Below are 72,089 nucleotides of genomic sequence, written 5' to 3'. Positions count from 1 at the left end.
AGAAGTCGGTCGGGGGGTGCTTGAGGGGCCCAGGAGACAGGGGCGCGCCTAGGAGGGGTGGGCGCGCCCTCCTATTTCCTGGCCTCCTCGAGGCTCTTCTGACGTGAACTCCAAGTCTCCCGAATGACATTCTTCCGAAAAATCACGTTGCCGAAGGTTTCATTCCATTTGGACTCCATTTGATATTCCTTTTCTTCGAAATACTAAAACAGGCAATAAAACAACAATATGGGCTAGGCCTCCGGTTAATAGGTTAGTCCCAAAAGTAATATAAAAGTGTATAATAAAGCCCGTAATCATTCAAAACAGATAATAAAATAGCATAAATGCTCCATAAATTATAGATATGTTGGAGACGTATCACCTCTTCCTCCCCCTTCCCCATATATATAGTGAGGGGGAGAGAGAGCAGCCACACCCTGACACGCCCTGGTGCTGCCCTTCCTCTCCTTCCTACACCTCTTCCTCCTCCGTAGTGCTTAGCGAAGCTCTGGCGGAGAACCACGAGCTCTACCACCACGCCGTCGTGCTGCCGGAGTTCTCCCTCAACTTCTCCTCTCCCCTTGCTAGATCAAGAAGGAGGAGACATCCCCGGGTTGTACATGTGTTGAACGCGGAGGCACCGTCCGTTCGGCGCTTGGATCGAATCATCGCGTGTACGACTCCATCAACCGCGTTCTTGTAACGCTTCCACTTAGCGATCTTCAAGGGTATTAAGATGCACTCCCTCTATCTCATTGCTAGAATCTCCTAGATTGATCTTGGTGACATGTAGGAATTTTTTTTGAATTATTTCTACGTTCCCCAACATTATCTTGAGAGCATCTACTTTGATCGTGTCCAAGACTTGTCTATCTAAGCCCTGTCTATCTTGACCCCGACCCTGATAACCCACAAGTATAGGGGATCACAACAGTTTTCGAGGGTAGTGTATTCAACCCAGATTTATTGATTCGACACAGGGGAGCCAAAGAATATTCTCAAGTATTAGCAGTTGAGTTGTCAATTCAACCACACCTGTATAACTTAATATCTACAGCAAATTATTTAGTAGCAAAGTAGTATGGAAGTAACGGTAACAGTGGCAAAAGTAACAGTAGGAGTTTTGTAGTAATTGTAACAGTAGCAACGGTAAAGTAACTAAGCAAAGACCAATATGTGAAAAGCTCGTAGGCATTGGATCAGTGATGGATAATTATGTCGGATGTGATTCCTCATGTACTAGTTATAAAATAGGGTGACACAGAACTAGCTCCAATTCATCAATGTAATGTAGGCATGTATTCCGAATATAGTCATACGTGCTTATGGAAAAGAACTTGCATGACATCTTTTGTCCTACCCTCCTGTGGCAGCGGGGTCCTATTGGAAACTAAGGGATATTAAGGCCTCCTTTTAATAGAGTACCGGACCAAAGCATTAACACTTAGTGAATACATGAATTCCTCAAACTACGGTCATCACCGGTAAGTATCCCGATTATTGTCACTTCGGGGTTAACGGATCATAACACATAATAGGTGACTATAGACTTGCAAGATAGGATCAAGAACTCACATATATTCATGAAAACATAATAGGTTCAGATCTGAAATCATGGCACTCGGTCCCTAGTGACAAGCATTAAGCATAGCAAAGTCATAGTAACATCAATCTCAGAACATAGTGGATACTAGGGATCAAACCCTAACAAAACTAACTCGAATACATGGTAAATCTCATCCAACCCATCACCGTCCAGCAAGCCTACAATGGAATTACTCACGCACGGCGGTGAGCATGATGAAATTGGTGATGGAGGATGGTTGGTGATGACGACGGCGACGGATTCCCCTCTTCGGAGCCCCAAATAGACTCCAGATCAGCCCTCCCGAGAGAGTTTAGGGCTTGGCGGCGGCTCCGTATCATAAAACACGATGAATCCTTCTCTCCTATTTTTTTCTCCCCGAACGTGAATATATGGAGTTGGAGTTGAGGTCGGTGGAGCACCAGGGGGCCCATGAGGCAGGGGGCGCGCCCAAGGGAGGCGCCCCCCATCCTCGTGGACAGGGTGTGGACCCCCTGGTCTTGATTCTTTCGCTAGTATTTTTTATTAATTCCAAAAACAACTTCTGTGGAGTTTCAGGTCATTCCGGGAACTTTTATTTCTGCACAAAAATATCACCATGGAAGTTCTGCTGAAAACAGCGTCAGTCCGGGTTAGTTCCATTCAAATCATGCAAGTTAGAGTCCAAAACAAGGGCAAAAGTGTTTGGAAAAGTAGATACGACGGAGACATATCAACTCCCCCAAGCTTAAACCTTTGCTTGTCCTCAATCAATTCAGTTGATAAACTGAAAGTGATAAAGAAAAACTTTTACAAACTCTGTTTGCTCTTGTTGTTGTAAATATGTAAAGCCAGCATTCAAGTTTTCAGCAAAGATTATGAACTAACCATATTCACAATAACACTTAGGTCTCATGTTTACTCATATCAATGGCATAATCAACTAGCGAGCAATAATAATAAAACTCAGATGACAACACTTTCTCAAAACAATCATAATACGATATAACAAGATGGTATCTCGCTAGCCCTTTCGGAGACCGCAAAACATAAATGCAGAGCGCCTTTAAAGATCAAGGACTGACTAAACATTGTAATTCATGGTAAAAGAGATCCAGTCATAGTCATACCCAATATAAACTAATAGTAATGCACGCAAATGACAGAGGTGCTCCCCAACTGGTGCTTTTTAAATAAGAGGGGGGTGACTCAACATAAAAGTAAATAGATAGGCCCTTCGCCGAGGGAAGTAGAGATTTGTAGAGGTGCCAGAGCTCGATTTTTGAAACAGAGATAATAATTTTGGGTGGTATACTTTCATTGTCAACATAACAACCAAGAGATCTCGATATCTTCCATGCTACACACATTATAGGCGGTTCCCAAACATAATGGTAAAGTTTATACTCCCCCACCACCAACAATCATCAATCCATGGCTTGCCCGAAACAACGGGTGCCTCCAACTAACAACAATCCTGGGGGAGTTTTGTTTGCAATTATTTTGATTTGATTTGAGCATGGGACTGGGCATCCCGGTGACCAGCCATTTTATCGTGAGTGAGGAGCGGAGTCCACTCCTCTTGAGAATAACCCACCTAGCATGGAAGATACAGACAGCCCTAATTGATACATGAGTTGTTCGAGCAAACAAAACAGAATTTCATTTGAAGGTTTGGAGTTTGGCACATACAAATTTACTTGGAATGGCAGGTAGATACCGCATATAGGAAGCTATGGTGGACTCATATGGAATAACTTTGGGGTTTATGGGAGTGGATGCACAAGCAGTATTCCCGCTTAGTACAAGTGAAGGCTAGAAAAAGACTGGGAAGCGACCAACTAGAGAGCGACAACAGTCATGAACATGCATTAAAATTAATAGACACTGAGTGCAAGCATGTGTACATATAATCCACCATGAACATAAATATCGTGGAGGCTATGTTGATTTTGTTTCAACTACATGCATGAACATGTGCCAAGTCAAGTCACTCGAATCATTCAAAGGAGGATACCACCCTATCATACCACATCACAACCATTTTAATAGCATGTTGGCGCACAAGGTAAACCATTATAAACTCCTATCTAATTAAGCATGGCATAAGCAACTATAATCTCTAATTGTCATTGCAAACATGTTTGTTCATAATAAGCTGAATCAGGAACGATGAACTAATCATATTTACAAAAACAAGATAGGTCGGGTTCATACCAGCTTCTCTCATCTCAATCAATTCAGCATATATCATCATTATTGCCTTTCACTTGCACGACCGAACGGTGTGGATAATAATAATAGTGCACGTGCATTGGACTAAGCTGGAATCTGCAAGCATTCAATTCAAGGGAGAAGACAAAGTAATATGGGCTCTTGGTTAAATCAACAATAATGCATATGAGAGCCACTCAACATTTTCATCATGATCTTCTCCTCTCGACCCCCAAAGAAAAAGAAATAAAACTACTTACACGGGAAAGCTCCCAACAAGCAAAAGAAGAACGAGAAATCTTTTTGAGTTTTCTTTAATTACTACTACTACAAGCATGGAAAGTAAACTAGCTAAGAGCTATTACTAATTTTTTTTTTCTTAAGGTTATTCAAACACACAAGAAGAAAGCAAGAAAAAAGAAAATAAACTAGCATGGATAGTACAATGAAAAAGTATGAACACCGACAACTAGAATGAGTGTGTGAACATGAATGTAATGTCGGTGAGAAATACGTACTCCCCCAAGCTTAGGCTTTTGGCCTAAGTTGGTCTATGCCCATGGGCCAGAGCTGCTCTCTCTGGAGCTGATGTCTGGCCCCGGTATGTGTAAACGGCCTCCGGCAAGACGAGAAACGTGCCTGAAGATAAGTTAAACAAAGAGGGTGCAGACAAGATAATAGTTTCACTATGAGTTTTATTAAATCTCAAATAATACTCAAGCATATTCTCATCATTTTTAACAATAAACTCACGTGCTACCATACTCTTATAATTTAAAAAAGTAGGGGGAAACAGCTTTTCCTCTTTCTCATAATGCCTAATAGGTATCCTACGGTGTTTAGCAAGGCGTGAAGCATAGATACCTCCAAAAATGGGGCCCTTTGTATGGCTCAAACTTAATCATTTAGCAACAATAGCGCCTAAACTAATAGTGTTATCACAGAATAAAGCATGGCACAAAATAGCAATATCAGGAACACTAAGGTTTCCACAGTTCCCGCGACCAATTAAGCATCTACTAGCAAATATTGCAAAGTAACATAGAACAGGAAAGTGTATGCTAGTAATTCTTGCATCGGAAACCTTCCTCGTTTCTCCTACAGTAATCTTATCAATAAAACCATCCACATCTCTATGATGTGGTTCCTCTATGCTGCCCCTGAAGGGTATCTTGCAAACCGCACAAAATTCACATAGTGACATCTCCCTCACCTCATCATATAAATGGAACTCCACTGAAGGTGGTGATTTCTTAGCATGAAAGTAAAAAATTTGCATGAAAGTATTAGTGAGTAAGAGATACCGTTCGAGCTAGTCGTGGAGGAAGTCGGTGAGGCCCGCATTATGAACCAAGGAATAAAAATCATCATGAATCCCAGTTGCTCTCAAGAACTCATCACAAGGCCATTCACACGGCTGAACTTCCGCGGCGCGAGGGAGATTATAATTGGGCTTATTATTCTCCTTTCTTTGTTTATCCTTCGAGCTTTGGCCAGAAGAGCCCCTCAAAAATCTCTTCATCATTTTCTGAAATTTTCTGAATTCTTTAGTAACTCAAAATAAAAGTTAACTAAACTCAATAAAACTGATAGCAACTACTTCCACAAGTGCCTAGAGACTATATCATGCATTAGAACTACTTGGGACCAAACAAATTTGACATGCAAGCTCAAGAACAAGGTCACCTTAGCAGCAAAAATTTGCAATGAATAAAGCACTAAAATAAAAACTAATTGGACCATTGGAGGAGTCACATACTGCTACGTCTTGAGCTAGCGTTGGTTTTCCCCCAAGAGGAGAGGGTGATGCAGCAAAGTGTAGCGTAAGTATTTCCCTCAGTTTTGAGAACCAAGGTATCAATCCAGTAGGAGGCTCCTCAAAAGTCTCACGCACCTACACAAACAATTTGAGAACTCGCAACCAACGCAATAAAGGGGTTGTCAATCCCTTCACGGTCACTTACGAAAGTGAGATCCGATAAAGATAGTATGATAAGATAAATATATTTTTGGTCTTTTGTGATATAGATGCAGAAAACTAAAGATGCAAATAAAAGTAGATTGAAAGCAAATATGATAAGAGATAGACCCGGGGGCCATAGGTTTCACTAGAGGCTTCTCTCGATAGCATAAGTATTACGGTGGGTGGACAAATTACTGTCAAGCAATTGATAGAAAAGCGAATAATTATGACGTTATCTAGGCATGATCATGTATATAGGCATCACATCCATAACAAGTAGACCGACTCCTGCCTGCATCTACTACTATTACTCCACTCATCGACCGCTATCCAGCATGCATCTAGAGTATTAAGTTCATAAGAACAGAGCAACACATTAAGCAAGATGATATGATGTAGAGGGATAAACACATGCAATATGATATAAACCCCATCTTGTTATCCTCGATGGCAACAATACAATACGTGTCTTGCAACCCTTTCTGTCACTGGGTAAGATCACCGCAAGATTGAACCCAAAGCTAAACACTTCTCCCATGGCAAGAAAGATCAATCTAGTAGGCCAAACCAAACCGATAATTCGAAGAGACTTGTAAAGATAACTCAATCATACATAAAAGAATTCAGAGAAGATTCCAATATTATTCATAGATAAACTGAATCATAAACCCACAATTCATCGGATCTCGACAAACACACCGCAAAAAGAGATTACATCGAATAGATCTCCACAAGAGAGGGGGAGAACATTGTATTGAGATCCAAAAAGAGAGAAGAAGCCATCTAGCTAATAACTATGGACCCGTAGGTCTGTGGTAAACTACTCACAACTCATCGGAGAGGCTATGGTGTTGATGTAGAAGCCCTCCATGGTCGATTCCCCCTCCGACAGAGTGTCGGCGAATGCTCCAAGATGGGATCTCACGGATACAGAAGGTTACGGCGGTGGAAATTGTGTTTCGTGGTGCTCTTGGATGTTTTCGGGGTCCGTGGATATATATATAGGAGAAAGAAGTACGTCGGTGGACGCCCAAGGGGCCCACGAGACAGGGGGCGCCCTCCTATCTCGTGGGGCCCTCGGAGATTTCTTGACTTGTACTCCAGGCTCTCCGGATCAGATTTGTTCCAAAAATAACGCTCCCGAAGGTTTCATTCCGTTTGGACTCCGTTTGATATTCCTTTTCTTCGAAATACTGAAATAGGCAAAAAAACAGCAATATGGGCTGGGCCTCCGGTTAGTAGGTTAGTCCCAAAAATGATATAAATGTGTAGAATAAAGCCCATGAACATCCTAAAGGGGTAATATAATAGCATGGAACAATCAAAAATTATAGATACATTGGAGACGTATCAAGCATCCCCAAGCTTAATTCCTGCTCGTCCTCGAGTAGGTAAATGATAAAAAGAGAATTTTTGATGTGGAATGCTACCTAGCATAATTCATAATGTAATTTTCTTTCATTGTGGCATGAATGTTCAGATCCAAATAATACAAAATAAAAGTTCATATTGACATGAGAAATAGTAATACTTCAAGCATACTTATCAAGGTAATCATGTCTTCTCAAAATAACATGGCTAAAGAAAGTTATCCCTACAAAATCATATAGTCTGGCTATGCTCCATCTTCATCACACAAAGTATTTAATCATGCACAACCTCGATGATGAGCCAAGCAATTGTTTCATACTTTAACAATCTCAAACTCTTTCAACTTTCATGCAATACATGAGCGTGAGCCATGGACATAGCACTATATGTGGAATAGAATGGTGGTTGTGGAGAAGACAAAAAGGGAGAAGATAGTCTCACATCAACTAGGAGTATCAACGGGCTATGGAGATGCCCATTAATAGATATCAATGTGAGTGAGTAGGGATTGTCATGCAACGGATGCACTAGAGCTATAAATATATGAAAGCTCAACAAAAGAAAACTAGTGGGGGTGCATCCAACTCGCTTGCTCACGAAGACCTAGGGCACTTTTGAGGAAGCCCATCATTGGAATATACAAGCCAAGTGCTATAATGAAAAATTCTCACTAGTATATGGAAGTGACAACATATGAGACTCTCTATCATGAAGATCATGGTGCTATTTTGAAGGACAAGTGTGGAAAAAGAGATAGTAACATTGTCCCTTCTCTCTTTTTCTCTCATTTTATTTTATTTTCTTTTTCTTTTTTTTCTTTTTTTTCTTTGGCATTTCTCTTTTTTTGGCCTTTCTCTTTTTTTCTCTTTTTTTTGTAAAGTCCGATGTCTCTTCCCGACTTGTGGGGGAATCATAGCCTTCATCATCCTTTTCTCACGAGGACAATGCTCTAATAATGAAGATCATCACACTTTTATGGATTTACAACTCAAAGCTAGAACAAAATATGACTCTATATGAATGCCTCCGGCGATGTACCGGGATATGCAATAACTCAAGAGCGACATGTATGAAAATTATGAAGGTGGTCTTGCCACAAATACGATGTCAACTACATGATCATTCAAAGAGCAATATGACAAAAGTAATGTGTGTCATATGAATGGAACGGTGGAAAGTTGCATGGCAATATATCTTGGAATTGCTATGGAAATGCCATAATAGGTAGGTATGGTGGCTATTTTGAGGAAGGAGTATGGTGGGTATATGGTACTGGCGAAAATTGCGCGGCACAAGAGAGGCTAGCAATGGTGGAAGGGTGAAAGGGTGCGTATAATCCATGGACTCAACATTAATCAAAAGAACTCATATACTTGTTGCAAAAATTTAGAAGTCATCAAAAATCAAAGCACTACGTGCATGCTCCTAGGGGGATAGATTGGTAGGAAAAGACCATCGCTCGTCCCCGACTGCCACTCATAAGGAAGACAATCAATAAATAAAATTGTGCTCCAACTTCATCACAAAGCGGTTCACCATACGTGCATGCTACGGGAATCACAAACTTCAACACAAGCATTCTTTAAAACCATAATCACCCAACTAGCATGACTTTAATATTACTACCTCCATATCTCAAAACAATTATCAAGTATCAAGTTAGCATCCAATTCACTTCCTATGATAGTTTTTATTATACCCAACTTGGATGCTCATCATTCTAGGACCAACTTTGTAAGAAAAGCAAATACCATGCTGTTCTAAAAGACTCTCAAAATAATATAAGTGAAGCATGAGAGACTAGCAATTTCTTCAAAATTAAGACACCACCGTCGTGCTCTAAAAGATATAAGAGAAGCACTAGAGCAAAAACTATCAAGCTCAAAAGATATAAGTGAAGCACATAGAGTATTCTAGAAAATTCTAATCAAATAGGCTTCTCCCAAAAGGTGTTACAGCAAGGATGATTGTGGTAAACTAACAAGCAAAGACCAATGTAATACACGACGCTCCAAGCAAAACACATATCATGTGGCGAATAAAAATATAGCTCCAAGTAAAGTTAACAATGTACGAAGACGAAAGAGGGGATGCCTTCCCGGGGCATCCCCAAGCTTAGGCTTTTGGATACTCTTGAATATCTTGGGGTGCCATGGGCCTCCCCAAGCTTAGGCTCTTGCCACCCTTTATTCCATAGTCCATAAAGGCTTTACCCAAAACTTGAAAACTTCACAACACAAAACTCAACAGGAAATCTTATAAGCTCCGTTAGTGAAAGAAAACAAAACCACCACATAAGGTACTGCAATGAACTCATTCTTTATTATTTTGGTGTTAAACCTACTGTATTCCAACTTCCTTATGGTTTATAAACTAATTTATTAGCCATAGATGCATTGAAATAAGCAAACAACACACGAAAAACAGAATCTGTCAAAAATAGAACAGTCTGTAGCAATCTGTAACTAACGCAAACTTCTGGAACTCTAAAAATTCTACTAAAATAGGACGTACTGTAAAATTTGTCTATTGATCAGCAGCAAAAAGAATCAATGCAAAATCACGTTTCTGTGATTTATTGAATTATTTCTCGTGAGTGCGAAGTTTCTGTTTTTCAGCAGAATCAAATCAACTATCATCATAGCTTATCCTATAGGTTCTACTTGGCACAAACACTAATTAAAAGATAAAAACACATCTAAACAGAGAGTAGATGCAAGATTTATTACTAAACAGGGGCAAAAACAAAAAAACATAAAGAAAAATTGGGTTGCCTCCCAACTAGCGCTATCGTTTAACGCCCCTAGCTAGGCATAAAAGCAAGAATAGATTTAACTAGTGCCATCTTTGGCACTTGATTCATAAGTAGCACGCATGATAGATTCATAAGGTAATTTGACTTTCTTTCTTGGAAAGTGATCCATGCCTTTCTTTAAAGGAAATTGGAATATAATGTTCCTTCCTTCATATCAATAATCGCACCAATCATTCTAAGGAAAGGTCTACCAAGAATAATAGGGCAAGAAAGATTGCAATCTATATCAAGAACGATAAAATCTACGGGCACCAAATTTCTATTAGAAACAATAAGAACATCATTGATCCTTCCCATAGGCTTTTTAATGGTGGAATCCGCAAGGTGCAAATTTAAAGAGCAATCATCAAGATCATGGAAACCTAGAATATGACATAAAGTTTTCGGAATCGTGGAAACACTAGCACCCAAATCACACAAAGCAAAACACTCATAATCTTTAGTTCTAATCTTTATAGTAGGTTCCCACTCATCATTAAGTTTTCTAGGTATAGAAACTTCCAAATTCAGTTTTTCATCATAAGATTGCAACAAGGCATCAACGATATGTTTGGTAAAAGCTTTATTTTGACTATAACCATGAGGAGAATTAACAACAGATTGCAACAAAGAAATACAACCTTTTAAAGAGCAATTATCATAATCAAATTCCTTGAAATCCGAGATAGTAGGTTCAATATTAGAAGTTGAAGACTCTCCAATCTCTTTTTTACCAAATTTAGCATTAAGATCTAAAGACTCCTTATTTTTGGGACGCCTTCTAGGCAAAGTTGATTCATCATCACTCCCATAATCATCAAAATTCATCTTGCAAAGCATAGATCTAATCAGAGACGCATCAATAACTTTAAGATCCTCATCATTATTTTCATGAAATTTTTCTGGTTTAGCGGCCATCTTATTGACTAAGGTGGCTTGCTTGTTAGAAATTTTTGCTATAGCATTTTCAAGCCGGGTAATTTGAGCGTTAACACCATAGTATTCTTTATTCATATCATCAAGCTCTTTGTTCATAAACCCCAAAAAACTTTTTTGTTCCTTAAGCTCTTTTCTAAAGAAATTATTATGCTCAAATTGCAAATTCATAAAGCTTCTAATATTTGATTCAATCCATCCATCCTTCTGAGAAGGTGTTCAGGTCCCTTAGGCGCAGCCATAAGGTCAAACAAGCAAACAAGCACACAAAAGGAGGCAAGCGGAAAGAGAGGAAGAGATTGGGAAAGAGAGGGCGAATAAAACGGCAAAGGTGAAGTGGGGGGAGAGGAAAAAGAGAGGCAAATAATGTAAATGCGAGGGAGATGGGTTTGTGATGGGTACTTGGTATGTCTTGACTTGAGCGAAGACCTCCCCGGCAACGGCGCTAGAAATCCTTCTTGCTACGTCTTGAGCTAGCGTTGGTTTTCCCCGAAGAGGAGAGGGTGATGCAGCAAAGTGTAGCGTAAGTATTTCCCTCAATTTTGAGAACCAAGGTATCAATCCAGTAGGAGGCTCTTCAAAAGTCCCACGCACCTACACAAACAAACTGAGAACTGGCAACCAACGCAATAAAGGGGTTGTCAATCCCTTCACGGTCACTTATGAAAGTGAGATCCGATAAAGATAGTATGATAAGATAAATATATTTTTGGTCTTTTGTGATATAGATGCAGAAAAGTAAAGATGCAAATAAAAGTAGATTGAAAGCAAATATGATAAGAGATAGACCCGGGGGCCATAGGTTTCACTAGAGGCTTTTCTCGAGAGCATAAGTATTACGGTGGGTGAACAAATTACTGTCAAGCAATTGATAGAAAAGCGAATAATTATGACGTTATCTAGGCATGATCATGTTTATAGGCATCACATCCATAACAAGTAGACCGACTCCTGCCTGCATCTACTACTATTACTCCACTCATCGACCGCTATCCAGCATGCATCTAGAGTATTAAGTTCATAAGAACAGAGCAACGCATTAAGCAAGATGATATGATGTAGAGGGATAAACACATGCAATATGATATAAACCCCATCTTGTTATCCTCGATGGCAACAATACAATACGTGTCTTGCAACCCTTTCTGTCACTGGGTAAGATCACCGCAAGATTGAACCCAAAGCTAAACACTTCTCCCATGGCAAGAAAGGTCAATCTAGTAGGCCAAACCAAATCGATAATTCAAAGAGACTTGTAAAGATAACTCAATCATACATAAAAGAATTTAGAGAAGATTCCAATATTATTCATAGATAAACTGAATCATAAACCCACAATTCATCGGATCTCGACAAACACACCGCAAAAATAGATTACATCGAATAGATCTCCACAAGAGAGGGGGAGAACATTGTATTGAGATCCAAAAAGAGAGAAGAAGCCATCTAGCTAATAACTATGGACCCGTAGGTCTGTGGTAAACTACTCACAACTCATCGGAGAGGCTATGGTGTTGATCTAGAAGCCCTCCGTGGTCGATTCCCCCTCTGGCAGAGTGCCGGCGAAGGCTCCAAGATGGGATCTCGCGGATACAGAATGTTACGGCGGTGGAAATTGTGTTTCGTGGTGCTCCTGGATGTTTTCGGGGTCCGTGGATATATATAGGAGAAAGAAGTACGTCAGTGGACGCCCAAGGGGCCCACGAGACAGGGGGCGCGCCCCTAGGGGGCGCCCTCCTATCTCATGGGGCCCTTAGAGATTTCTTGACTTGTACTCCAGGCTCTCCGGATCAGATTTGTTCCAAAAATAACGCTCCCGAAGGTTTCATCCGTTTGGACTCCGTTTGATATTCCTTTTCTTCGAAATACTGAAATAGGCAAAAAAAACAGCAATATGGGCTGGGCCTCCGGTTAGTAGGTTAGTCCCAAAAATGATATAAATGTGTAGAATAAAGCCCATAAACATCCAAAAGGGGTAATATAATAGCATGGAACAATCAAAAATTATAGATACATTGGAGACGTATCACATACCAAAGAACAATCTCCCAAAGCAGTTTCGTGAATGGAGCTTTGAGAAAGGAGATTGAAAATGGCAGCAAGTTGAGCTAGAACTCGTGCTTGAGCTGGTTGGTGATTATTTTGGGAGAAAGAAGAAGTGTGTGGATGCAGGAATAAGTGGAGGGGGGCCACCAGGGGCCCATGAGGCAGGGGCGCGGCCCAGGGGGCGCGCCCTGGACCCTCGTGGCCAGGTGCTTGCTCCCCCTACTGTGTTTTCAGTGTTAGATATTCTCAAATATTTTAGAAAAAATCATATATAATATGCAGGGCATTTGGAGAACTTTTATTTTCGGGGTATTTTTTTATTGTATGGATAATTCAGGAAACGGACAGAAAATACTAATTTTTGCTTAATTTATTCTAAATAACAGAAAGTAAAAGGAGGATACAGAGAGTTGTGCCTTCTAACTTCATCCATCTCATGCTCATCAAAAGGAATCCATTAACAAGGTTGATCAAGTCTTGTTAACAAATTCATTCTGAATCGCATGAAACTGGAGAAATTTCAAAATGACACTAGGTGACCTCAACGGGGATATGTACATCCCCAATAATAAGAATATCATACTTCTTCTTGACAGTAGGAAGAGGAAATTCAAACCCTCCTATAATAATTGATGGAATCTTTCCAATAGAATTAAGGGTCTACCAAGGATAATCGACATACTATCGTCCTCGGGAATATCAAGAATAACAAAGTCTATTAAGATAGTAATGTTTGCAACCACAACAAGCACATCCTCACAAATACCGACATGTATAGCAGCTGATTTATCGGCCATTTGCAAAGATATTTCAGTAGGTGTCAACTTATTCAGTTCAAGTCTATGATATAAAGAGAGAGGCATAACACTAACGCTGGCTCCAAGATCACATAAAGCAGTTTTAACATAGTTTCTTTTAATGGAGCATGGTATAGTTGGTATTCATGGATCTCCAAGTTTCTTAGGTAATCCACCCTTAAAAGATAATTAGCAAGCATGGTGGAAATTTCAGTTTCCGGTATCTTTCTTTTATTTGTAATAATATATTTCATGTACTTAGCATAAGGATTCACTTTAAGCATATCAGTCAAACGCATACGCAAAAAGATAGGTCTAATCATTTCAGCAAAGTGCTCAAAATCCCCATCATCTTTTTTCTTGGATGGTTTAGGAGGAAAGGGCATGGGTTTCTGAACCCATGGTTATCTTTCTCTACCATGCTTCCTAGCGACGAAGTATCCCTTGTCATAACGTTGATTCTTTGATTGTGGGTTATCAAGATCAACAGCAGGTTCAATTTCTACATCATTGTTATTGCTAGGTTGAGCATCTACATGAACATCATTATTAGCATTATCACTAGGTTCATGTTCATCACCAGATTGTGTTTCAGCATCAGAGATAGAAATATCATTAGGATTCTCATGTGTGTCTGCAACAGGTTCATTAGGAGCATGCAAAGTCCTATCATTTTTATTCTTCTTCTTTTTAGAAGGACTAGGTGCATCAACATTATTTCCCTGAGAATCTTGCTCAATTCTCTTAGGGTGGCCCTCAGGATACAAAGGTTCCTGAGTCATTCTACCACCTCTAGTCATAACTCTAACAGCATTATCATTTCTCTTATCATTTAATTCATTGAGCAAATCATTCTGAGCCTTAAGCACTTGTTCTACTTGACTGGTAACCATAGAAGCATGTTTACTAGTGAGTTTAAGTTCACCCTTAACACTAGACATATAATCACTCAAGTGTCCAATCATATAAGCATTAGTTTTCAATTGTCTACTAACATAAGCATTGAAATCTTCTTGTTTAGCCATAGAGTCATCAAATTCATCCAAGCATTGGCTAGCAAGTTTAGTAGACGGGATTTCAACTTTATCATATCTATAGAGAGAATTTACCTTCACTACCTGTGTCGGGTTATCAAGACCGTGTATTTCTTCAATAGGTGGTATATTAAGGACATGCATTTCTTCAACAGGAGGTAAATTCTTAACATCTTCAGCTTTAATACCTTTTTCTTTCGTAGATTTCTTTGCCTCTTGCATATCTTTAGGACTGAGAAATAGAACACCTATTTTCTTCGGAGTTGGCTTAGGAGTTGGTTCATGGAGTATCCAATTGTTTTCATTAGTCAACATATTATTCAATAGCAATTCAGCTTGATCGACTGTTCTTTCCCTGAAAACACAACCAACACAACTATCCAGGTGGTCCTTAGAAGCATTGGTTAGTCCATTATAAAAGATATCACGTATTTCATTTTTCTTAAGACGGTGATCAGGCAAAGCATTAAGTAATCGGAGAAGCCTACCCCAAGCTTCTGGGAGACTCTCTTCTTCAATTTGCACAAAATTATATATTTCCCTTAAAGCAGCTTGTTTCTTATGAGCGGGGAAATATTTAGCAGAGAAGTAATAAATCATATCCTGGGGACTATGCACACAACCAGGATCAAGAGAATTAAACCATGTTTTAGCATCGCCCTTTAATGAGAACGGAAATATTTTAAGGATATAGTAGTAGCGAGATTTCTCATCATTAGTGAACAGGGTGGCTATATCATTCAATTTAGTAAGATGTGCCACAATAGTTTCAGATTCATTGTCATAAAAAGGATCAGATTCAACCAAGGTAATTATCTCAGGATCGACAGAGAAACCATAATCCTTATCAGTAACACTGATAGGTGAAGTAGCAAAAGTAGGGTCATGTTTCATTCTAGCATTCAGAGACTTTTCTTTCAGCTTAGATAATAATTTCTTAAGATCAGATCTATCATTGCAAGCAAGAAAATCTCTAGCAGTTTCTTCATCCATAACATAACCCTCAGGAATAACGGGTAATTCATATTTAGGGGGAGAACCTTCGTCATCACTTTCATCAATATTATCAGTTTCAATAGTTTCATTCTCTCTAGCACTAGCAAGTTGTTCATCAAGAAATTCACCTAATGGCACAGTAGTATCAAGCATAGAAGTAGTTTCATCATAAGTATCATGCATAGCAGAAGTGGCATCATCAATAACATGCGACATATCAGAATTAATAGCAGAAGCAAGTTTAGGTGTCGCAAGTTTACTCAAAACAGAAGGAGAATCAAGCGCAGAGCTAGATGGCAGTTCCTTACCTCCCCTCGTAGTTGAGGGATAAATCTTAGTTCTTTCATCTTTCAAGTTCTTCGTAGTGATTAGCAGATATAAATCCCAAGTGACTCAAAGAATAGAGCTATGCTCCCCGCAACAGCGCCAGAAAATAGTCTTGATAACCCACAAGTATAGGGGATCGCAACAGTTTTCGAGGGTAGAGTATTCAACCCAAATTTATTGATTCGACACAAGGGGAGCCAAAGAATATTCTCAAGTATTAGCAGTTGAGTTGTCAATTCAACCACACCTAGATAACTTAATATCTGCAGCAAAGTATTTAGTAGCAAAGTAGTATGGAAGTAACGGCAACAGTGGCAAAAGTAACAGTAGCAGTTTTGTAGTAATTGTAATAGTAGCAATGGTAAGTAACTAAGCAAAGATCAATATGTGAAAAGCTCGTAGGCATTGGATCAGTGATGGATAATTATGTCGGATGCGATTCCTCATGTAATAGTTATAACATAGGGTGACACAGAACTAGCTCCAATTCATCAATGTAATGTAGGCATGTATTCCGAATATAGTCATACGTGCTTATGGAAAAGAACTTGCATGGCATCTTTTGTTCTACCCTCCCATGGCAGCGGGGTCCTATTGGAAACTAAGGGATATTAAGGCCTCCTTTTAGTAGAGTACCGGACCAAAGCATTAACACTTAGTGAATATATGAACTCCTCAAACTATGGTCATCACCGATAAGTATCCTGATTATTGTCACTTCGGGGTTAACGGATCATAACACATAATAGGTGACTATAGACTTGCAAGATAGGATCAAGAACTCACATATATTCATGAAAACATAATAGGTTCAGATCTGAAATCATGGCACTCGGGCCCTAGTGACAAGCATTAAGCATAGCAAAGTCATAGCAACATCAATCTCGGAACATAGTGGATACTAGGGATCAAACCCTAACAAAACTAACTCGAATACATGGTAAATCTCATCCAACCCATCACCGTCCAGCAAGCCTATGATGGAATTACTCACGCACGGCGGTGAGCATCATGAAATTGGTGATGGAGGATGGTTGATGATGACGACCGCGATGGATTCCCCTCTCCGGAGCCCCGAACGGACTGCAGATCAGCCCTGCCGAGAGAGTTTAGGGCTTGGCGGCGGATCTGTATCGTAAAACACCATGAATCCTTCTCTCCTATTTTTTTCTCCCCGAACGTGAATATATGGAGTTGGAGTTGAGGTCGGTGGAGCACCAGGGGGCCCACGAGGCCGGGGGCACACCCTAGGGGGGCGCCCCCCACCCTCGTGGACAGGGTGTGGGCCCCCTGGTCTTGATTCTTTCGCCAGTATTTTTTATTAATTCCAAAAATAACTTCCGTGGAGTTTCAGGTCATTCTGAGAACTTTTACTTCTACACAAGAATAACACCATGGCAGTTCTGCTGAAAACAGCGTCAGTCCGGGTTAGTTCCATTCAAATCATGCAAGTTAGAGTCCAAAACAAGGGCAAAAGTGTTTGGAAAAGTAGATACGACGGAGACGTATCAGACCCTCTTGGGGCACCCTGCCCCTCCTTATATAAGTTGAAGGGGCGGGTTACATGTAGAGTCCGGGTCAGATTAAGACTTAACCTATTCTGAATTCTTATCGCGAGCTTCTGAACGCCGGGGCTTCTCACCATGGGCTTCTTAACGACTTGGGCTTCTTAACTCCCGACGACTCATCTTCAGGGCTCATCTCCGTGACTCCATGCATCTGTCGGGTCACAATCTGTCGGGTTACAATCTGTCGGGTCACAATCTACCTGCAGGGTTACAACTGTGTGCCAGGTTAGAAACTGTCTATCGGCTAACAACTGTCTGCCGGGTTAGAAATTGTCTGCCGTCTTACAACTATCTGCTGGGTTAGAAACTGTCTGCCAGCTTAAAAATGTCTGCCGGGTTAAGTCCAGAGATGACTTAACATGGTTGCTTAAGTCTAGAGATGACTTAATGTCATGAGCCGGGTTTAACCGCGGGTAATTCCCCCGACACAAATGATGCAGGAAAGGGTCTAGAACCTACTGGTTTAGAGCTTATCCATTCTAGTGCATGGAAATTAGCATGGGGGATGAATGTAGTGTTGCAAGGAAAAGGGGGTGTCTCTTCATATGAGGATGCTGAAGATACAGATAGTGTTAATAGTTCGGATACTAGAGTTGTCGCTACTAAGATTGTATCATCTATAGAGGACCCAAAATCTACATCTCAGGTACATTTTATTTTACAATTACTTACTCATTGCATGAAATTGTTATTTAAGAACGTATGTCTTGTGACCTAAAATGTGTGAAGAATACACTTGTATACATGTAGGAAGTACCTGAAGCTCCCAAGAAGACCCTGACACACAAGCTAGATGAATTGAGGCTATGAATATTTTTGTGGCAGAGCTTCACGAATAGATCTAGTCTACCAAGATTGCACTTAAAGTCTACACAAAGAACATGAAGTCATCCACAAAGGCAGTGAAGAGAATTTTTTTTGCTGTCGAAAAGACTCTTCAAGATATTGAGGGAGCTCTTCACTACATCATCAGGAAAGCTATCACAATAATTCATTACCCATAGCTAAAAAACATCGCCATCATAATAGTGCGTTGTTTGAAGGTGATGAAACCATGTCCAAGTGTCTAATTTTATTTTCCGACTCTGTGTTAAAATCTCATACAGTTTGAGAGACAGTTGTTATGTTTCCAATATAGTCTCTGGTGCGAGGGCTGAATTTGCATTGAAATTCAAATTTTGCACAAATATGCTCACCAGTTTTGCAAAATGAAATAAATTGAACATGCCTACAAACTGTGATGGTTATGGACGTCGTAGTCAGCATATGGTCTACAATGGGCCCACGTGTCAGAATCGTTAACCGATCAAGGAACACATTGTCACCAAAAAACAATGCTGGTCCCACATGTAAGTAGCCATGTCAGCAACTTGTGGGCTCATATGTCAGCGGTGTTGACCGGTCAAAACTAACGTCTGACTTATTACTGACGGGACCGTCGGCGATAAAACTCACGGAGGACCCACATGGAAGCAGCCATGTCAGCAACATCTGGCCCCACCTATCAGAATCTTTAACTGGTCAAACCAATAGACCAATCACTTGTGACGGATTATCTTCACTAAAACAATCTTAGGTGACATATTGGCCTATGATACATAACATTCTAGGCCGTCACTGAAAATGACTATCAGCGACAATTTTGGGCTCGTCACCTAAGACACGATCTTGCATGACAGAGGTAGTGGTACCATCAAGATTTTATATTTATGACGGCACTTCAGTGATGATGGGGGTGACGGCTGGAAAATGTCACTGGGGTATTTTCTGTGATGAAAAACGGTTTTACATGACAGAGGTGAAATGTCGCAAAATAGATGAGATTTTGTAGTGACTGAGCACCACATTGTAACACTTTACCACTTGTAATCCCCCATTTCCATATCAATGAAGAACATGACATAGAGTTTTGTGCTATAAATGGCGGCTAGAATTTCCATATCAATGAAGAACATGACAGAGTTTTACACTATCAATGGCGGCTAGAACGTGTATAAAATCCTTTTGTCTTCTATTTTCCTTACCCAAGGAATCAAGAGCATTTTAGTCCCTGGCCAAACACAAAAAATATAGGGTATCCTTGATCCCTGGTGTCCTGAGTTTACACTCTGACACCACCCTAGATTCAAAGCCTACCTTTCAAACATCCAACCTCTCCAAATCCAACAACCCATCCTATGGGAGTTTGAGTGTCAAGGAGATTATCTTTTGAAGCACAAGCAAGGGATTCATCCACCAAGCAACCTTATCTTATTACTTTTTGAAGGGTGTGTGTAACACCCTGGCCTCTCACTCAGACTAATGGTCGTTCCTCCTAGCGGGACCTAGACTGGCATCACAGACCAAGGCTAGTCTTTCCCGTGTAGTTTTTCCTCACTTATGTGCACATGGGAACAACTTCCTAGTCGATCACCCGTCCTCAAACTACCCCAGGCCAAGCACCCTTAATCTGGAGGTTCTATGGAGATGAGCTCCAGGAATAAGACGGGGCACCTTATTTATATGAGTAGCCTATAAATCTTATTAACCAAGATGTCGCATACACTCCCTTAAAGGATCTGACATCCTCATTGGCCCAGAATGAACGTTCCCTCTTAGCAAATGCCCATGTGTCTAGTGTCAGTACATGTGCCATGTCATGTGCCCTGACCATATGCCCCATGAACGCACCCGTGTAACCGAGAGGGCCAACTCTGGTACCATTTTTTAACACTCCAGCCTCTCACCCGGACGAGTGGTTGTTACTCCTAAGATGATCTAAACTGGCCTCAGAAACCAACACTAGTCTTTGTTGCGCACTTTGTTCTCACTCATGTGCACCTGGGAACAACTTCTTGGTCAGCCACCCATCCTCAAATTATCCCAAGCCAAGCATGCTTAACCTGGAGGTTCTTTGGATGAGATTTCGGAAAATAAGGTGCGCCTCCTATGAGTAGTCTATCAATCCTATTAACTAGGATGTCATACCTCCTAGATTAGCTAGGTATGCTGGGAAGATCAAGATGTGAAGGAACAATTTCTTTGTATGATGGCTTGGAGATCACCTACTTCGTGAAGATCTATCCCAAGTGAGGCTTTGACCTTGGTGGTACCAAACCCTTTCTTGCGAGTCATATGAACTATCCTTATCAGTGGCCTATGCAGCCTAACTTTCACCATGTGCCTGACGAAATCCCCCATGACCCCCTGATCAATCCTCCAAATCCTCCTACTTTTTTTGGTAAGAAGATCTCTAACAAAATTGTTAATCAATCCACTAAAAACCATCATGTAAACAAAAACCTCCAATGAGTACATATTCAAGGTATAGACCTCGAAAAATACATCATATTCCTACATAAGAACCGCGAAAAACCACGTCCCTCCTCCACCGCTCGGTGCCAATCGCCAAAGCATTGGAATTGCACCATAATTGAATTATTTTCAACCACACAACAGCGAACCTGGTGCCCTAGAGCTCACACAATGTTCACCATCATAATGATTGAGTTGGTGGCATGGATCTTCGTAGTCACGATCCACCTCGCTTCCACCTTTAAGTTTCCGTACATGCTTTCCAGAGTAATTTACCCCTTGCCTTCGAGATGAACATATCATCAATCCTTTATCCGGCCTCTATCGAAGATGCACCGCTCTCCGAGCTCGACTTCAAAGTGTTGACATGTGGAATCCTTGATCATCTTTCGCTAGAAAATGTTGGAGGAAGGCGAGAACAATTTCCTATGAGACCCAAAAGGGGCCTAATGTGGACTAAAACATTGTCGTACTGGAGGAGAACTCTGATCCAATGTAGGTATGGTGGCCTCACTATAGGATCACCGTAGGATTAGAAACTCTAAGTAAACCCTGCGTATCCTTCCTATGGCGGAGCTAAAAATGACTTACAAATATCTTAATTGAACTTTTATTTCTACCAAAATCTTTGTTTTTGAGTTTTCTTGTTAGTGTTATGTCTTATATTAGAGTAATTATAAAGTTAGTTCACTCAAAAGTGCAATTGTAAGCAACACATAGTTAGCGGTTTCATCAGGAAAAGCTACGACTCTCTTGCAGGTTTCTTTGATTCTCAAGATAAAAAAGGGAAACACTTACCATCGACCGGCGGATAACTGGGCTGCGTCCATCACCTTCCTCGCGTGACATGCGTCCCTCTACCATCCTTCAATAAACTAGCTTTTGCAACAGGAGCTATGCTTCCGAAACATATGCAGAGTTGCAATACTCTATGATGGGTCTACATTTTACAAAAAAACTTCTCTTGCGAATTTTTTCTGCAACAAGACCTCAGTTGCAAAAAAGTTACAACAAAACCTCAGTTGCAAAAAATACAAAAAAATGGTTGTTGCAAAAAAATCCGCAACAAGACCTGTGTTGTAGAAATAAGTCTGCAACAAGACATGTGTTGCAAATATAATTCCACAACAAGACCTGTGCTGCAGAAATAATTCCGCAACAAGACCTATGTTGCAGAATGGAGGCACGTTCGTCCGTGTCATGCGGTAAAGCCGGCGGCTCGTGACCAGACTGATCTTCTAAAAGATCAGCCGGCAGACGCATAACATGCCCCTTTCCCTTCAGCCTCCTTTTCCTATTTCTATGCAGTATGCACAGAGAACAAGGCAACGGCCATAAGTTGCATAACTAGAATGTAAATCTTACCTTTGCATGTGCTAAAAACTTTTTTATAGATACACATGTTTAAACCTTGGTTTTACTATGTTTTAAGGATTTATGTATTTTCCTATTACTTCAAATCAAACACATTTTTTTTCATAATCATTTGTTTTGCACACGCAATTCTATCATATTCTTATGTTTTTTATGGGCGCTGCTACGTGTCCGTCGGCAGATGTTTAGATACTATCCATCCGGCGGTCGTTGGATGCCCGAGCTGATAATCGTCCGATGTAGTGTCCACGCCCCACATGCCCAGTCATTACTCCCCGCAACAAACACTCTGTTGTAGAAACAATACCCCATGCCCACATATTACTTCCCACAACAAACACTCTGTTGCAGAAACAATACCGCATGCCCACTAGTTACTTCTTGCAACAAACGCTCTGTTGTAGAAACAAGACCGTATGCCCACTCGTTACTTCCTGCAACAAACGCTCTATTGCAGAAACAAGACCGCATGCCCACATGTTACTTCCCGCAACAAACACTCTGTTGCAGAAACAATACCGCATGCCCAATGGTTACTTCCCGCAACAAACACTCTGTTGTAGAAACAAAACCGCATGCCCACTCGTTACTTCCCGCAACAAACGCTCTGTTGCAGAAACAATACACTCTTGCCCCGGCTCCGACAGAGCTGCGCCCCGCCTGGCGCCGCTGCCAACCCACCCCAAAATCAGCCTGGCGCCAGCGTGCAGTAGCTAAATTGAAGTTTCCGCAACACTATGGCTACCCATGTGCAAAAATTCAGAAACCCTGCAACACACTCTGCCGCTCACCCTTCTCTATGAAACACAACTTCCCCTCTTGTACTACTCTGAAACAAAACTTCCTCTCTCATATGCCGCCGCCAAATCATCACTGCAATGGGGAGCGCCACCGCAAAAAACGCCGCAGCAGCCGGTGTAGCGGCAGGAAGGCGTAGAGGAGAAATAGCAGGGAGCACCACCATCGCCACATCGGCCATAAAATGGGGGAAGGTGTCTCTGATTCATACCTTCTTGAGTCTTCGCCGGACACTGCCAATCCCGAGCCAGTCGTTGATGCCACCGCATTGGATAAGCCCCGGTCACGAAACGCCTTGTGCCGCCACGTCCACCGCCCTCCCAAATCCAGCCGCTCACACTCCTAGCCACACAAGTCCATGCCGCTGCGGGTGAAACCCCCTTCTGTTATCCAGTTGCAAGAATGGTTGTCCTGAAACAAGAGGCGAGTTCCAGGAAATGAACGCGCCTCTTGCGGATGTGGAAGTCTTCTCGCCGTCTGTTAAAACATACATCGGACGGCCATGGAACCAGCGGACGGGCGCACACGATAGGCTGGCAGAAGGTAAGCTTAGATATTATCTGTCGCCTCAATGACCGTTGGATGTCTGAGCTTATAGTCTTCTGATGTAGTGTCCACGCCTCGCATGCCCACTCGTTACTTCCCACAACAAACGCTCTGTTGCAGAAAAAATACGGCATGCCCACTTGTTACTTCCCGCAACAAACGCTCTGTTGCAGAAACAAGACCGCATGCCCACTCGTTACTTCCCGCAACAAATGCTCTGTTGCAGAAACAAGACCGCATGCCCACTCATTACTTCCCGCAACAAATGCCCTGTTGCAGAAACAACACACTCTTGCCCCCGGCTCCGAAGAGCTGCGCCGCGCGCGGCACCGCCACCAACCCACCCCAAAATCAGCCCTGTGCCGGTGTGCGGTAGCTAAATTGAAGTTTCCGCAACACTATGGTTACCCATGTGCAAAAATTCAGGAACGCTACAACACACTAAGCCGCTCACCCTTCTCTCTGACACACAACTTCCCCTCTCGTACTACTCTGAAACAAAACTTCCTCTCTCATGCGACGCCGCTGAATCATCACTGCAATGGGGAGTGCCACCGCAAGAAACGCCGCGTAGCTGCCGGCATAGCGGCCGGAAGGCGTAGAGGAGAAATAGCAGGGAGCACCACCATCGCCACATCGGCCAGAAAATGGGGGGAAGGGATCTTTGATTTGTACCTGCTTGAGTCATCACCAGCCACCGCCGATCCTGAGCTAGTCATCGATGCCACCGCATTGGATAAGCCCCGATCGCTAAACGCCTTGCGCCGCCACGTCTGCCGCCCTCCCAAATCCAACCGCTCGCACTCCCAGCCACATGAGTCCACGCTGCTGCAGGTGAAACCCCCTTCTGATATCTAGTTGCACGAATGGTCATCCTGAAACAAGAGGTGAGTTGCAGGAAACACGTGCGCCTCTTGCGGACGTGGAAGTTCTCTTGACTGTCTGATAAAACATAGATCAAACGGCCATAGAACCGACGGACGGGCGCACACGATCGGCAGGTAGAAGGTAAGCTTAGATATTATCTGTGGCCTCGACGGCCATTGGATGCCCGAGCTAATAGCCATCTGATGTAGTGTCCACGCCCCGCATGCCCAGTCGTTACTTCCCGCAACAAACACTCTGTTGCAGAAACAATACCGCATGCCCACTCGTTACTTCCCGTAACAAACACTTTGTTGCAGAAAAAATATGGCATGCCCACTTCTTACTTCCCGCAACAAACGCTCTGTTGCAGAAACAAGACGGCATGCCCACTCGTTACTTCCCGCAACAAATTCTCTGTTGCAGAAACAAGACCGCATGCCCACTCATTACTTCCCACAATAAACACTCTGTTGCAGAAACAACACACTCTTGCCCCCGACTCCGACAGAGCTGCGCCCCACACGGCGCCGCCGCCAACCCGCCCCAAAATCAGCCTGGCACCAGCGTGCAGTAGCTAAATTGAAGTTTCCACAACACTATAGCTACCCATGTGCAAAAAATCGGAAACCCTGCAACACACTCTGCCGCTCACCCTTCTCTTTGAAACACAACTTCCCCTCTCATACTACTCTGAAACAAAACTTTCTCTCTCATATGCCGCCGTTGAATCATCGCTGCAATGGGGAGCGCCACTGCAAAAAACGTTGCATAGCTACCAGCATAGTGTTCGGAAGGCGTGGAGGAGAAATAGCAGGGAGCACCACCATCGCCACATCGGCCAGAAAATGGGGGAAGGGATCTCTGATTCGTACCGGTTTGAGTCATCGCCGGCCACCGCTGATCTCGAGCCAGTCGTTGATGCCACCGCGTCGAATAAGCCCCGGTCGCGAAATGCTTTGCGCCGCCGCGTTCGCCGACCTCCCAAATCCAACCGCTCACACTCCCAGCCACACGAGTCCACGCCGCTGCGGGTGAAACCCCCTTCTTTTATCTAGTTGCAGAAATGGACGTCCTGAAACAAGAGGTGAGTTGCAGGAAATGAGCGCGCCTCTTGCGGACGTGGAAGTGCTCTCGACCGTCTGATAAAACATAGATTGGACGGCCACGGAACTAACGGACGGGCGCATACAATCGGGCGGCAAAAGGTAAGCTTTTCCCTTAATTTAGCCACCAAAATATGTACAATATACCCAAAATATATAGGGGGCGCTATGCTTGGCAGGTTGATAATGAAAATAGATTAACCGCCTCGCTCACCGTTAGATGGAACCGCGAATAGCCATCTGATGTACTCATGTGAGCCATGCCATCCTTTTGCAGAAGAGTAATGTTGAAGTAGGCCCTCTACCAAGGTTACTTGTTGCAAATGACCCCAAAACATTATTTTTGTTCTGGAAATATTTGCAACAAATGTAATCTTGCAGAAATCTTAGCAAGAGAGGATGTGTTGCAGAAACATTGTTGACCGTTTTCTACCATAATGTTTGCAACATAGCTTGTGTTGCAAAAAACCTTTTGCCGAGGGCGAGCGCCAGTGGCGACGGTCGGAGAAACGCGGCGAGGCAGTGGCTCGACGGGGAGCTCGGTCTCTACGGTCGCACACCGTGTAGAACGCGACCTGCATGTGGACGCTGAGCACGCCTGATGCTGGCCTCGTTGACATGCTTGTCGGCGGCTAGCGCCAGTGGCGGCGGTCCGAGCAGCGTGGGAGGCAGCGACTCAACGGGGGGCTCTGGAGAAGCACGAGAGACAACTGCTCTCGAGGATCTAGATTCTGCAACATACCAGTTGTTGCGATGGGGGTGATTGCAACATGAACCAGTTGCAAAACACAGACTATGTAATAGGTCGTTCTTGAACCGTCTGTTCAAAATCAGATCCGACGGCCATGAAGGCGGCGGACGCGTGTGACGTTATCAGTCGGTTGATGCCTAGTGTTTTCGAAAAATATATGTTTAAAAACTTCATTCGACGACAAATCTAAAAATATATTTTTATGATATACAACACATTTTCCCCTAAATCAAAGACCTAAAAATCAATGCCCGATTCATATTTCCATCGATGGGAGTATATGCGATTGTTTTGAATCACAAATGGATGACCAGTGCCACCAAAAGAAAATATTCCCTCTAATAGGACTGAAATATGTTTAGGTACATTCATTTTAGCGACAACTAATACGGGGAGTATTATATTTCTCTATATATATATATATATGTGCGTGTGTGTGTGTGTGTGCGTGTGTGTGTGTGTGTGTATTACTTTGCTATTCATGTATATGTGAATCAAAAGACCTCAACTTATAAAAAAACCTAGGGTTTTCTCTGCCTCCCGTCGGCGCTGTCATCGGTCTCGTCTTAAGTGGCCTTAGGGTGGCTTGGTGGATCCCGATCCTTGCCGGCAAGAGAGCTCCATTTTTAGATGTTCTTTTGAGTTTTGTTAGGTTTTGTGTCCTACTCAGGAGGACGAGACGGCGGTGCCTCCCTGAAAATGAAATAAGGTTCTCTCCGCCTAGCCCCCACCCGGTGGTGCATCTAGCATCGTCGGTTGGTGTGTGGAGATGTGTCACCAGAGGATCTGTCATTGGTGGATTTGCTCGGATCTAGTCGTAGTTCGTCTATATTTGCGCGTCTTCAAGTTGGATCCTTCCAATCTATGTTACTCTTGAACAACGGCGGTTGCTGTTCTGGTGCCTATGGGGCCTTAGCACAACGACTTCCCGACTGTTTACTACAACAAGTTTTGCCCGGCTCCAGTGAGGGAGGGGTGATGACGGCCGAGGGAGTCCTGGACTAAGGGGTCCTCGGACAACCGGACTATATGCATGGGCCGGACTGTTGGGCTATGAAGATACAAGATACAAGACTTCGTCCCGTGTCCGGATGGGACTCTCCTTTGCGTGGAAGGCAAACTTGGCGATTCGGATATGAAGATTCATTTCCCTGTAACCGACTCTGAGTAACCCTATACCCCTCCGGTGTCTATATAAACCGGAGGGTTTAGTCCGTAGGACAGACAACAATCATAATCATAGGCTAGCTTCTAGAGTTTAGCCATTACGATCTCGTGGTAGATCAACTCTTGTAATACTCATATTCATTAAGATAAATCAAGTAGGAAGTAGGGTATTACCTCCATAGAGAGGGCCCAAACCTGGGTAAACATTGTGTCCCCCGCCTCCTGTTACCATTAGCCTTAGACGCACAGTTCGGGACCCCCTACCCGAGATCCGCCGGTTTTGACACCGACATTGGTGCTTTCATTGAGAGTTCCACTGCATCGTCACCATAAGGCTTGATGGCTCCTTCAATCATCTACAACAACGCAATCCAGGGGGAGATTTTCCTCCCCGGACAGATCTTCGTATTCGGCGGCTTCGCACTGCGGCCCAACTCGCTTGGCCGTTTGGAGTAGATCGACAGCTATGCCCCTGGCCATCAGGTCAGGTTTGGAAGCTTGAACTACACCACCGACGTCTGCGGAGACTTTATCTTCGACGGATTTGAGCCCATTACAGCCGCACCCTGCCGCCACGATGAACATGACCTAAATCTGTCATCGGACCGTGCTCATGAGATAGCGCCTGTAACCGCTCTGGCCTTAGATCCAGAGAAGATCGCGCCATCCGAGGACGAGAGGCTGAACCCCTCCACAGAAACCGCAGACTCAACGGCGCTAGAGCCAAACACATATCTGACCTCCAACGAGGCCTGTGTCATCGGAACCTCGGACTCGTCTCTGGCCATAGGCTCCGAACCGCGTGTATCTGCACCCATGAATCTGACTGGGTGCCGATCTTGGAGTTCAGCTCTGCGGACATCTTCCAACACACACCCCTAGGTGATGTGTTAAACTCATTGAAATTCCTCTCCTTGTCAGGAGATTCTTGGCCGAACTATGTCCGACTTGAGTGGGAAGTGGACGACGAAGAACTTCGTTACCTACCCACCACCCACTTGATAGCCACTATCGACGACTTGACGACATGCTTGATTTCGACTCTGAAGACATCGACGGTATGGATGATGATGCTGGAGAAGAACAGGAACAACCGCCCACAGGGCGCTGGGCAGCCACCTCCTCATACGACATATACATGGTGGATACACCCAAAGAAGACAATGGCGATGACAAAAATGATCCAGTTGAGGATAAACCTCCTAAGAAGGAGCCGAAGCGCCAACATCAGCGGCGCCACTCTAAACCATGCCATGGCAAAAACAGCGATACCGGCACAAGAGAAAATAACACTCTGGACAACGCCGAAGACAATGAAGACCCCACAGATCCAGCAATGGAGCAGGATGAGCAAGGAGATGGCAAACACAGTCCGGGGCCGCTGTCCGATCACGGCGATGCCGAAGATACCAATTATCAACCTATCTCCAAAGAGGAGATCAGTCTGGGTGACGATACATTTATCGTCCCGGAAAAACCCTTGGAACAAGAGCGCCTCCACCAGAGACTTATTGCCACCACAAGGAGCTTGAAGAAACAGAAACAACGGCTTAAAGCCGCATAAGATACGCTCAATGATAGATGGAACAAAGTGCTCGACACTGAGGAAAAATACAGCGGTAATCGCCAAACAAAGAGCTATCCTAAACGTAAACTACTGCCCAAATTTGACGACGAGGCTATTGCGCCCATACCGCCAAAAAACAATACGGCCGACAAACCAGACCGACCACCTCATGGTCAAGACAGAGCGGCCAACAACACCGTACACAAACCCGCACCCCCGCCCCGCAGAGGAAGGGAGGTTGCGACCTAGGACCAGAAACACGACCTACGTGAAGACCTGGACAAAAAGGCTGGCAGAACCAGGTCCATCTATGGATCCAGGAAATGTGCTCCTACACAGGATCATGGCTATCAAACCAAATATGCCGGTCACTCACCAGTTTGGAACCAACACCGAACATTACAACCGTCGAACCCATGCCACGACACAGCCAAATACAGGGGTGCCGCACACCCCCTGTGCTTCATCAATGAGGTGCTAGATCACGAAATTCCTGAAGGGTTTAAACCCGTAAATATTGAGGCATACGACGGAACGACAGACCCTACGGTCTGGATAGAAGACTTTATGCTTCACATCCACATGGCTCGCAGAGATGATCTCCACGCCATCAAATACTTACCCCTCAAGCTAAAAGGACCAACTCAGCACTGGCTGAAAAGCCTCCCCGAAAATTCCATTGGAAGCTGGGAAGAACTTGAGGACGCTTTCCAGGCCAATTTTCAAGGGATCTATGTCCGACCTCCAGATGCAGACGATCTAAGCCTCATAACCCAACAACTCGGAGAGTCGGCCCGTAAGCTTTGGAACCGGTTTCTTACTAAGAAGAACCAAATTGTCGACTGTCTGGACGCCGAAGCCTTAGCGGCTTTCAAACACAGTGTCCGGGATGAATGGCTAGCCAGACACCTCGGCCAGGAAAAGCCAAGGACAATGGCAGCCTTAACTACACTCATGACCCGCTTTTGCGCGGGTAAGGACAGCTGGTTGACTCGTAGTAGCACCAGTGATCCTGGCACATCCGAGGTCAGGGATGGCAATGGAAAGCCATGGCGCAATAAAAATAAACGTCGAAACAATGAAGAAAGCCCAGACAATACAGCGGTAAATGCCAGATTCAAGGGCTCTAGACCCGGTCAACGGAAAAAGACATTTAAAGGCAATATAGATGGTCCATCCAGCCTAGATAAAATTCTAGACATGCCCTGCCAGATTCACGGCACCCCTGATAAACCAGCTAATCATACCAATAGAGAATGTTGAGTCTTCAAGCAAGCCGACAAGCTCAACGCAGAAAACAAAGGGAAGGGTCCGCAAAGTGAAGACGAGGACGAATCTCGCCAACCAAACACAAGGGACAGAAGAAATTTCCACCGGAGATTAAAACAGTGAACATGATTTATGTCACTCATATCCCAAAGAAGGAGCACAAATGCGCACTCCGAGATGTATATGCTGTCGAGCCAGTCGCCCCCAAATTTAACCCATGGTCGGCCTGTCCGATCACCTTTGATCGCAGGGATCATTCGACTAGTATCCATCATGGGGGTTCGGCTGCCTTAGTGCTCGACCCAATAATCGACGGATACCACCTCACCCGAGTCCTCATGGACGGTGGCAGTAGTCTCAATCTGATATATCAGGACACTGTCCGTAGATGGGGATAGACCCGTCAAGAATCAAGCCAAGTAGCACTACCTTTAAAGGAGTTATACCGGGCGTAGAAGCCCGCTGCACGGACTCTCTAACATTGGATGTTGTATTCGGCTCTCCCGATAACTTTCAAAGCAAAGAGCTAGTCTTCGACATTGCTCCGTTCCGAAGTGGCTATCATGCACTACTTGGAAGAACGGCCTTCGCCCGTTTTAATGCAGTCCCGCACTACACTTATCTCAAACTGAAGATGCCTGGACCACGTGGCGTCATCACGGTCAGCGGAAATATGGAGCGCTCTCTTCATATAGAAGAATACGCGGCAGCTCTAGTAGCTGAAGCACGAAGCGGCCTATTCAAGCCGAGCATCTCATTGGTCTTCAAGACCGCGGACACAGCTAAACGTGTTCGCCGCACACCTCAGTGCGATAGCTCAGATAAACCTGAGCTTGTTTAGCAGCCATGCCCCCATCGACCGCCCCATAAGGAGACATCACATGTGCCACATATACATAAATATACACTCAAAATTCCTGGGGTGGCGCCGGGGGCACACTGCATGCAAAAGGTCCATAGTTCGGCTCGACCCTATTCGGACTCAAGAAGCTATATTTCATGGTTCATTAAAACAAACCAACTTTACTCACGGCCACACCAGATTCTTTTACCTGGTTTTTTCTTTTTTTTACAGATGGCCATCATGATATACCCTTCAAGGACACTTCACAACGGAGACAAAGGCGCAGACGTGCAGCAGGGCCCCGTTCTAAGGTTTCTTTTTAGATTAAGGTGTAAACCTTTTTTACTATTATCTCTTGTTGTTTCACACTTTCCTGGCATGTAAAATGTCCAAGAAAGATATCAGCATTATCTGTGAACTTACGGTTCGCCGTACTAAAATGGATGTTATAGAAGCATCCCGTATTGTGTTTTGAGATTTATGCTCTCACCACAGGCGCTCGTTCCTCATGCCGGATTGCCACACGTGCCTTGAATCCAGGGTTCATTACCAGGGGCTGTATTCAGCCCGGTATATGTTGAAAAGTCCGAATACCTTTGGGAGTGTTCGGCGTCGCGAGTTTGGCCTTATATGCATCAGCTCCGAATCATGTCTTTGGTCAATAGTTGGGTTTGCCCGACTCCTGTGCTTGCTACCTTACGTTCCGCTCTATCGGCTAAGGTGGTAAAGGGAGAACTACTGCGATTGTGCCCTGGTTCATCCGGATGAGCACCTCAGTAGAGAAAGCTGAAAAGTGACTGTCATGATAAGGCGGGAGCTGGTCAATCACTCGATGACTCAGCGGAATCTTCGTGATTCCTCCGCATTAACGAAGGACCGTCTTCCCGGGCACGTATGTAAATGCACCGTATTCGGATAACCGCGGGCATACCACGGGCTATATAGTAGCCCCACCGTCAAACTCCTATGGCTAAGTGAAAGTGTTAAAGATCTACATTCCGATTGCCTAGTTCGCCGCACTAACACCTCCTTCATGGGCCAAGACGTTGGGTCAATTGTGATCTAGTGTTTTTCCGAACACCCCCGCGTTATATGCGAGGGGGCTGAAGCCGATGACTGCAACCTTTCAGATTGTATATATAAGTATAAAACATAGCCTTAAATATACCATAATATCGTCATTACAGTCTGGATACATTTTACTCGAACATAATATCTTTCGAGCATTGACCCTCTATCAAGCGAGCACCCTCTAAGACTTCTTCAAAATGATGCTCAGGCGTGTCCTGGCCCTCGGGTGGACCCCTTGTTGCAACATCGACGGCCTTCATCTTTGCCCAGTACGTCTTGACGCGGGCGAGTGCCATCTGCGCACCTTCTATGCACATTGGCCGCTTGACAGCGTCGATATGCGACACCGCATGAACAAGTCATTGCACCAGATCAAAATAACTATTCGGACTTGGTTCCCCAGGCCACAACCGGTCCACGACAGGCTTCATGGCAAGTCCGGATATCCTGTGGAGCTCGGCCCATTCGGCCATCTGTTCGTTTAGCAGCAGCGGACGCTTTGGCATGCTAAACTATGACCAGAGAAGTTTTTCCGCTTCATGGCCTTCTTGGGCTTGGAAAAACCGCGTTGCACCAGAAGCACTCTTCGACAAAGTCCAAATATGCGTCCGGAGAACTCCACATTTGATCAAGCAGGGCATACTTCGGATCGCCGAACTTAGTTCGCAACAGGAAGGGCTTCCCAGCCGCGATCTTCCCAGCTTGCCGGATCTCCTCCCGAGCCGCTCTAGACTCGGACCGGGCCTCTTTCGCCGCTTGTAAGACCTTCTCAAGGTCAGCCGTTTTTACTTGGCTCTCTTTCTCGAGAAGTTCATATCGGCTAGCGGCATCCTTTAGCTCAAGCGCCATGTTGGATATTTTCTCCTCGCTTTAGCGACGAGCAGCCTATTCGGCTTTTAATTCACCAGCTGCCTTTTCGGCAGCCGCATTACTCATCCTAGCTTGCTCCTTGGCTCGGGCAAGCTCAGCCTGAAGGGTCTCCATGGCGGCAGCACCATCTGCAGTTAAGCATATTACAATTTTCAGCATCATGTTCCTATTTATACTTTCTGACCGCCCAAAAGACATACCTTGCGCCTCGTCGAGCCGCTTGTTCACGAGTGTGATGTCATCATCTGCCACATCAAGTTGCCGCTTCAGTTCGGCAACCTCTGTAGCCTGGGCAGTCGCCAGGGCTGAAGCAGCCTGTGTGTCAATTGGTAAAATTATTTCCTGAGCTTATATATCTTTTTTGATCCTCTGATTGCCTCTGTTTGGATGGCAACCAGAGTCTCAGGGCTACTATCTATACACAGCGCGCCTTGCGGTTACAACACAATTAAAAATGTTACATTACGTACCTTGAAGCCTCTTAGCAGGCTCATAAAAGGTTCATTCAATCCGCTTTTCACGGACGTAACTCTCTCAATCACCATACCCATCAAGGTACGATGTTCCTCTGAGATAGGCACTTGCCGCAGAAGGCCGGTCAATATATCCGGTTGTATATCGGATAGTCCAGAGTTTTTATTGTTGGTCTCTCTAGGAGCGTAACACCCCGGACCCTGGGCGGCCGTAGTGTCACCTTCTGGCCTAGTCCTCCTTTGCGGAACGGGAGAGATCCTCTGGGACGACACATCGGGGTCATCCTCCCTATGGGGCGGGGAAGTATGAGGAGGCATTTCGCTCTCCATCATATCCGGAAGAAGATCCCCCGAGGACAAAGATTGTTGAGGGAGGCTACATGCCGACCTGCAAAACATGCGTTACAAATATTACCCTCACAACTAGGAAAAGAATGGGGTATGCTTATATACACCTTTGTTCACTTATGATTCAGCTAGAGGCCGGACCCCACGTGGGCACTGCGTGGCAACATTGCCTCCCGAATCGGGGCCCCATGACAGGGATTTCTTCCCTCGCTTGAAAGCCTCTACTTTCAAGAATTCGGGGGCGGCCCTTTTCTTCCCGTGGGGGGAGGGGATGTCAAATTTTCCTTCACATTCATCCTCCAACACGGGAGTTCCAGTTTCCCCGGATGCGGTGTGTGACGCACCTCCGGTATGGAGGCCACTCTGGACCTTCCCACTCCTCTCCTTGTCTTCCCTCAATGGCACTTGATAAGGTGCCTGAGCTAGCATCCTAGTTAACACCGGATCCATTGAGTCTTCGGGAAGAGAGGCCGAACACCTGATCCTCTCCGCCTTCTTTATCCAGCCCTGGCCGAGTATGGTTTTCTCAGAATATTGTTATGGGAAACTTAACTAAAATATGTTCGGGAGCTGAGTGCTTACCGGGGTATCCGGGTGGTTGCAGTCGAGGCCTGCATCCTCTGTGGTGTCCGGACACTTTTTTCGTGATCCGAAGAATAATTTATACATCCCTTCGAGCGTCGTGCCGAAGAAGTGTTGAATGGTTCGCGGCCTTCCGGATTAAACTCCCACATGCGGAGAGGTCATCGCTGGCATGGCAGGACCCGACGGACTAACATTACTTGGATTACCTTGATGAGACCAATGTCCTTCTCAATGAGGTCCCGAATGCGGCTTTGCAGTATCTGCACTTCATTAAGCAATCCCCAGTCCAGCCCCTTGTTGATCCACGATGCAAGCTGTGGCGGAGGGCCGGATCGAAAGGCGGGTGTAGCGGCCCACTTTTTACCAGGGGGTTCCGTGATATAAAACCACTCCCGTTACCATAGGTCAGAAGTTTAGGTGGAGGAACCCTTTGGCCAAGAAATATCGGCAAATTTGCTTACTATAGCACCTCCGCACTTCGCGTGTCTCCCATCAACTATCTTCGGCTTCACATTGAAGGTCTAGAGCCACAAGCCGAAGTGTGGGAAACACGGAGGAAGGCCTCACACACGATAATGAACGACGAGATGTGAAGGAAGGAGTCAAGAGCTAGATCATGGAAATCTAGTCTGTAGTAAAACATGAGCCCTCGAACGAAGGGATGAATAGCAAAACCTAGCCCTCGGAGGAAGTGAGAAATAAACACAACCCTCTCATTGGGTCTAGGAGTAGGGATAACCTGCCCTTGAGCAGGAAGCCTGTGAAGGATTTTCGCGGTCAAATACCTCGCCTCCCTGAGCTTCGTGATATCCTCCTCTGTGACAGAAGAGGCCGCCACCGGCCTTGAAAGTTGGATCCGGACATGGCCTGAGGTTCAAAGCGACTGGATTAAACCTTGGGTGTTGGAACTTGAGGTGGGAGGAAGAGAGGATTAGCGTGGGAGGAAAGAGACAGGTCTTGGCCTCCTTATAAAGACGACGAATATCAAACGTCCCCTACGTGGCCTTAAAACATGCCTATTCCCAAGGAATCATACCAACGGGACGGTTGAGTTACCCATGCCCGTGTTGATGAGAATTCCGAAATAGGGGGACACGATCTCTGCTTCGACAAGACATGCCAATAAAACCGCCTCGCGAAGCGTGGAGTAGCAGGCTGGAAAAACGATTGGAAATAATGGTCGGACGATGACGTAATGTTGTGTTGCAAAAATTGTCAGCGGATTGGACTCGTGAAAATACTATACTCTCTATGGTTGTGTGTGGTATTTGTTTTGCAGAGCCGGACACGATTCTTGTGTTCAAAATCTACTTTGAAGTATTCGGAGAAGGAACCCGCCTTGCAATGCCGAAGACAATCTGCATGCCAGACTCATCGTCATTGAGGCCCGTTTCAGGGGCTACTGAGGGAGTCCTGGATTAAGGGGTCCTCGGACAGCCGGACTATATGCATGGGCCGGATTGTTGGGCTATGAAGATACAAGATAAAGACTTTATCCCGTGTCCGGATGGGACTCTACTTTGCGTGAAAGGCAAGCTTGGCGATTCGGATATGAAGATTCCTTTCCCTGTAACCGACTCTGTGTAACCCTAGCCCCCTCCGGTGTCTATATAAACCGGAGGGTTTAGTCCGTAGGACATGCAACAATCATAATTATAGGCTAGCTTCTAGGGTTTAGCCATTACGATCTCGTGGTAGTCAACTCTTGTAATACTCATATTCATCAAAATCAATCAAGCAGGAAGTAGGGTATTACCCAAAAGTACCATTCTACACCCAGGAGCAAATGCTTCTGGTGTGAATAGTAAAATAAAAAAAAAATAGAAAAAAAATCAAAAAATTCTGAATTTTTTTGTGACATACTTTCACAAGTGTTTCTTGTGCATGAAAATTTTCATCACGAAATCACATTCGTGAAAGTCGTGCTGAAAAAAACAAAACCAGAGCTCCAAAATGCTTTTGTAAGTAACATTTTCAGAGCATCGATTTTGTTTTTTTACCACACCTTCCACCAATGTGATTTCCCGATGAAATTTTACGTGCACAACAAACATTTGTATAAGTATGCCACAAAAAAATTCAGAATTTTTTGACATTTTTTTGGATTTTTTTTATTTTACTGTTCACACCAGGAGCATTTGCTCCTGGGTGTAGAAACTCCACGTCCGGTATTACCTCCATAGAGAGGGCCCGAACCTAGGTAAACATTGTGTCCCTCGCCTCCTGTTACCATTAGCCTTATAAGTACAGTTCAGAACCCCCCTACCCGAGATCCGTCGGTTTTGACACAGACAACGGCGGCGCGCCTTTGACTCGCTTCAGTGCTTGTAGTCGTCGCTAGACGGTCTACAAATTTGGATGTAATTTTTATTATTTCTGATGTTCATTGTACTGCCATGATTGAAGATGAAAATAGATCGAAAGTTTTCTAAAAGAAAATGCCTCAACTTAGGTGGTCCTACATGATTCTCCTTCGTGAGTGACGCTTAATACTGCCTTGGCGTCAAGCAGTGTTGGCTCCACCGCGCGCACATACACAGGGAGTGAATCAGCGGGGTGCGTCTCCCTGCGTACGTGTAAGCATAAGCATCTACAATAAATAGTGGGAGTATGAAAACCAAATAAGATTTGGCCGTAGCAAGTGCATAATTTGCACCTGTGACGCAGACCAAAAGCTGGAATTCTCTGCGGCGCCCGTGTGCAGCTGCCCCCCGCACTGCATTGCGCTCCCTCCTCGTATATGTTGTGGCCCGGTTCTTGTGTTGCCCAACTTGCTGCTGCATGCCGTCACAAAATTCAAGCATTTCCCACTTTTTTTTTGAACCAGGCAAGTGGCCTAAAGGCAACCAACTTGTTTCGCCATGATTTTGAAGTAACTTTTAATCCTTTTTTTTTTGCAAGAAACCTGCTGATCTATTCATCTTTAATCATCATATTATAGTGATCTAAATGATCTTATATTTCTTTATAGAGGGATTACGATCTAATAAGAGGCAACACAAATTCACAATGTCCATTGCTATCGCACAATTAGGCTTATTTGCTCTCTCTAAAACATAGCTTTAGAGAGTTTTAGCTAACAAAATTTTAGATGAGCTTTAGGATTGGAGAGCCGCACGGAATGGAGTAGGAGGTTTACAACATTTCGTGAGAGAGTAGCTTAGTTAGTTCCTTGGAGTAGGTGCACCGACGATGATGTTTGCATCTCGTTAGGTTTCTTGTAATAAAAAAATCCCTTCTATAAAAATATGGTACAAAATTTGCATACTCTTGACAAAAAATAGCTTTAGCCAGTCTAAACGATTTACAACAGAGCCATCTGTACCAAATTTAATAATAGAAGAACCAAAGAAAAAAAGAACAACACAAAACTTTAATGAATAGTATACCCTCCGTTTCTAAATATTCAGAAACATAGGTAATACACGAGAAGAAAAACTATACATTCCAATCAAGCGAAGAAAAAAAAGGACACCCCAAAATCGAGGGAGAGCTTTTCGTGAAGCATTTTGGTAACAATGTGATCATAGATGCAGCAGAGCACAAATGAGATGTCATCAAATTCATTCATGAAAATATTGACGTTGAGTCTCTTCCCAATATTCCAGATAGCTGATATCAAAGATGTTGCACAACTAGTTTACTAAAATTGTACTCATGTGTCCCAAAATATAAGACATGTATAGTACTTCCTCCGTCCCATAATATAAGAATGTTTTTTACACTAAGAGTACTAGTTAACAAAAATGAATGTGTTGCATGAATAAGGAACAACACTAACACCATGTAACTGGACTCAAACATACCCAATATCCCAACTGCCGCAGAAGCGGAAAAAGTACTTTTTATCATTGATGATAAATACTCCCTCTGTCTCATAATATAGGACGTTTTTTTCACACTAGCTAGTGTCAAAAAACGTCTTACATTATGGGAGTACCATTTTTTAGTAAAGCATATACATATTAATCTTTCTTGAAGGGCCTGTACGCTTGTAATGGATACTATTGGTTACATTTTTGCAAGGACACTATAATTATTCATTAATCCATCTGAGTAAAAACTTGCTATACGTAGCTTCTTTTTAGAATCACAATACATGTAGAAGCTGATATTTGCACATATACACTCACCCCAGAGCACCTATGAGAGAGTGAGTCGGCGGGTCTTTTGAGATTGACGAAGTCACCATATATGCATCGCTATCGACGAGAACGTCACCTCCACTAATCTAGTTCCGTATTTGTAGCAACAATCTATGGTTTGGTTTCCTAGTAGCAAAAGAAAGATTAAAAATCAAATCATGGGTAGTAGTACAAAAGTAAAAATATGAATTCCACTTGTACAACGGGCTAGACATTTGTCACCATGATACTCTATATGTTTTTACCCGTGAAAAGATACTCTATGTTTTATACGCCTAACTAGTTATTCTTATACGGGGTAGAAAATAATTTTCCGCCCTACAAAAATACCTAAACATGCTCTGAACAAACATAGGCGGGGCCATATTGTGGTTGGCCATAGACGATGATGCTCTGAAAGAGGCATTGTAATTATTGGAGTGGGCTCCAAAGGTACCTAATGAAAACGGTGGGTCCCAGGTTGAGAGGGACGTGTGTTTGGTGGTGGCCTCTGATGGAAGACGACTCTCACTTTCGTGAGCTGATGAGAGTGAAATAAAGCATGAAAACGTCTCCTCCCAAGTACTACTAGTGTGTATTATTTATATATTTTCCACCATATATTCTAACCCATCACCTTAATTGCCAAAGGAGACCAAGCACAAATTGATGGAAGGAAACATCATATCACATGATTACCACTTCATTTTTATGCCATATTTAAGGTGGATCAGAAGATAAATACTTTATGGGATTCGTATAATTTACCCATAATATTAAAGTGTGCATGAGAAACAATGGTTGAAGTTAAGAGTGTGGTGGCACCTCAAGCACACAAAGGGATCAAACTCCAAGTTTGACGCTTTAGTGTCTCATTATGTGGATTATACTTTCAATAGAAGGTGACTTTCGTTAATTTTCAAGATCCCAAACTCAACTCCGGACTTCTGTAGGGTTGTGTGTATGATGGTGTGAGTGTGTGCGTGTACGTTATAATTCGTGTTCTAAATAAAAATCAAAGTGTGCACATGTAGATTTGTTAGATGGGTCGTTGATATTATATGCAAATTATATAAATATATAAATGTGACCTTTATTTCTTTTTGCTTGTGATAACAAAAATAATAATTAGCTATCATGTTTTAATTCTCAGAACACTAGGTACACATACACACATGCTTTCTTAGGTGCTTATAGGGCATGCATGCTTTCGTAGGTGTGAGTGTATGTGCATGTCTGTGAACATCTATGTTTATACTGTGCTAAAAAGGATTTTGCTCCTAGTTTTTCTTTCAAGATATTTTACTCCTAGCTAGCACAACAAGTTATGCACTTATATAAAGAAAGGTATAACGACATAATTTTATAGGTACATACATAAATTTGCAGATACGCAAATAAGGGTGTAAATGCGAATCTCTCCTCTCATTTATTTGAACAAAAATCGAACCCGAACATACGATCTGCGCAAATAACTATCAATCCGACAGCTACCCCCTCATTATCATCTCTGAAAAATGGCTCAAACCAATTAGGTGGTCGAAGCGAGAAATTGCGATTCATCATCACAACAAACATGCCTTTCAACACAAAAACCATCCGCAACGAGCTCAAAACCTTTGGCCAAGCTTTGTGTAAAATGTGTAAAAAAGGGTCACATGTCAGTGGACGGGGGGTGAAACAGCAAAATTACCCCGTGCGTAGCAACAAATTTTGTACTGCCAGCAGTGGCTTTGTTCCCCTCTAATAAAACCATGTTTCAATAATGCGTAAAGTGGCACCACCCCCGCTTTTCAGTTGGGGTTTTCCCTTTTTAAAAGATTTAAATAGCCGAGAAACGCAGCGGAGGCGAATCCAGCACCCCTAAAAAAAGTTGCTAGAGAGAGAGAGAGGCGAGGCGAGGAGAGAGAGAAAGAGAGAGAGAGAGAGAGAGGGAGAGAGGCGAGCGTATTTCTTCTTCCCCCTCTCAGAGGAGGAGGAGGGCTCCGTAGTCGCAGGGGCTTCTCGCGAGCGAGGCTCCTCCCCCCCGCCTCGTTCATCAGCAGCTCGTCACCACCTCCGGCCGCATACTATTATTACCACCATCACCCCCGCAAATCCTCGTTCCCTCCCCGTTCGTCCTCCGGCTGATTGATTGATTACCCGCCCTAAGAACCGAAAATCAAAAATAAAGATCTCCGCTTTGGCCGTCGATCTCCGGTGAGGACCCGCGCCGCCTGCTCTCGATTTGTTTTTTTCGTTTTCTTGCTTTCCGAGGCGTTCGCTCGCCGGGGATCCGATGCCCGGCGCCAGCCGCGCCTCCTTTCGCTCACCCGATTCCGATTTGTGTTCCTGTAGGTGGTTGATTCTGTGAGCGTCCGCTGCTGCTTCGTCCAATCCGTTCGGCCGACTCCTCTCTTCGGTTTCCTTTCTCAAGGTGAGTTGGATTCGCTCTGTTGGCCTCAGCTGTTTCTTCTTTTTCCCCTCGATTCGTCTGCGTAATTGCGCGCCTGTTTCCATTTTGCAGGTTGGATCGAGGGCATTAGGCAGGAGATGGACGTGGAGGGCAAGATGAATTTGGAGGTGAGAGGTCACTCTGAATCGAAATTCTCATGAATTATTCCATTTCTCTTTGAGTTCCAATTGGAAAGTGCTCTGTTGGTTTGGGAGTAGATTGGATCCAAGGACATGGAGGTGGAGAGCAAGAACCTGAAGCTGGAGGACCCACTGCCTTCCTCCGCGATGGACATGGACGAGCCTGCTGTTGCTGAGAGCGGCGAGGTGGATGGCAGCAATGGCAGCTCCAAGGAGTGCCCCTTGACCCCCAGAGATTCCATGACCTCCAATGTTCCTGTGGCCAAAGAGCCGAGATCAGTCAGCACCGACTTTGGGGATGAGCTGGACCTTGAGCTTGGGAGTGGAGAGCCAGAGCCCGGCAGGCAGCAGGAGAGGAAGCTCTCAAGGCAAGACCGGATGGAGCTCAGCCAGTTGTTCCAGCATGCCGTGAGCGCTCATGATTGGGAGTGCGCCGATGGCTTGCTGGCCAAAGCTGATGCACAGGGACTCAATGATGTGCTCTGCGTGGCGGTCGATGCCATTTGGTTCTTGAGCGACAAGGAGGAGCTGTATGCCATCGTCGCCTTGATCAAGAGGATTGTGTCGGCGGGTGCGAATGATTTCACACGTGCCGCGCTCCGGACGTCGTTCCTGGCATCGTGTGTGTCGGCATGCAGGGGGCGGACGACCAGCCTCGCCGATGCCGTGAGCTTCATGGGTCAAAAGTAAGTCTGTCCAAAATGGTTTATGATCGTTACAGTTTGTCTTGAATCACATGCTTTGCAATTGTATTACTTGTGTCGAATTCGATAATTCCAATTCATGGATTTGATCGTTACAGCTTGTCTTGAATCGCATGCTTTGCAATTGTATTAGTTGTGTCGAATTCGATAATTCCAATTCATCTTTACACCTTATATAGTGTACTATTGTGACGCCTTTGAATAATTCTTAGGTTGCATGAACGCCTCCAAGAATCTCATGGCGATGAGGTATTGAAGGCAGAGGCAAGTGCAAAGGTACATAAGTTCACAGAATGGGCTCTGAAGTGCATTGGATTACATGCTCGTGTGCGGGAGAGTAGGGGCAAAGGAAACCATGGCACAATCATTGAGGTTCAGCTTCAGCTATCTGCTTTCAAGACATTTCTGGATATTGCTGATAATGATCTTACCGGGAAAGATTTCACTGAGGCCTTCGATGCTGCATGCTTTCCTCTTACACTGTTCTCAAGCACCTTTGACCAAGGATGGGCAGCAGGGATCTCGGCAGCTGCTATACAAGGTCTGTTAGATTTGTTGGTAGAGGGTGGCGCAGACAATGTGAACCAATGCTTTCTTGAAGCTGCACGCTATGGAAGCACTGAACTCGTCCGCATCTTACTTCAGGTAATGACAGATTATCGTCCTCATGTGCATCTTACTTCAGGAGATCATAAAGCATAGTGAGACAATTTAGGTTAATGACACCTGTTGAGCAGATAATGTAGGTGCACACAGTTGTGCATCTTACTTCAGGAGATCAAAAAGCAGATAATGTAGGCGCACACAGTAGTCCCATTGTATACATGTATATGGAAAGTCTGAAACATTTCTGGCTTACCTTATTTCCTCTGCTAGTAACTGGACCTTTTCTTTTGACTGGGAATTAGACCTTTCTTGTGGAACTTTGCCATCATCTTTGAATGTATTTGGCGTAAACTGCTTCAGTCTTCATGCACAATGCATTGTGAATATACATGCACCTAAACGACTGAACCTTTAAAAATTGTGTGTAGACCATATAATTATTCTCATGAATCAGTTTATAGACTGCTTACTGATGAGTGATAACGGTTTCATCCAGATCTGTAATGAAACCTACTTCATGTGGTGTTCATCATGACAATTTAGGTGGAATAGCTCGTGCTTACCTGAGCCTCATAATTTTTTGTTTAACTAAGTTGAGTTAGTGCTTTGAAGAGATTAAAGTGAATATTTGAAATATTAATTGAAGATGGTGAATCTTCCCATTATATAGAAAAAATAACTAATTATATACTTTTACTTGCATGGATGATCAATCGTATTAGAATGGTGGAAGATATTACAGAGTTTGACCTGGAAAGTATGATACACTATTTAGGTAGCTAGCACAAACGGAGACATTGATTATTTTTGCAACTCATTTCTGTATTGCATCGCTATTCAGGCCAGATTAAGAAAGCTATGTAGGTTCACTATGCATAAGGCATGAGGCAAAAATGAGCAAAGCTTTGCATACTCCCTCAGTTTCCTTTCTAAGGCATATTGTTTTCCTCGTACTCTCCTTTTACTATCTCTCCCCCATTTCAATGGTGCTTACAACAAGGATAACATGGACATTTGCTCATCTTAATATATGGTCAACTTAATCCATGCCCCACCTAAAATATGAGTTGTATGTTTGGAATGAAGGTAGTAAATTTATCATTTGTTTATTTAAATTAGAGTAAATTTTATAATTGTTAGGCCATTTTTCAAATATGGCAGGTGGTGATATTAATTTAGCGGCACTTGTGGATATCAATTAAATCATTTTCTTCCTTCCCTTCTCTATTATATGTAAGAATCCTCTAAAAATATATTTATGATTAACACTTTCCTCTAAAAGTGTATATAAAATTTTGAACGCCGTAATTAGAAGCTATATATATCTTTTTAAGAAGGTTTTCCTATTTATCTTGTGCTTTCTGACATATGAGAGAATTTTCTTTTTCTCGAGGCACAAATGTATCGTCAATCATTGGCAGCATTTAACGTATTTAATGTTTTCACTTTTGTTCAGATTGCTCAAAGGAACAGCTTGGACATTGATGTGGATCTAGCCCTTGGTTTTGCTGCCCACTACGGGAAACTCGAAACCATGGGGTGCTTAGTTGAGGAAGGTAATACTGTCGCCTTCCTTGGCCCTTTAATGCGGGCAGCTGAGCGTGGATGCTTTCAAGTTGTGGAATGGTTTGTGAACCGTGGCTGTCGGGACATGGAGCTTTGCCTGGCCCTTACTGCTGCCACCTCTAGTAGCCAGGTTGAAGTTGCTGCCTATCTCCTGCCTCTAGTCCCCCAACTTGTTCTTGCCCCACTCAGCATCGAGATTGTGAAGGCTGCTGGCGAGAGGAGCACAGGTTCCCTCCAAGGTGTGGATTTTCTTCTCCGGTCGGACTTCCTCAATGACCCAGCCGCCACATATGCTGTAGCAGACAGCATAGCAAGATGCGCTGATGAGGCTGTAGATGCGAAGCTTAGGCTGTTCATGCTCGAGCAGTGGTCAGAGGAAGCCTTCAACAAGGGATTCGCGTCTTCGCAAGAGCACTTTGTCAACATTACAAGGATAATGCAAAGGGGTGAGTCGCCGGTCGTCCTGAGACAGCTCCCGCTTCAGCTGGTGATCGCCATGGCCTACCTGCCACTGTACAGGGAGTGCGTCGGGTCAGGTGGGCGGCTTCTGCCGCAGAGGCTAAGAGGGCAGCTCGTGGAGGCTGCAGGCAGGCTGGAGGGCCGGCAAGTGGACAGGGGCACCCAGCAAAGCGAGCTGCTGGCCATCCTGGAGCACCACCTCCCGCGTTTTCTCGTTCAGACTTGAATGAAGGTCGCAACCTGCACTCAAACTGCATCGGCATCGGCACCGTCATCGTCATCGGTCATCGCAAGCAAGTAGCGAAGGGCGTCGCACCCACCATCCATCCTCATCGTACCCTGCTTGTCGACATCCGCAATGATAGCACCACCCTGAGAGGCTCGCCCCCCCTGACTCTCCTGCAGGCGCTCTTCGGAGAGTATATAGTTTTGGTACAAGATGTTGTGTTGTGTCGTGTGTGTGTGTGTGTCGTCTCTGTGTGTGTGTCTTGTGCGAGGCGTCTGTTGAGTATTTACCGGAACTGCAACCGTCAGAAAAAAAATGATATAAGCGTCGTCGAGAACATGTTTCTCCAGTTTTCAGTAAACCGTACATATGGCCTTGTTTGTTGTTGTTGTCTTCCTTCCCAAACATAAAACTGAAACCAAATGAAAGATGGCTGCTCCTTCAGCTGTCAATCTCTTGATGGGTGGCTGTTCCTGTTACTGTGTGCTGCATCTGAATGTACGCACACACTGCCTGCCTGAGTTAATTTGCGGGAACCAAAATTGATGGAGCCTGAGACATGACACAGCCTCCATTCATTCATTCATTTGGATGTCTTGCAAGTTGCAGCCAACAGGTCGGGGTAGTACTGGAACGCCTTCAGACGGGGGCCCTCGCCCGGGCGTGAATGGTCTTTAGATGTCCTGTCCCTTGATGCCAACTGAAACCCTACAATGAGTGAGAGAGAGAGAGAGAGACCGAGAATTCAGAAATTTGGTCAGCTGAAAAGTCCAGCTCGTTGGTGACAGAGAAATGTTGTTTTTAGGAGAACAAATAATGCAATCTTTGATTATTATTATTATTGTTGTTGTTATTTTGGGGGCGTTGGGGGAATATATCGTGTGTAGTGGAGGCTGAAAAGAGAGAATAAAAGCAAGCAAAGGTTAGGAGAGGAAAAATGATAGGTGTCGCCGTCGTCGCGCTTCGGAGATTCTTGCGGGTGTTTTTTGCTTGCGAGTTGGGGTCAGTGACGAGTTCGAGTTCGACAGCGCGGGAGAAAGAGAATGAACTTGGGCGTGTGCTCAGCATGTGACACCAGTCAAGGGCAACAATCATGGTAAGTAGGAGTACATGTTTATTCTAACCTAGGTCGTTTGCACCATCTTAGTGCTTAATTGTGTGAGTGATTGATACTTTCTGGTCATGCTTAATTTCACTCCTACAGATTTTGTTTGACTATGTTACAAAGTTGGAGCCATATGTCACTAGGATTTTCCACTAAAGTGTTTTTCTATTCCTTTCTTGCAAATGAGGCACATGATGGATCAGACCTATGCAGAGTATTGGAGATCCAGGCTCCATGTTGTTGAGAATTGAGACATTCAACGATACCATACATCACCAAATATTGCCCCGAGGGTTACTGGCAAGTACCAATCTGGATGATTGGTCCAGGCAGGCTACCCATATGCTTGACAAGGAAACTGCGAAGCAATGGCACAAATAAAGATTAAGGGCTTCTTTGATTCACAGGATTGCAAAAACACTGGAATAGAAAGAATACAGGAAATCTATAGGGTTGCAGTTGTAAAACAGAGGATTGAAAAACAGTGAAAGTATAGGAATATGAAACAAATGGAACGTTTGAAATGCAGGAACTGAAATCAAAGGAATGCATTATTTAGTAGAGAAACCATGCGCTGGTATGCAACTTTGTCCCTCTTGCCTCGGTCTTTGTGTAAAAAAGAGGTCTGACTCAATGTTTCACTTTATGCGAAATCACAGGAAACCAACAGTGTTTCTCTGGATTGCAACAGTATTCCTCCATACTTGTTCCTGCAAATCAAACATCGCTACAGTAGCAAATCCTATGGAATGAGAATTCCTGCGTTTGTCCTATGAAAAATCCTTCAAATCAAAGGAGGCCTAACTCATTGGCATTCATAAGCCCGAAGAACAGCTCAGGAACAATAAAAATGAAGCAGTGTAGTCGAATTCCTTGCCTTTCTACTTAATACATTACAAGTAATTTTTCTCATTTTTCTTTTTTTTTGGGAAAAATGTTAATTTCATTTCAATTATAGCTTTCCTAAAACTTCAAGTCCAAATTCGTTTGTACTCCCTCTATAAAGAAATTATAAGAGCGTTTAGAAGAGAGTAATAATTTTGACTATTATAATTGGATTTTTTTTGTATGTACGTGAATGTTCACGTGCAACCTTACTAGTGGTAAGTATGAGTACATGTTTATTCTAACCTAGGTCGTTTGCACCATCTTAGTGCCTTCTTCTTAACCTAAACACATGCTTCCCAGCGTGCTTGGGAAAAAGTTAGCGATGTTTGCAAATTCAGTTTGAAAAGGACTTTTTTTCTTCTTCTCTGTTTTGAAGCCGCTAAAAAAAAACCAAGTTATGCAAAAATGGATGGCCTACGTGGTGGGCCGGTGGGTGACTAGGCCGCGTAAGGCGATCCATGGGAGCTGGTGCAGTGTGAATATTGCTGTATTTTCGTTTTGTTTGTGAAGAGTTCATTTAACCCTCTCAAGTATTCACTTCGATTTCGCTTCCTCGACTCTTCTTGGGGACATCCTACCTTCTGAACATTCAATACTGCTGCAAATAGTCTCCTACTCTCTCCGCCCCATAATGTAAGACCTTTTTTGACACTAGTGTAATGTCAAAAAACGTCTTACATTATGGGACGGAGGGAGTAGTTCGGATCTGGAGGGCAGTCTGGCCACAGAATTACCAAACAAAGGTTATTCAGAGGGTGGGATGGCCCAAATGACAATTGAGGAGGGAGAAGTGGCTGAAGAAAAATACTTGAGGGCGTTAAATGGGCTTTTCTCAAGACATTTTTATGATAGGCTGAAAAGAACACGAAGTCACTGGGCCACGCTAATAGGCAATCTATAATCCTTAGCTCAGTCCATCAGTTATTGCACATTGGTTGCCTAAGAAAAAGTTATTGTACATTGGTGGCCACAAAACCCTCGACCTTTCAAGGCCCTGACCACACCACACCAGGCTGGGCTCAAATTCTAGTTTTAAGTGAGAAGAGTTTGGCTCATCTTTTCCTTCTTTACTTCTCCTTTTATTGAGCCGTTTTATGCTTCATTACAGCAGAAAATGTACTACAGTTTACAGATTCCTCGAGATTGGCACAACAGCAACCCCTAATGCTGATGGTTTTCTGAACTTCGATAATGGTGTTTTTTCTATCAAGATCTGAAGTTCAGTTTCAAGGCTCTATGTAAATATTTGCGGCAAATGAGTTTATATTTTACCTTCACCCCTTCAATTGATTTGTCTTTGGGAATTATTCTACTGACCTAAGGTATAAATATTACAGTGGATGCAACATCATTGTTGCAAAACAAAAATAAATAAATAAATAGACAGTTGTGGTGCTGGTGCTATAATCAGTTGGTGGGCCGGTGGGTGATCGGGCTGCGTAAGGCGATCCATAGGAGCTGTTGTAGTGTGAAATTTGCTGTATTTTCATTTTGTTTGTGAAAAGTTCATTTAACCCTCTCAACTCTCAAGTATTCACTTCTATTTCGCTTCCTGAACCATTCTTCAGGACATCCTACCCTCTGAATTTTCAACACCGCTGCAAATAGTCTCCTGGTTTGGATTTGGAGGGCGGATCAGCCACAGAATTACCAAACAAAGGCTTTTCAGAGGGTAGGATGCCCCCCCCCCCCCATATTATTAATATTTTTTTCCGATAATCTGGCCCCATGATAGTTGAGGGAAAGTGGCTGAAGAAAAATACTCGAGGGCTTTAAATGGGCTTTTTCCAAGACATGTTTTATGTAGGCTGAAAAAGAAGAACACAAAGTCACTGGGCCTTGAGAATAGGCAATCTATTATAAACTTCATAAAATCGGCTGGGTCGTTAGCGAAAAAAACGATCGCTCGCTCAGGTTGTGCAGTCAAAGAAAGATTTTTTTAAAGGCCGAGCCCAAGTGGAGGGGGGGGGGGGGGGGGGGGCGTTTGCACCGTAACGGGTGCTTGAAGCGCCGAATAGGGGATCCGGCAATACTTGATGTAAGCAGCACTTTGGTCCATTGGTTATTGTACATTGGCAGGCACAAAAACCCTCAACCTTCAAGGCCCTGACCACACCAAACCAGGCTGGGCTTAAATTCTAGTTTTAAGTGATAAGAGTTTGGCTCATTTCTTCTTCTTTACTTCTCCTTTTATTGAGCCGTTTTATGCTTCATTACAAAAGGAAAATGTACTTGGTTTAATGAACTTTGATAATGGTGTTTGTTCTATCAACATCTAAAGTTCAGTTTCAAGGTTCTATATGAATATTTGCTGCAACTGAGTTTAACTTTAGCTCTTCAATTGATTTCTCTTCTGGGAATTATTCTACCGATCTAAGATATAAATATTACTGAGGATGCAAAATCATTGTTGAAAAATAATAATAAATAATAAAATAAACAGTTGAGGTGCTATAATACTTATTGCCAGGACACATTCAGCTGTTGACTATGCAATGGTAGTGGCACCATCTGAAATTTCTTCATCTCAACAAACTTTCAAAGGTTGCCTTGTAGAGTTAAAAAAAAACAGAATAACACAAAATGTCAAAGTCTTACAAACCTTGTCCATGCTCCTGGGAGAATATAAAACCTGTGATTTATAATTTATCTCACATGTTCTATTTCTTATAGTGAACCCTACTTATATTGCTTACTGTGATAGCAACCCTCCAGTTGTGGTCAGTCATTATGCGTTCTTGGACCGAAACAGCCCCTCCATGCTTACTTAGGCTAGAATCAACCTCTGAAATGAATCAGTCAGCACTCAACATTGCATTGCCATTTGACACAACCTGGTAGTATTACAGTGACAGAAACTGTCAAGGCAAGACAATTCTTTGGGAGCTTGCTGGAGCACAGAGGAACCTGCAATTATGTTGTCACTAACAATAAACTACTTGCAGATCGACCTAATAATAATCTAACCAAGCTAACTTGACGACGCATAATATAACGTTCTAAGCATGCATAAATGCCTCAACACGTTACTGAAAGTGGACATTTCAAAACATTTGACTAGACGGCCCTGCTGAGTGAAGCCAAATCATGATACAAATAAGATTTAGGATACATTGACCAATGAATTTGAAAGAACTATGTGCACTTTGCTGGTCAACATGAGAGAATAGTCACTTAGAAGAACTAATATAAATGGTCAAGTGAGGTGGATGTAAATCCAATATAGCAGAGGCTGTTAATTTACTCGGCAGATTGGTTCCATGACAGAAAATCTACACAATCTTGTTTAAGCAATGCACCAAAATTTCCAAACACCAACCAGTACCCTGTAGTGTAAAGCTACTGAACTAAACCATTCAAAACATAATATTCCGATATAAAGATGCTTCATAATATTGCACTCATCTTATGCCAACACACAATCAGAAACAAAAAGCACGCAGCAAGCCTATTTACAAGTAAGAGGTGGCCATGCTCCGCACATCGGTCGGCATGAAGGCCAACACCATCAACAGGATGAGCAAGCAGACCGGCACAAACAGCAGCAGTGACGGTGGCGGCGGCAATGGAGGCAGCACCAATGGCAGTATGAGCAATGAAACGGTGAGGCAGGCGAGCACGAAGAACGCTTCGATGCCGAAGTAGTTCGGTATGACAACCTTCTTGTCAGCAGCATTTGCCCTCTGCTGCTGCATATGCCTCTTTGCAGTATTTGGTCTGGCTAACGCAGGGCCCCTCCTCTGCCTGCTACCTCCTCTTTCCAGTGCACCGAACTGGCTATCCATCTATTCTTTGGCGAGTGCAGATCAGCGGCTAGCCAGGAACTGAGATGAATGAGAACTCTTGTGGATTCTGAAGGTTTTTAACAGATCTGAAGTCTCTGCGAGTCTGTGACTGAACTGCACATCAACTGCTTTGGAAGAACTGCACCGCAAGTGGCAATACCTGTGGAGCGAAGAAAATTGTTAGAAAACAAGAAAATCATGTTCAACTATTAACCAAACATTCAGGTATGTTTTTCTATGCCATCCAAAGCAAGAAATACTAGGTGAAAGGTCATACTTCTCCACGCAAATTTGTATAAACAAACCTAGCTACATGAGCCAACGAACCGACGGACCAACCAAAACTAAAATATGGCAACAGCGTGGACAATCAAGCATAAGAAGAAAAAAAGGTAGTACCTTCGATCCTGAAACTTGCATTTTGGTGATGTCCGTACTACGCATCCACCTCTGCCCCAAGAACACCCTCTCCTCCAAATCAACACTCCCAACCAAGAAAGATACCAAGATCACGAATGGGGGGACGGCAGCGGAAAGAAATCAATACTTCCCGTTCCGAACACGATGCTCTCGAATTGGATTCCGCCGCCCACCAGCAGCAGCCACGAAATGGGATTAGTTTACGGTGGCGCAGGAGAAAGGAGGAGACCGGCAAAGGCGGATCCCCCCTGACGGCGAAGCAGATATCGTGCGCGGGGGCGGTGCCTCGTGTATCCCCTGTGGCGACGCTGCTGCTGTGTATGGATGGAGATGGGGATGGGGATGGGGGGAGGAGAGGCCAAGCATGATGACGGAGGAAGCGAGAGAGGGCAGACAATTTTATGAGTGGGGTTTGAAATCTGGGGGGAGCTTGGAGGGGAGGCGAACGGGGGCGGATACATTGCATCAAGGACCAACTTGAGGGGCAGGCAAGCTATGCATGCATGATGGAACAGGGGGTGGGGGTGGGGTGGGCCATAAGCCTCCTTCCTCTCCTTTTGGCAGTGGATGTTACTGTTGTCTTTGTGACTTAGTTGGGTTTACTTCCCCTAATTGCAGTTAGCATCTGAGCACTAAAGCATGAAACATTTTACTCTTAGTGTGAATCTAGAAGATTCTTATTAGTTGTTGGTGGAGGTAGGCTTGGTGATGTGGCATCTACATGGGTCTCGTTGTCGGTGTAAAGGTTAGCAGGTTAGCGGTGAAGCGTCACAAACCCTATGTCGACTCGATATTTTCGTCGTCGCGACAAACGATGGTGGAAGATGATCAATAATCATTATGTTAATCCTGAAACTAGCCTTTGAATGCAGTTGAGAAGAAAAAATGGATGAGGAAAATTCTGTAATATCTGTAGTGTGTTAGGATTGATATTGTTGATTTGTTACTAATTAACCAGAGTTGCATCTGTACTCCCTTTATGTTCCACAAAGATTTATTGTATAATCCTTTCATGACAAGGGTATTTTGACAATTTTGGTGGAAAACATTGACAAATTTCTTAGGGAACTTTACAAGACAAGCTTTACATTGTTACGCTGGTTACTAAGAGTGTATTCTATGTATTTGTACCAACTCAGACATTGTTTAAGTTTAGCGGCGAAGAGCCACAAACCCTAAGTCGACGACATATTTTAGTATCTTGTATGTATTTGTACCGACCCAATTAGTGGTGTAAATGATAGCGGTGAAGGGCCGCAAACCCTATGTTGACGGGATATTTTTGTTGTCGAGACAAATGATGGTGGAATAGGATTAAGAATTGCTTAATCCTAAAGGTAGACTTTGTAGTAGTTGAGAAATAAGGATGGAGGAGCAAATTGTGTATTTTTTTACTGCCAGGATGGATATTATGCAATTTATTACTAATGAGAATTGAATTTGTCTACCTTATAATCTTTTGAAGTCGTTTTTCAACCATTGTGACGGAAAGCATTGAGATGAAGATGATAAATATCTTTGTTCTTGACAAGACAAGAGCTTTAATTTCGTACGACGATTAGTAGGAATATCTTGTATGGATTTGTACTGACCCAGTCACATGTGTAAAGGTTAGCACTGAAGCACCAAAACTCTACGTGGATTGAATGTTTTCGCTCCGCTACAACAAGTCTTGTCGAGATAAAATAAGTAAATGGTGAAGAGTATCAAGAATCAAATCCTAATGTTAGCCTTTGAATGTAGTTGAGAATAAAGAAGTCATGGGTAAATTCTATTATATTTGGTGTGTGAAGATTGATATTGTGTATCCCTCCAAAAAGAAGATTGACATTGTGTAATTTGTTAGTAATAACAATCACATTTGGACTTTCATTATGCTTTCTCATAACAGAGGCAATTTTTTTGCCTCATCTCACTAAATAAGAAGGAGAAAGAACATAGTTTCGGTCATTACAGGACCACACATGTCCGAAATAAAGGGATTACTCTTGCAGTAGAATATTTTCCAAAAATACAGCCTCTGCTATCACCCACGTCTTTGCCTCGTCTCTGATCGTCGCCGCTACCCACGAGGGCAGGGAAGCCTTGTTGCAAAAGACCCTGGTCAGTAGCCAGTAGGAGTATCTCGTATGGATTTGTGTCGACCTCTTCTGGTAATGTTAGACTAGTAAGATCTCTCCTACGAGATTGTCCGTCACATCAAGTATTTGGCTTGAGAAATATATTCCGTAAAATACGATGTGTTCGGAAATACTTGTCATCAAAATGAACAAAAGGGGATGTACTTATCATCAAAATGACAAGTATTTTCGGACGGAGGGAGTATATCATAACAAGTGTAACTAAAGTTCACTCCTGTCTGCATTTGGTCACATGTCTTGTCTCTCCTAGAGTGCGGTACAAATATCATTACAAGCAATTCCCCTCGGAGAGGTCGGTCTTGATGTGCAAGGGTTCCTCTCCCCTGGTTCCCTTTTTTGTGCATACCCAATGTGCTCAATCCTTTAACTTGCAACATGCAAAGTCTTTGTTCCGGCCACCTTGTCAACTCCTACGAACCTAGACATCACACGTTTTCTTCCCTTTTTCCCCATCTGTGAAACCTCGAAAAACAAAGATAGAAATGACTGATTTATCCCGGCCAAAAATTCCTACACCCACACTTGGCTATCCTAGTCATCCTTCCAAATTCAGCAACCGAATGATTTCATGGGAAGAAATCTCATAACAGGTCTTTAAGCGCAGCTGTTAGCTACAGGATAGGAGCATCCACTTGCCACCTGCTACTATAGACACGCACATTTTACGTAGTTTCGAAGACATTGCTTTCAAAATAATTGTTCCGCGAGACTGCGAAAATTTTACGGTTTGCTGAATGTCAATCGTGTGAGATTTTTTTTAGGTGCTCATCGACTGTGAGAACCACCAGCCCACGTTAAGATTCACGCAAGATTTTCCCCACAGAAAAAAGATTCATGCAAGATTTTACATTTTCTGAACTGCGTACAATTTTAACTAATGAATCCATCACCCGCCCGGCAGATTTTGATCACTTTCCGTGGCAACATTTCAACCACGTGTGTTCAGTCTTATTGCGTTCAGCAGAGCCTCAACATGGCTGACTTGTTAAGTTGTCGTTGTCAGAAAGATTGTTCCACAGTGTGCTACTATTTCTTAGGGTAAAATTGGGGATTAATTATCATGGATACCCATACAACTTTGAGTCATCGCCTTGCAATTGGTCAATTGGCCACGTGAGGTTGTGCTCTTAGAAAGGAACAGAGCAGTGAGTCATGGCACGACTCAAGTTGCATTAGCACCACTACAGTTCGTACTGTTGCATTATCCCATCCTATGTCATGCATTTTGGTCACAGATCATTAACGAAGCCCGCTGAAAGATACCCCAACCCAACTCACAAAAGCTTAAAATAAAATAAAACCCAAGTGCCATCGCCCTCAGAAAGATCGGTCTTCTTCCCTTCTCTGTGCCTCTAACCCTCGCTCTGGCACCATGGAATGGTGCCGGAAGGTAGGTGAATCTCTTCTCTCGTCCGTTTTTTTCAAACATCAGTACATACACCTAGCGCTCATATACACGCGCATACACTCATCCCTATAAATGCACACACGCACACTCTACCCCTATGAGCACCTCCGAAAGACCGAGCCGGCATATCATCTTGAGATTTACGAAGTCACCGTAGGCGCGTCGTCATCTACGGGAACGTCTCCTCCCACTGAATGCGCATTGCCGGAAATCGCTGCCTGATTGCTGAGTGCCTGCCGCGGTTGAAGACGTGGGGAAGAACGCCGATGTGCACCGCCGGTCGCCGGAGTGGAGAGCTTGGCCGCTGTCGTCGGCGGCGGGCAGCACGCTAGGTTTGCGGGGTGATGACGCTGAGGAAGGAGAAGGCACTTCCTATTCCACGCATAGGGTGGGCCTTCAAGCAAATGCGCACCCCCACGCGTTCTTCTCTCGTCCGTTGGATACCAGCTTTTCGTGTCGCGGCGATGTTGCTTCAATAATGATGACAGTGTTACGGGTAATAGAAGTCCTTGGCTTCAATTCCCTTTCGGTGGCGCTTAGTGTGGTGTTGTTGGGAGCTTGGAGTTTTTATCCCCTTTGTTCTTCATGAACTATGGGTTGATTATTTATGTTGTCTGTCCACATTGCTCCATGGGCATTGTTGGAGCAACATCGTCTTCTTCAATAACCATTTCATCTGAGTCCTAGCAACAAGGATTTCGGCCGACGTTTGTCTTCGATGGATCCACTGTGTTCGTGCGTCTACAGGTTGGATCCTTCCGATCTACCTTCTCTTTATCGACGGCGGTTGTTGTTCTGGTGCGCTGGTCCTATGAGGCCTTAGCACGACGATTTTTGATTGTCTACTACAATAACGTTTGCCCGGCTCCGATGAGGTAGGGGCGATGATGGTGGCGCGCCTTCGACTCGCTCCAGTGCTTGTAGTCGTCGCTAGGTGGTCTACGGACCTGGATGTATTTTTACTTCTAGTGTTCTTTGTGCTACCTTGACAATTGATGAATAAATCAGAAGTTTTTCTCCCAAAATAAAGGTGATCAAACTGGTCCAGCGGTACTAACGGGCTTGCTTGTTATGACCCTGTGCTCACTGGAATTGAAACGATACAATGTGCATGTAGGAATAAGAGCATGTACAATGATTCTATCTTAGCAGCCACCTAGGATAAATGATGAGGTGGAGGAAAGAGAAATCAGAAAAAGGGCTTTGCCTTCTTTTATCTAAGAGATGATCTCTTAGCAACAAATATCTCACCACATTTGAAGGAATAACTAGTATAAAATAAGAGAGAACCCATTTTACACCATATTTTTCCGTCATCTCTAGATTACGTGGCTGGATTAAGATAAGACTGCCTTATCAACCATTGTACACGCCCTAAAGCGCAAGTCCTATGAGATCTACGCGTGAAGTGCTATTTTTTATGAGAATTAATAATTTATGTCTAACACCTATGTTATTTTAGTTTACACGGAGATAAGTGCGGATTTTTTTTCTTTTTCTACTTCCTCTGTCCCGTAAGGCTGCCTTAGTGCGTAGTGTCATAAGTTGGTATCATCCATATGATACTAGAGTATGATACTACAACCGTAATGCATATTATTATAAATTAGTATCTTAGATAAACATGTTGTTTTGGAACTTGGGCTCAAATAAGCCCGGGGATGAACAGTAAAATAAAATAAAATAGATTAAAAAATATTTTTTGTGGTGCAAGATGCTTCTTGGAGTGAACTCCGTGCGAAGTTTTGTGAAGTTTGGACATTTGAGGAGCTCGTGGCAAGAAAGGCAAATTTTGGATAGCTGAGAAACTTTTGAAAATCACACTGTTTACACCTGATTTTGCCTTCTTTTCCACAAGCTCCTCAAGTGTCCGAACTTCAGAAAAAATTGCACAGAGCCCACGCACAGGAGCATCTTGCGCAATTGCATATCTACCGACTGCACACAATCACAATTGCATGCTCATGCCTACGTGCAACTGCATGTCCATAGACCATATGCTCTATCGGCCATATGCAACTGCATGTTTATGGGCCGCCTACACCTATAGTTGCGTGCCCCCGTACTAACGAGCAACTGCATGTCCATCATGTGGGGGAAACGAGGTATGCTACACATGTGGAAAACAAAAAAAATGCTACCATGAACACCCGGGAACATGTTACAGTAGTAGATGCACTAGTGGAAAACAAGGCTTTAGTTGAGGTTAGGATAAGTGCATTAATCCCGGTTCATTCACGAACCGGGACCAAAGGGTGCATCAGTCCCGGTTCGTGAGGCCAGGGCGCTGGCCGGGCCTCGGGGCCATTGGTCCCGGTTCGTCTGACACTTTTGGTCTCGGTTCCAGACACGAACCGGGACCAATGGGCCTTGCTCTTGGCCCAACATCTTTAGTCCCTGTTGGAGGCTGGAACCGGGACCGAAGGTTGTTCTTTAGTCCCGGTTTTAGCCACAAACCGAGACTAAAGAGAAGCCTATATATACCCCACTCTGCCCGCTCAGTGCTCTATTTTTTGGTCGGCCTTGTGGGAGAGGTGTGTGTTGCTCTAGCTCTCACCTCCTATGCACATGAAGTGTTCGATGGAATATCCGAGCCACACTTAAGCTTTCTCCTCTCCAAGCTCGACCTCCAAACTCCATTTTCCTCAAGACTTGTCTAGGTTTGGCAGTCCGTCTTGTCCCGTCCTCGTCCTCACCGCTGTCGATCGCCCGCGCCGATCTTGCGCCGGCACCACTGTGGTGAGCCTCTTGTTCTTATCTTCTTTCTAAATAATTTTTACCTATATGATTTAGATAGATACTTGTATAATTTTCTTATTTTTATTATTGTTTGTTATTATATAGTGCCATGGTTTTGGTATCCGCCCTTGTCGACCCTCGTCCTGTCTATGATTCAGATGTGGTATATTATCTTTATAACTATTTGTTTCATTTAGTGTTTATGAAAATTATGCCGACCAACATGACATAGATGTTTTTATCTAGGAGGTATGTGAACCTAAAATTCCAACCAACCCTCTTATCGAGAGGTTAAATTTAGTTGAAAAAGAAAACAATTACTTGAAGAAAAAATTAAAAAAAATTGAGGAGGAGAAGATGGAATTGGATTTGCATGTTGCGGATATCGTCGATGATCACAAGATCAAGATGGATGCAATGCGCTTAAAGATTAGAAATATTAGAAAATATGCCATTCATACCAAGGCTTGGTATCATTATGCCGTTGGATCAATTGTTACCTTAGTTGCGGTTATGATCCCATTTGTTGTTGCATTTAAATGTTTTACGTAGTTTCAATGTATGTTTTAATTACATGCTCTAGAGAGCTATATGTTGTTCAATGAGAACTGTGTATGAGCTTTATGTATTTATTTTTTCAGTAATAACATTTGATCACTACTGTACTTTGGTTTTCATGTGATGATGAACTTCTATTAATTTGTTCACTTCTCTATTCATGATGTTCTGTAATAATTTTTGACACAGTTAATTACATATAATGCACGCAGATGAACCGGCAATGGATGTACGGTGACAGACGCACCTCAGAGTACATTAAGGGCCTGCATAATTTTCTCGAAGTGGCTGAGGCAAACAAGTAGAATGGTTTTATGTGTTGTCCATGCCCTATCTGTGGGAATACGAAGGCCTACTCTGACTCGAAAACCCTTCACATCCACCTTCTTGAGAAGGGTTTCATGCCACACTATAATGTTTGGACTAAGCACGGAGAAAGAGGGGTTATGATGGAAGACAACAAAGAAGAAGAGGATGATGACAACTATCCGCCCCCTGAATACAGTGATGATGCAACGGGGAAGCTGAATATCAAGAGGAACCAGACGATGTGCCCGATGATGATCTTCACCGGGTCATTGTTGATGCAAAAAGACAATGGCAAAGTGAAAGGGAGAAGTTGAAGTTCGATCGCATGTTAGAGAATCACAAAAAGGGTTGTACCCAAATTGCAAACATGACAACACAAAGCTCGGTACCACACTAGAATTGCTGCAATGGAAGGCAAACAATGGTGTATCTGACAACGGATTTGAGAAGCTACTGAAAATATTGAAGAAGAAGCTTCCAGAGGATGACAAATTAACCGAAAGTACGTACGAAGAAAAGAAGGTTCTATGCCCTCTAGGATTGGAGGTGCAGAAGATACATGCATGCCCTAATGATTGTACCCTCTACCGTGGTGCGTACGAGGATTTGAACGCATGCCCAGTATGCGGTGCATTGCAGTATAAGATCAGACGAGATGACCCTGGTGATGTTGAGGGTGGACGCCCCAGGAAGATGGTTCCTGCCAAGGTGATGTGGTATCCTATAATACCACGGTTGAAACCTTTGTTCAGAAACAAAGAGCATGCCAAGTTGATGTGATAGTACAAAGAGGACCGTAAGAAAGACGGGAAGTTTAGAGAACCCGCTGACGGGTTGTAGTGGAGAAAAATCGAGAGAACATGGGGGGACTTTGCAGGTGACGCAATGAACATATGGTTTGGTTTAAGCGCGGATGGCATTAATCCTTTTGGGGAGTAGAGAAGCAATCATAGCACCTGGTCCATGACTCTGTGTATCTATAACCTTCCTCCTTGGTTGTGCATTAAGCGGAAGTTCATTATGATGCCAGTGCTCATCCAAGGCCCTAAGCCACCCGGCGATGACATTGATGTGTACATAAGGCCATCAGTTGAAGAACTTTTACAGTTGTGGAATGGAAAAGGTGTATGTCTGTGGGATGAGCACAACCAGGGGGAATGTGACCTACATGCATTGCTGTTTGTAACCATCAATGATTGGTCTGCTCTCAATAACCTTTTAGGACAGACAAACAAGGGATACCACGCATGCACGCACTGTTTAGATGACACCGAAAGTATATATTTGGACAAATGCAGGAAGAATGTGTACCTGGGGCATCGTGGGTTTCTTCCGACCAACCATCAATGTTGAAAGAAAGGCAAGCGTTTCAAAGGTGAGGCAGATCACCGAAAGAGGCCCACCCTCTGTACTGGTGATCACATACTTGATATGGTCAATGATTTACAAGTAATCTTTGGAAAGGGTCCCGCGGACTATCTGTTCCGAATGACGCTGAGGGACATGCACCCATGTGGAAGAAGAAATCTGTATTTTGGGAACTACCCTATTGGAAAGACCTAGAGGTACGCTCTGCAATCGACGTGTTGCACGTGACGTAGAATCTTTGCGTGAACCTGCTAGGCCTCTTGGGCATGTATGGGAAGACAAAAGATACACTGGAGGCACGGGAGGACCAACAACATGTGGACGAAAAAGATGACATGCATCCAAATCAGTATGATGGTCCTGCCAGCTACGCTCTTACCAAAGAAGAGAAGGAAATCTTCTTTGAATGCCTGCTCAGTATGAAGGTCCCGTCTGGCTTCTCGTCCAATATAAGGGGAATAATAAATATGGTCGAGAAAAAGTTCCAGAACCTAAAGTCTCATGACTGCCATGTGATTATGACGCAACTGCTTCCGGTTGCATTGTGGGGCTTCTATCGGAAAATGTTCGATTAGCCATTGTGAAGCTATGTGCATTCCTCAATGCAATCTCTTAGAAGGTAATTTATCGATAAATCCTACCAAGGTTAAGGAGTGATTTGGTGCAATGTCTTGTCAGTTTTGAGCTGGTGTTCCCACCATCCTTATTCAATATCATGACGCACGTCCTAGTTCATCTAGTCAACGAGATTACCATTCTGGGCCCTGTATTTTTACACAATATGTTCCCCTTTGAGAGGTTCATGGGAGTCTTAAAGAAATATGTTTGTAACCGTGCTAGGCTAGAAGGAATCATCTCCATGGGCCATCAAACACAGGAGGTCATTGGGTTTTGTGTTGACTTCATTCCCGACCTTAAGAAGATTGGTCTCCCTCAATCGCGGTATGAGGGGAGACTGACTGGAAAAGGTACGTTAGGAGCGGACTCAATAATATGTAGGGACGGACATTCTTGGTCTCAAGCACACTACACAGTTCTACAGAATTCTACCTTGGTGACCCCGTATGTCAATGAACACAAGAATATTCTGCACTCCAAACACCCGGAGTAGTGTGACGAGTGGATTACATGTAAACACATCAGGACTTTTGGCAGTTGGTTGCAAAGACATCTCATGGGTAACACCACTATTGCAGATGAGTTGTACTCATTGGCTAGGGGACCATGTTCGACTGCATTGACTTACAAAGGGTACGGAATAAATGGGAATACATTTTACACGATCGCCCAAGATCAAAAGAGCACCAACCAAAACAGTGGTGTCCGCTTTGATGCAGCAACCAACAGGGGAAAGGACACATATTATGGTTACATACCGGACATATGGGAACTTGACTATGGACATGATTTTAAGGTCCCTTTGTTTCAGTGTAAATGGGTCAATCTGTCAGGAGGCGGCGTACAGGTAGACCCGTAGTACGGAATGACAATAGTAGATCTGAACAATCTTGGGTACACAGATGAACTATTCATCCTAGCCAATGATGTTGCACAGGTTTTCTATGTGAAGGACATGTCTACCAAACTGAGAAAAAGAAAATATAAGGAAGCGAATACATCGTACAATGATCCAAAGCACCACATAGTTCTTTCAGGGAAAAGAGACATTGTGGGAGTGGAGGGCAAGATAGACATGTTTGAAGATTATGAAAACTTTCATGAAATTCCTCCCCTCAAAGTCAAGGCTGACCCAAGCACCCTGTTAAACGATGAATATTATCCATGGTTACAGCGCAATAAGCAAGGGACACACGCGAAGAAAAAGTGAAGACTTTCTCTCCACAACTATTCTGATGATGGCTTTGATCTAGAATATCACTGTAGTTACATGTCAAGAAATGAAATGCCTTTTGTAACAGATGAGTTTCCGTCTGAAACCCTGATACTTCAAAAGAGATTGTTGTACACGAAGTGCATCCAGTTTTTGCCGTAACCCTCTCAACTTTTTAGCACATGCTACGTGGGTGAAAAGAAATGATGATATCATTCCAACTTTCAACCTTTTTAGAGTTAATTAGTAGTGCTTTCCAATTGCAGGGTCATTTAGCTAAAAAAATCAGTAAATGCATGAAAAATACAAAATGAAGTCAGAAAGGGTTGAAAATTGATGATGTGGCTTTGAATGGTGCATTTTGAACACAAAGTTCAAATAAGTTCAATAAAATGAAATCCCTTTGTAACAGATGAGTTTCCGTCCGAAACCCTAGTACTTCGAAAGAGATTATCCATATTGTACATGAAGTGCATCCAGTTTTTGCCGTAACCCTCTCAACTTTTTAGCACATGCTATGTGGGTGAAATGACGATACCATGCCAACTTTATCAAAGTATTTTTTTGTTAAAAACTTTAATAGCAAAAATAATTTTCATAAAGTTTTTTTGTTACAAACTTTAATAGCAAACTAAAAAGCTTTTATAAAACTCTAATAGCAAAAGGAATCAACTAAAAAGAATCAATAAAGAATAAAATTTATGCAACTAAAATTATATAAAATTTATGCAACTAAAATTATATAACTAAATTTAAGATATGCAAAAAATAACATTAAATATTTTAAAACATAACATATGCAAAAAAAATTGCCTGCCTACTAAGCCACGAGGGCCTGCATATGACTAAAAACCCAGCTACATGTGGGCCAGGATGCAGGCCCGTGGGGAAAGTAGGCCCAACAGGGCACAAAAGAACATTAGGCCCAACATGCCTGCATTAGAGAGGAGCTCAACGGGTCTATCGCAGTGGGGCTTATAAACCACTGCGATCGCCTCTCGGCAAGCGAGGTGGGACTAAACTCCCACCGCACCGCGCCAGTTACAACACAAGCCCTTTGATCCCGGTTGGTGGCTCCAACCGGGACAAAAGGGTGCCTTTGGTCCTGGTTTGATCCACCAACCGGGACCAATGCCCCCTTTAGTCCCGGTTTGAGCCACCAACCGGGACCAAAGTGCTTTGCTTCCCGCCCTTTTGGATGCTGAAAAGAAGCTTTAGTGCCGGTTGGTGGCCCCAGCCAGGACTAAAGCCCTTTGTATATAAGGGAACACTTAGAAAATTTTCCCCACTCTCCCATTCTCTCCCCCGATGCCCGCCCTCGCCCTCGACGCTGCCAGGCTGCTGCCCTTGACGCCGACGCCCTCGCCCTCGCCGGGCCTCCTCGCCATCGCTGCTCGTGATCCGGCCGCCATCGTTGCCATCGCCAAGCTGCCCTGACACCGTCCCCGCACCCACTATGAGCCGCCGCGCCATTCCCCTCCTTTCCTCCCCCACCCCGCGCCCCGACGCTGGCGCCTGCGTTCCGGCCACCCGCGCTCTCCGGCCGCCCGCACTCAGGCTGCTGATGTCTACTACGCAACCTTCTTCTTGTAGACGTTGTTGGGCCTCCAAGTGCAGAGGTTTGTAGGACAGTAGCAAATTTCCCTCAAGTGGACGACCTAAGGTTTATCAATCTGTGGGAGGCGTAGGATGAAGATGGTCTCTCTCAAACAACCCTGCAACCAAATAATAAAGAGTCTCTTGTGTCCCCAACACACCCAATACAATGGTAAATTGTATAGGTGCACTAGTTCCGCGAAGAGATGGTGATACAAGTGCAATATGGATGGTAGATATAGGTTTTTGTAATCTGAAAATATAAAAACAACATGGTAACTAATGATAAAAGTGAACACAAATGGTATTGCAATGCTAGGAAACAAGGCCTAAGGTTCATACTTTCACTAGTGCAAGTTCTCTCAACAATAATAACATAATTAGATCATATAACAATCCCTCAACATGAAACAAAGAGTCACTCCAAAGTCACTAATAGTGGAGAACAAACGAAGAAATTATGGTAGAGTACAAAACCACCTCAAAGTTATCCTTTCTGTCGTGAAATTGTCATGTCAGATGTCCTCGTGAAAGGACTTAGTTGTGGAGCCATTGCAACTAGGAAGCTTGAAGGGGTTAATCGGGACAAAGGACACGAGAGGTTTTATACTAGTTCGGCCCCTTACGGTGAAGGTAAGGCCTACATCTAGTTGGGTTGGTATTGATGTTTCGATGACCAGGGAGCGAGATACGCTATGCCCGACTCTCGATGAGTTGTTTCTTGGCCTAAGCCGCCAGCAGGTCGTCCCCTTATATACACGGGTTGGCGCCCTGTGGCTTACAGAGTCCTGGCCGGCTTATAAACAGTGTCTGACTCGGTGACTAGTTAAATCTATCTTATGATACAAGTCATGCCATTATGGCGGTTTACTACAACGAGCCTTAAATCGCCTGTGGGCCTTAAGCCCTCTACTAAACCGCCATCTTCATGCTTTGGTCTTGGGCTTCTTTTTGGTGAGTCTTCTTTGTGTAACCCGGCCCCTCCTAGGCGGCTTACACAAATAGTTATATCCCCAACATTAGGCCCCAGATTGATTTGAACCTGTTCATGTCAATCTTAAAATACCTTAAGACATAAATCTTTAGTCTTCTGACTATGCAAAAGGTTTTCTTTAACCCGTCATGATGTCATCTTTTGGATCCGTGTTAACCCGCCGTGACGTCATCCTTTCTTAAACTCCTTTTTAATTCCACCATATCCTCCAACGGATCTCTGTCTTTATTGACTGTTCCGAAAATCGAGGCATCGGGGCCGCTGGATAATAACTCTTATCTCCTCGTTTCTTGCGCCGTCTTAGTTATCTTTTCCTTATAAATAGGCGCGACCTAGGTCTTCCCATTCTCCCCCTTCAGTCGTCTTCTTCCTCTCGCTGCTTCTCTGTCGCTCAAGCTCCGCCGCCGCCGCCGCGGATCTCCTCGTCTTCACCAACTCAGGCCGCTGCATCAACCTGGTTGGACCAGAAAAATGCGACACCCTTCCACAGCAACCTCGCATCGGTAAGTCTCCCCTTTCCTGCTCCTTAGATCTACATTAGGGCCTTTGAGTTCTTCATGTTCTTCGCTGTTCGGTAGTTTCCTTTCATGGATTTCATCACCCCCGCTCTTTCTGATCTTGAATATGATAAAAACTGATGCAGTAGATTGCCCGCACCTATTTTGAACACAACCAGATCCCCTTTCTGTCACACAGAGGCCCCATTCGAGCCATTGAACTTCATCTACGCCAGTCTTAGGTCTAGAAATTTTCTTGCTAGAACAACTGTTTGATCCAAAATAATATCAACAACTTGTGAAACCTGTTTGTATCCGACGGGAAAACTACTTCTGTCGGATACACTTAAACACAATTGTCCACGTAGCCGGCTTAAATAAATGACACTGATCTATAAGCCTTGTTTGCTTCTCATGACCTTAAGAAGTTTGAACTGCTTTTGACACATGTAGCGGCTTAAATACTATTGCATAGTCATCCTTATATCATTAGGCCCCTTCGCCGCCACCATGAATAATTAAGATATTTTCTCCCTGGTTAAAGTTGAACCGGAACCTCTTATTTTATCGTAGGCCAACTTTTGTCATGGCACCTAAGGCAACCAAAGCCCCTGTGACATGCAATCGGGTTCCATCCATAGTCACTAAGAGTAAACTGTCTGAATTTGTGAAGTCTGGCCATCTGCCTAAAAAGGAGGTTATGTCTTATCGTGCCCCTGACTCGTCTGAAGAGAGGCCTCAACCCAAAGAAGGGGAGGTAATAATTTTTACGGATCATATGAACCGGGGATTTGCTCCTCCCGGCTCAAAATTCTCCAGGGAGGTTTTGAATTTCTTTGATCTTAGACCTCAAGACATTGGACCCAATTCCGTGTCAAATATTTGCAATTTTCAAGTCTTCTGCGAGGTATACCTGGGAGAAGAGCCAAGTCTGCTATTGTTCAGAGAACTTTTCTACTTGAACCGGCAGAATGAACGTGCCAATGGGCCTAGTCTTGAGCTTGGCAGCATTTCAATTCAGCGGCGGAGAGATTGCCTTTTCCTTACGCTGAACTGCCGAGTCATCCAAAAGATTGGAACCAGACGTGGTTCTACTGTCAAGATACCTCACCGGCTGATGAGAGCCCTCTGCCCGGCTTCCGCGCCCTGCGTCTTGAGTCCAACCATCCGCTAGCGGACAAACTGACGGCCGTTAAGCGTCTGCCTCTCAATCCCACCATCAAAAAGATCAAAGCTCTCTTGGGAAACGGTTTAAACGACATCGATCTGGTCCGAGTCTGGGTCACTTGGCGAGTACTTCCATTAAGCCGTTGTTCCGGCTTAATGTGTACTTACACAGGCGAAAAAGATGACCCACTACGCCATAGTCCTGACGATTTACCAGATGATGTGGTGGATGCTACGACCCAGTCACTGCTGAAGGGGGGGGGGTACTGTAACTAGTAATGTCTTCGGCTTACTTCTCTTCTGCAAGAAGAACCCGGCCCCTGCAGTGAGTTATCAATCTTAATAAATATTCCTTGCTATGCATACCTGTTTTGTACTCATAATTCTTTTATCCTTTTCCACAGGCCGATGACAACTTCTGGAAGGTCAAATATGACCACGAGGCTGCTAAACAAGCCATGATAGCCAAGAAAACCGAAAGGAAAGCCGCCAAAATGGGAACTTCAAAGAAGAAGAAACCCAACGCTTCTGATTTACTCAAGTTGGACGACACTTCTTTGGATGACGAAGAGGTAACCTTTTAATTTTCTTAACTCCTTTGTCATTACTTGATTGACATCTTATCCCTTCAGGAGGATACGGGGAACAGCCAGGCGGTTGATGAAGAGGTAACTATAATCTCCTGTGACTCAGAGCCTTTGCCAAAGCAAAAAAATCTGAAGGGTGACCCGGAAAGTAAGATTTTCACATCCTCTAGCTTATCAAGATCCTCAATTTCTTTTGAAGCAACAACAACTTGAGAACCGGAGGCAGACCCGGAACAACAAGGATGCATAACTCTCCTCCGGCTTACCTGATGTAACCAGGAAGAGTCGGACTGAGGTTATCTCCGATTTACGTTCTGCTTTACCTTTAGCGGGCTTAATTCGCCAACCTCTCAATTCATCTAACTCCAATTATCAGGATACCTCTCCTTCTTCTGGCGAGTCTTTGCAATCAAACATGCCGGCTTTCAAAACTGCTCCCGGGTAATGTAACCTTATGTACCTTAAACTTTACTTTACCCGTGCTTGAGTATTCATCCTTCTGCCTTTGTTAACAGCATACAAGTGAAACCCAGCAAGAGGGCAAAGAAGAACAAGCCGTCCCAAGACCCGATTGTGACTGAACCGGTGATTGATACGTCTGCTCCAGACAGCTCCACCCATCAGCCACCTGAACCGGCCTCTGACATTCCGGTGCCAACTTCTGACCCGCCTGCCGAAGATACTCTCAACAGCTCCGATAACCCGGAAGCTCCTAGCCCGATCAAGACGTCTGAACCGGAAGTTGAATTTGTGAAGAGTCAGTTTGTTGAACCTGGGCGGCCTACTGTCCTTGCCAAATGTAGTGCCAAAGAAGAACTTGTCGAACGCCGAAAGGGCAAGCAGGACATTACTGATTATACTCACTTAAGCATTGGTGATATAGTCTCAGGCTATCTGAATCAAGTGCATAATAGCCATGACCTGGAAATTGACATGGTAAAACAAATACAACACAAATCAGAGGTATAACTTATGTTTTTTTCCTGAATCTTACTTACTGTACCAGCCCCCAAGTCTATTGCTTATGAACAAATATGCTGTAGACTTAGAAATCTGCTTTACTGTTAGTTTGCCCGGTTTAAAGATAATATATTTAACCCGGTTATAACATGATAGTTTTAAATTTGCGATACACATTAGCCCCCAAGTGTCAAGTATCTTTACTTGTAAAGTGCTTGAGACTTAATATGTGTGACCCGTCATGGTAGGTTTTAAAAATTCTTCAGCATACATTAGCCCCCAAGTGTCAAGTATCTTTACTTGTAAAGTACTTGGGACTTAATATTATCTTACCAGGATTCTTACCATGATTCTTACCATAACCCGGTATCGATGCAGGCCACCATAAGTCAATTTGAGTCGGAGCTTGCTGTCCTGAAAAGCCGGCTGGAAACTCAAGAACTTGAAACTCAAAAATCCAACTCCAAATTTGAATTCGGTGTCTCTGAACAAGAAAAATTGAAAAATAAATTGAGTCAGAGAAGAAAATCTGGGCTGATGAGAAGGCTTCACTGGTGACCCGGGCCGAAATAGCAGAAGCATCTCTTGCAGAAGCAACAACCGAGCTGTCTGACTTAAAACGACAGATATCTCAGATGGTCTCAGCCATCTTTGGTGAGTTATTTTTCATAACCTCAAATATTGTAATCTTTTCTTTGATGATTATTGTAATTGCTATCTCCGGCTCACTTTATGTTGGTGAACACAGGCCCCAGGAGCACCAACCTTAAGCAGAACATGCTGATTAAGCTTAAGGCGGTTTACACTCTAGTGGAGCAGCTGTACACCGGGTCTCAACGTGCCTTGGCCGTTGTAGCTTTATCAAATACCACTCCACACCTTCTGCAAGACATGCCGAAGTGCCTCGCTGTGCTACCTCAGTGGATCCAAGATCTAAGGCGGGCGTCCGCAAGAGCCGGAGCCATAGCCGCATTGAGCCGGGCAAAAGCATGGCTTCCAGAGCTAGACCCGGCCGACCTTGCTCTTGGATACCCCAGTCGGAAGGAGGACGGTACTGCATTTGATGATCATGACTTCATCGCCTGTGTCAAAGTCATACGTCCCGTGGCGACCCTTATTGGGAACGATACTGACCTCACCAAGTACTCTCCGGGCTATGACAGTGAGAACCGGAGAATTCCAAACATTCCGTATGATGAAGTCAGCTTGATCCCTCCTATTCGTAAGCATACTTTTTCCCCTGAAGTGGACCCAGCCGGTTTAATAGATGATGAAGCTGAGTTTGAAGCTTTGAGCGGCATTCACTGGGCCTCGTCAAGTTTCCAGGACAAAACAACCGACGGAGAGGCGGAGAAGGATAACCCGGAGCCTTCAAGCCCGCCGAAGGAGTAAGTCACCAGGTGTTGTGCAAAAAACAATGCTTCATTTGTTCAGACTCGAGGAGTCTTGTAATAGGGTAGAAAAAACTTCTCAATGTTTGTCATGCCTTCGCGCATGTTCCGAGCGCTTAACACTTTCGTAAGCCGCTATTGCTATAGATTTCGGGCTTACGTTAACCGTTTATTCCCTTGGCATTTAAATTTTGCTTGCCTTATCCTGCACATAAAACAAACAAAAGTTCCCTTGGCAGTTTATCGTGCCGGGGGTCACATAAAGTATTGATAACTGGAATATCATCCAAAGATATCATATACAGGCCGGTTTACGACTATATTTGTTAAACATAACCATAATAGTATACCTGCGATCCCTTTGATAATCTTTCCTGCTGGTATGATGCTCACTTGGTACTTAACAACCTGGTGTGACCAATATTAAACCGGAAAAGACGAAAACCATCTCATAATGCTTTCCAGAAGGTCTCAAGATAGTCAAAATAATTATGCTTATGATGGATAATAAACGACATTCACAGACTTCTGATTCGAATACGATCAATAAACCGTTCCAAAGGGGTTAAGCTAAGATTCGGATACGATCACATAGCCCCCAGTGGCTTTGGCGATGCCGATCAAGTGGGTATCGACATCTATGTTCTATTTGGTTCGAATACGACCTATGTTTGAACAAGAAGCCCCCAAGTGACCATAAGAGTTGTTAATGACGCTGATTCGAATACGATCCACGTCAGACCCAAAGGGGTTAAGCTGTGATTCAAATATGATCAAGAAGCCCCCAAGTGGGTTTGGCAATATGCCGATCAAGTGGGTATCGACAGCTATGTTCTCTTTGGTTCGAATACGACCTATGTTTGAACAGGAAGCCCCCAAGTGATCATGGCTAGATTCAGATATGATCATAAGCTGGACCAAAGGGAAAGCCGGATTCAGATATGATCCGCTCCCTGTTGGTAGTTTCCGCCACCTGATAAAGAAGACATAAAAACATTCTTTATAGGAAAAAAGGATAGAGGTCCTGCTTTATTGCTTTATATAATATGTACATCGTCAAAAATATATACATCTTAAGAGCCGGTGGCTCAAGTATAGTAAGGCCGAAGATGGGCGATATTCCACGGCCGGCGGGTCTCCTCCTCAGACTTACGTGAGTCCTTGCGCTCTCGAATATCAATGAGGTAGTATGACCCATTGTTCAGATTCTTGCTGACCACAAAGGGTCCTTCCCAAGGTGGAGATAGCTTGTGCATGTCAGATTGATCTTGGATGAGCCGGAGTACCAAATCGCCTTCCTGAAAGGTTCTGCGCTTAACCCGGCGGCTGTGATAGCGGCGCAGGTCTTGCTGGTAAATTGCCGAGCGGGCTATTGCCAAGTCTCGCTCCTCATCCAACAAGTCAAGTGCATCCTGACGAGCCTTCTCGTTATCCGCCTCAACATAAGCCGCCACGCGGGGTGAGTCATGTCGGATGTCACTTGGCAGAACTGCCTCTGCTCCATAGACCATGAAGAAAGGTGTGTAACCCGTAGATCTGTTAGGCGTAGTGTTGATGCTCCATAGTACAGAGGGTAACTCCTCCACCCAGCAACCCGGAGTCTGCTTTAAGGGGACAAAGAGCCGGGGCTTGATACCCTTCAGGATCTCTTGATTAGCTCTTTCTGCTTGACCATTGGATTGAGGATGAGCAACAGCCGAAACATCAAGCCGGATATGTTCTCGTTGACAGAACTCTTCCATGGCTCCCTTGGAGAGATTAGTGCCATTATCAGTTATAATACTGTGTGGGAAACCAAAATGAATGATCACCTTTTTCATGAACTGAACCACTGTGGCCGCATCACACTTACTGACTGGCTCCGCCTCAACCCACTTTGTAAACTTATCCACTGCCACCAGGAGATGTGTCTTTTTATCCTTAGACCTTTTGAAAGGTCCAACCATGTCAAGCCCCTAGACTGCAAACGGCCAAGTAATTGGGATCATCCTCAATTCTTGAGCCGACACATCAGCACGTCGTGAGAACTTCCGACAACCGTCACATTTACTGACCAGATCCTCCGCATCAGCATGAGCCGTGATCCAGTAGAAACCATGACGGAAGGCCTTGGCCACAAGAGATTTTGAACCGGCATGATGACCACAATCTCCTTCATGAATCTCACGAAGTATCTCTTGTCCCTTTGTAGGCGACACACAACGTTGAAACGCCCCTGTTACACTGCAATGATGCAACTCCCCATTAACAATCGTCATGGATTTGGACCGCCTGACAATTTGTCTTGCCAAAGTCTCATCCTCCGGTAACTCCCCCCGGGTCATGTAGGCCAAATACGGCACTGTCCAATCCGGGATAACATGAAGAGCTGCCACCAGCTGGGCCTCCGAGTCTGGCACCGCTAGTTCTTCCTCGGTAGGCACCTTGACAGAAGGGTTATGCAAAACATCAAGAAAGGTGTTAGGTGGCACCGGCTTACGTTGAGATCCCAGCCGGCTTAAAGCATCAACCGCCTCATTCTTCCTTCGATCAATGTGCTCCACTTGATAACCCTTGAAATGTCCAGCCACAGCATCTACTTCACGTCGATAAGCCGCCATGAGAGGATCCTTGGAATCCCACTTGCCTGACACCTATTGAGCCACGATATCTGAGTTGCCCAGACACCTTACCCGGCTTAAGTTCATCTCCTTGGCCATCCGGAGACCATGGAGTAAGGCCTTGTACTCAGCTGCATTGTTAGTACATGGAAACATAAGCCGGAGTACATAACAAAATTTGTCACCTCGAGGGGAAGTTAAACAACTCCAGCCCCCGAGCCTTCTAACTGCCTGGACCCGTCAAAGTGAATAATCCAATATGTGTTATCTGGCTTCTCCTCAGGTGCCTGCAACTCTGTCCAATCATTGATAAAGTCCACCAAGGCCTGAGACTTAATAGCAGTACGTGGCATGTACTTCAAACCATGAGGCCCAGGCTCGATAGCCCACTTGGCGACTCGTCCTGTGGCCTCCCTATTCTGGATGATGTCTCCCAAAGGGACAGAACTTACCATAGTTATAGGATGACTTTGAAAATACTGCTTCAACTTCCGGTTGGCCATAAACACTCCGTAAACGAGTTTCTTCCAATGTGGATACCTTTGTTTAGACTCAGTGAGCACCTCACTGATATAGTAAACCGGCCGTTGAACCGGATGCTCCTTGCCAACTTCCTTACGCTCCACCACGATAGCAACACTGACGGCTCATGAATTGGCAGCCATGTATAACAGCAATGGCTCTTTATCAATAGGAGCTGCAAGAACCGGTGGTTCAGACAACTGTCTTTTTAAGTCTTCAAAGGCAGCATCAGCAGCATCACTCCAAACAAAAGTGTCTGTTTTCTTCATCATCTGATATAACGGTAGGGCCTTCTCCCCTAACCGGCTTATGAACCGGCTTAAAGCAGCAGCACGACCCGCCAGTCGCTGAACATCATTGATGCACGCCGGCTTAGCCAGAGAGGTAATCACCTTAATCTTCTCCGGATTAGCTTCAATGCCTCTGTTTGACACCAGAAAACCCA

General features: G+C 44.0%; 1 protein-coding gene and 1 long non-coding RNA gene across 2 annotated transcripts; one reads left to right on the top strand and one right to left on the bottom strand.

The window, feature by feature from the left end:
* The first annotated feature begins 40,516 nt into the window (after positions 1 to 40,516).
* LOC123091207 (ankyrin repeat protein SKIP35) lies at positions 40,517 to 45,158 on the top strand. The gene is made up of 6 exons (XM_044512640.1): positions 40,517 to 40,842; positions 40,981 to 41,059; positions 41,150 to 41,205; positions 41,296 to 41,903; positions 42,134 to 42,566; positions 43,984 to 45,158. The coding sequence occupies exons 3-6, from the start codon at positions 41,176 to 41,178 to the stop codon at positions 44,776 to 44,778; spliced, it is 1,866 nt and encodes a 621-aa protein (XP_044368575.1). The 5' UTR covers positions 40,517 to 40,842; positions 40,981 to 41,059; positions 41,150 to 41,175; the 3' UTR covers positions 44,779 to 45,158.
* A 4,947-nt stretch (positions 45,159 to 50,105) lies between these two features.
* Positions 50,106 to 51,417, bottom strand: LOC123091206 (uncharacterized). Its single transcript, XR_006442963.1, has 2 exons — positions 50,956 to 51,417; positions 50,106 to 50,716 (listed from the first exon to the last, which is right to left on the bottom strand). It is a non-coding gene; the product is annotated as an uncharacterized lncRNA (long non-coding RNA).
* Positions 51,418 to 72,089: the final 20,672 nt, after the last annotated feature.

This window comes from Triticum aestivum, chromosome 4B, assembly GCF_018294505.1.
Source record: "Triticum aestivum cultivar Chinese Spring chromosome 4B, IWGSC CS RefSeq v2.1, whole genome shotgun sequence".
Classification (NCBI taxonomy): Eukaryota; Viridiplantae; Streptophyta; class Magnoliopsida; order Poales; family Poaceae; genus Triticum; species Triticum aestivum.
This window is presented reverse-complemented; position numbering and strand designations above follow the sequence as displayed.

Excerpts from the sequence above, each read along its gene's own strand:
- LOC123091207 (XM_044512640.1), top strand. The coding sequence starts at position 41,176 with ATGGACGTGGAGGGCAAGATGAATTTGGAG. Across the intron at positions 41,206-41,295 it reads AGGGCAAGATGAATTTGGAG|ATTGGATCCAAGGACATGGA; the intron begins GTGAGAGGTCAC and ends GTTTGGGAGTAG. Across the intron at positions 41,904-42,133 it reads GTGAGCTTCATGGGTCAAAA|GTTGCATGAACGCCTCCAAG; the intron begins GTAAGTCTGTCC and ends AATAATTCTTAG.